This window comes from Phyllobates terribilis, unplaced genomic scaffold, assembly GCF_046119375.1.
Source record: "Phyllobates terribilis strain yellow unplaced genomic scaffold, ASM4611937v1 Scaffold_1__5_contigs__length_1240528914, whole genome shotgun sequence".
Classification (NCBI taxonomy): Eukaryota; Metazoa; Chordata; class Amphibia; order Anura; family Dendrobatidae; genus Phyllobates; species Phyllobates terribilis.
This window is the reverse complement of record NW_027362761.1, coordinates 444,347,766-444,419,854: the sequence shown is the minus strand read 5'-3', so window position 1 is coordinate 444,419,854 and position 72,089 is coordinate 444,347,766.

Below are 72,089 nucleotides of genomic sequence, written 5' to 3'. Positions count from 1 at the left end.
AATGTAGGTGATGTTACATTTTCACATAGGACCCCTTGTTCGAAAGGAGCTTCTGAACTCTCTCGTCCATTGAATTTGTCAGGTTTTGGATGGTTTCTGCTTCAATTGTTTTGCATGAGGACAGAATACCCTCCCAGAGCTGTTGCTTAGATGTGAACTGCCTCCCGCCATCATAGACACTCCTTTTAATGATGCTCCAAAGGTTCTGAATGGGGTAGAGGTCAGGGGAGCAAGGGGGTCACACCATAAGTTTGTCCCCTTTTATGCCCATATCAGCCAGAGATGCAGATGTTTTATGTGCAGCATGAGATGGTGCATTATCATGCAGAAAAATGATCTTGCTGTTAAATACACGGTTCTTCTTCTTGAACCATGGCAGGAAGTGCTGTTTGAGAAAATCCACATACATTATGGAGTTCATCTTTAGCGCCTTCAGGGATCCTAAAGAGGCCGACAATCTCTCTCCCCATGATTCCAGCCCAAAACATTACTCCACCTCCTCCTTGTTGGCGCTGTAGCCGTGTTTGCGTGGGGTGTCCATCAACCAGCCATCCTCCACTCCATCCATCTGGACCATCGAGCGCTGCACGGCACTCATCCGTGAACAAAACAGGTTTGAAATCAGTCTTCATGTAATGTTTGGCCCACTGGAGCCGTTTCTGCTTGTGTGAAGTGGATAGAGGAGGTCGACAGGATGGCGTATGCACAGCTGCAAACCTCTGAAGGACCCTGCATCTTGTTGTTCGGGGGACGTTGGAGGCACCAGCAGCTTCAAAAACTTGTCTGCTGCTATGACAAGGCTTTCTTGCCGCTGCTCTTTTAACCTGACATAATTGCCTGTAGGAAAGAGTCCTCAATTTGCCCTTATCAGCACGCACACGTGTGTACTGTGAATCAGCTACATACTTCTTGATTGCCAAGACACTTCATCCTGATCATCGCACAATGTTGATTGTAGTCATGCCTTGACCTAAACACTCCACAATTTGTTGCTTCTCAGCAGCCAACACATCCTTTTTCTTTCCCATTTTGGCAGAAAATGTAGGCTGCTTAATAATGTGAGAGAGCCTTCTTAAGTAGTCTTGCCTTTCATTGGACACACCTGCCAAACTAATTAGCACAGGTGTCTGCAATTGCTTACAGTGATATAAAGAGCCCTGACACACATCACCATCAATGAGTTTAACTGACAAACAAACAAATTCTTCCTTTATCACTCCTAAACACTTTTTGCATAATAATTTGGAACGCAGTGTACATGTGCTTTTCCACAAAACACCAGTGGTTCACGTAGTGAATCTTACAGTTCTAACTTGCCAACCGTGGTCTGTATGGAATTGTTCAATAAAGGGCCCAAAATTAAGATAACATAGATGGGAGAGGTCTCTATGAATAGGAATTCCTAAGTATTTGATACCCTGTGAGGGCCAGGCAAAGGGAAAGTTGGACTGGATGGAATCCTATATGGATTTGGGGAGGGAGACATCGAGGGCCTCAGACTTCGCTGCATTGATTTTAAAATTTTACCATGTAACAAAGTGATCTATTTCAGCCATAACAGCAGGGATGGATATATGTGATTGAGTGATATATACTAGGACATCATCAGCAAATAGAGAGCACTTGTACTCGGTGCCTCCCACCTCAATCCACCTAATATTGGGGTTATGGCGAATTGATGAGAGCAGGTGCTCCGTCACTAGGATGTATAAGAGAGGGGACAGAGGACATCCCTGCCTTGTCCCATTGGTGATTGTGAAAGGTGATGAAAATGTTCTGACGCACCCCCTGGGCCTTGGGACACCCGGAGCCGGACCCTTTTTGGTGGATGCTGGTGGTTGTAGTCTTCGTGGCGGCGACCCGGTTCCGTGGCTCAGGGCGGTCAAACCAGTGGTGGAACTATTTATGTGGTTTTGATGTTTAAATGTCCGACTACGCCACCCGTGGATTGCGGTCAGAGTGAACCGCCGCTACAGGGCAGACCGCTGAGGCTGGTGTTGTGGGTGCAGCAGAGCGTAGCATAACTCCCCACGGGAGGAGTATAGCCTCAGGGCAGTGTATGCGGAGGATGGGGGTGATGTTGCAGGGCAGCAGCAGTAACGACACGGAGTCAGTGATGCAGTCCAGGGCCTTTACTCACAGTTCTTATTATCCAGACCACGTCTGCAGGTAACGGCTGCCCACGTCGTACTGTGCTCACCAGGTGAGGGGCTCAGACAACTCCCAGATAACTTTGGAGCACTTCACAGGACCCCCTTTGTGTGTCCTTTGTCTGGCCTTTCTTACCAACACTTCTGTCCGGCTGCCTCGGGCCTCCTCTTGGTAAACTTGGCGCCAGTTTCCCTGACCCTATGTGGTGCCTTCCTAGCGGGTGTAGCGAGGGGCTGCGCCACATAAAATGTCAGAGCCTCCGGTTTCTAGCTGAGGGTCGTTTCCTGCCTCCACTAGTTCGGGGACCGGTCTCCCCCTTTGGCCTGACCCCTCCACGCAGGTGGATTCGGGCGTGCGGTGGCGACTCGCCCGTCCGCACCCCTGGGATCCCTTCATTCCTCGTTCCTGGAGCTTCTCCGCTCCTCTTCCTTCCTTCTCCCTCTTCCAGGCCTGGGCCTCGGTTACTAGGCCCGCCTCTGGAGCAGAGCTCATGCAGAGCCCCTGCTCCCTGCCACTTCTGCTCAGACTTCTCTGCACTGAACTAAGATGGTGCCCACCTTTTATACTCCCTTCTCAATGCACCCAGGAACTGCATCCTCCCTGCTCCTGCACTACAGGGTTCCCCTTCCTCAGTGTTCCCTCCCCCCACTCCAGCCAGGGAAAGGGACTGTCGTGCCCATCTCAGGGGCATATTGGTCGCCCTGCCCCACGGCAATGTGGTGTAATGCATGCAGGTGTCGGGTCCTGATCCACACTCCATCCTTACCTGAGAGTGAGATATCACACCTCTGGGTGAGGTGCAATACGTCTGTAGCAACCGAGCCCTCAGGGTGCTACAGTTCCATTTATCTTCAGCCTAGGTGACGTATTGCGATACAGGGCCGTGATTTTGGCTATAAAAGGGTCCCCTAGACCCCTACCCCAAGCTTTTTAAGAGAATCATATATGGCGTGCCAGGAGACTCTATGGAATGCTTTCTCAGCATCCAACGAGAGTATCTAATTACAAATTTTTAACTGCATCTAGCCCAGGAAATACTTTGTGCCTAGTAGCAGTGTCTGCTAGTCAGTGGATTATCCCGGCTGTTAAGCAAGCTACACCACCTGTAGTTTAGACACTTAATTTTTTCAAAGGAAATGCTTCGGGACCATGGGATACTTAGTGAAGAGCATCAGGAGGCACCCCAAGGCATAGGGGCTGGGACTGGCAGTAGGATGCCTTGCGGTGGACAGCCGAGCTCGATCCTTATAAAAGCTTTTTAACTGCAGCAGCTTTAGTGGACGCTACTGGAGCTGGAATTACCGCGGCTGCTGGCATGAGACTTGCCCTCCAATAGATCCTTGTAAATGGATTTAAAGTGTATTCATTCAAATTAGAGAGACAATTTAAATTAAAAAGCTTAGAGCTGCCTCCACCACAGGGGGGCTCGCTCGACCCACCAGCAGACAGGCACCAGTATTGGGAGAGGGGGGCTGGCCGTCAGGGTTCACCGCGGCTCTGGCACAAACCCGGCGAGGTGGCATGGGCAGGAGCGGACTGGCCGTGTCGGCTTCTCACTTTTTGGATTTTAGAAGGGCATGACATGCCTATATCTGTGTCTCCCCCTCCTTTTACTCCTCCACCTCTTTTATTTTCGCATGACTATATGTACTTGTCACTTTTCCATGTGTTAGTTATGTCTTCTGAGCAGTTTGTCCACCTTTGAAGGTGTTTTCTATGTGTTTCTATGTGTTTTGTTTGCCTGCCATTGGTTTTAACGGTGTTCGAAGGTGTTCGACGAACAGTTCGACGAACAGTTCGGCGAACACACGGGTGTTCGACGAACCGAACCGAACTCGAACACTACGGGGGTGGCTCAACACTAAACGTGAGTCTGTCTACATTCTCAGTAGACAGCCGCGTGTGCTTATCTGTCAGCACACCACCAGCAGCGCTGAACACACGCTCAGAGAGAACGCTGGCTGCAGGGAATGACTAGATCTCCAAGGCTCCCATCGCCAGTTCGTCCTCCACTTCTTCCTCGGCTCCTGCACCTTCCTCAACAGTTTGGCTGCTACCGTGCGCCCTGCTTAATCCCTCTCCCCCACCCTCCCATGCCTGCCGCCTTGGTGCTGCCGACCGTCTGGACCTTGGAGATGTTATCCCTTCCGCATACGACTCCTCCTCTACTTCCTCCACCTCCTCTTGTCCCACCACCTGACTCTGAATTCTGTTTAATGTGTGCTCCAGCATGTAAATCACCGGAATAGTCATGCTGATAATGGCATCTTCGTCAGCACTAAACATCTTCGTCGCCATTTCAAAACTGTGCAGAAGGGTGTGTGGCGCCCCTGAGGGTTCAGTCGCCACAGAGTTACTGCATCTCACCCAGAGGTGTGGTATCTCATCCTCAGGTAAGGAAGGAGTATGGCTCGGGACATTAACACCTGTATCCAACACATACCAGCAGTGGGGGTAGGGCGAGATTGCTCCTAAGGGAGAGCACAGTCCCAGGTCCCTAGCGGGCGGGAGGGTCCTATGTAGTGGGTGCTTAGGGGAGCAGCTTAAGGGAGCACATGACAGGGAGAGTATAAATAGGAAGCCATCTTAGAAAGAGCAAGCCAGTCAGAGGAGGAGAAGTGACAGGAGCAGAGGCTCTGCATGAGCTCTGCTCCGGAGGTGGGCCTAGCCTGGGAGGCCCAGGACTGAAGGAGACAAGAGAGGAGTGGGAGCAGGAAGGCTCCAGGAACCGAAGGGACCCTAGGGGTACGGGCCATGCAGTAGTCCACCCGTACGCCCGCTTCTACCAGGAGGTAGAGGGGTCAGGCCAGATAAGGGGAACCGATCCCTCAACTAGCGGAGAAACAACAAGGCTCAACTAGAAACCGGAGGCTGCAGCATTTCATGTACTGCAGGCCAAAGTCCACACCAGTCTCACTAAGAAGGTAGCCACATAGGACCCAGGGGATGGACACACGTCGCCCGCCAAGGCCCGAGGTTACCGGATAGAAGTGTCACTGGGTGTGAGGTGCAGGGAGAAGGCCAGAGAAAGGACACACAGAAGGGGGTCCTGCTAAGTACTCCGGAGCTATCAGGGGGTTGACTGAGCCCCTCACGAGGTATGCACAGCACGACGGGGGAGATTGCTCTGGTACCTGTAATGTGGACTGCAACAACTGTGAGTAAAGATCTTGGGACTGCATCACACGGACTCTGTGTTCATTACTGACTCCCTGCACTACAACCACCATCATCCACCCACACTGCCCTGAAGCTACACTCTTCCTGTGAGGAGTAATAATGCCATTGCTGCAAAACCACCAGCTTCAGAGGACTGTTCCGCAGCGGCGGCCCCTTTGGCCGCACTCTATAGGTGGCGTAGTCGGACATTATAAAACCCATATATACAAATTACCCTTGGATTGACCGCCCTGGGTCACGGACCGGGTCACCGCCACAGTGACTTCAACCCCCAGCGTCTACCGGCCCAGCTGTTGGTACCCCACGGCCCAGGGGGCGCATCAACTTCATAGGTCCCTGATCTGAGACCAATCCTGCAGCGTGATTTGCCCCACCTCTGGATCCCGTTGGCCCAGGCTATACGTCAGAATGTATTGCACCATGGCTTGTCGGTGCTGCCACAGTCGCTGCAACATGTGCAGAGTTGAATTCCACCATGTCGGCACATTGCATTTCAGCCGGTGAACTGTCAGACCCAACGACTTCTGTAGAGATGTAAGTCGTTGAGCTGCGGGATGTGAACGGCGGAAGTGAGCACGCAGCGACCGTGCCCTCTGCAGAAGCCCATCTAGTCCGGGATAGTGGGCTAAAAATTGATGGACAACCAGGTTCAACACGTGAGCCATACAAGGCACATGTGTGACATTGCCCCGGCGAAGGGCCACACCCAGGTTTGCAGCATTGTCGCACACGGCCTTCCCAGGTTGCAGGTCCAGTGGAGACAACCATCCATGAAACTGGGTCCCCAGAGCTGACCACAACTCCTCAGCTGTGTGACTCACATTTCCCAGACATTTCAAAGTAAACACTGATGCCGTTGAGCCCTGCTGCCAGTATAGTAAGGAGGTGTGCAGGATTCCTTCTGCGCAGTTAGAAAGCAGGTGGCATTACCAGACAGGCTTTCGGTGCAGGTGGAGGACCGAGAGGAGGTTGAGGAGGCAGAAGCAGTGGAGGAACTTTGACATAAAGAGGATTGACGCACAACTCGTGGGGACGGTAAGACTTGGACAGCAGCCCCTTGTCCTGCTGTCACCATAGTTACCCAGTGCCCAGTCAGCGACATGTAACGCCCCTGTCCATGCCTACTCGTCCAAGTGTCTGTGGTGAAATGCACCCTGTCACACACAGAGTTTCTCAAAGAAGCGGTGATGTTGTGTGCGACATGCTGGTGGAGCGCAGGCACACCTTTCTTTGAGAAGTAGTGCCGACTGGGCATCTGGTACTGGGGCACTGCGACCGACATAAGGTGTCGAAAATCCTCTGTGTCCACCAGGCGGAAAGGCAGCATTTCTGTAGCCAACAGCTTGCAGATGGTAAAATTCAACCTCTTAGCTTTGTCATGGCTAGGAGGAAATGGTCTTTTACTTATCCACATCTGAGGGACCGAGGGCTGGCTGTTGTGCTTAGATGGGGTTGAGTAGGGTGTCCCCGGCAAACTGCCGGTCTGTGAGGAAGATGCAGGCGGACATGTTAGGTTGCCTTGATCCAAAGGTGGTGCTCTCGATGTCGGAGAGCGCTCAACTCCAGCAGGTGTTTCCACTTCCAAATGAACTGACGACCTGCCAGTCACACTGGCTGTTGCGGGTAAAGAGGTGGCAGGTCTGCGTCCATAAACATGTGTGACTGCTGTCCCTCCGGTCACAGAGGATGAAGAGGCCGCGGATGCACAAGATGGGGCAGACGGTGGTTGGCCCGGCCGGCTAGGCCGCATTGTAGCACAGTGAGCTTCCCACTGCAACTTATGCTTCATATCCTTGTGACGGTTCATGCATGAAGTACTCAAACTATGGATTTTTTGGCCTCTACTTAGCTTTTGGTGACAAACATTACAGATAACACGAGTTGGGTCATCCTTATCGATCTGAAAAAATGCCCAGGCTATGTAAGGCTTAGAGCCCATGCGACCTGAAGAGCCACTACGACTTGTTTTCAGAGGCAAAGTTGTGGTTGAGGATGCAGTTGTTGACGTGCTTCCAGTACTCAGTCTCTGTCCAGGAAGGCGCAACCTAACCTCGTTGTCAATAGCATCTGTGACGCCCCGCTGTGCTTGGTATCACAGATCCTAGAAGAGTGCATTGATGGAGTCCTCCACAAGAGGCCCCCATAAACATTCACACATCTCCACCTTCCACCTCAGACCAGCAGAGGGAGCCCGATAGGGATATAAATAGGGAAGGTGGAGCTAGGCAGTTCAGTTCCTCTGAAGAGTTCCTGCAGTAGAGAAGCCTAAGAGAGGTCAGTCTGCAGTGGAGTTCAGTCTAGTCTAGAGAACTCAGTTAATAGTTCAGCAGTGTAGCACGAGGCTCCTGCTAGCTAGATTCAGGGAGCCCAGTTAGAGCTTAGGGTGTGCCGGCGCCATAAGATCGGTGAAGCGCGGCAAGCTGCCGTTAGTGTGTATAGCCTAGTGAGGGCCCGAGTAGGCCGAAGGCGAGTGGCGAGTTAGTACATAAGGGGCAGAGGAGCTTAACCAGCTCACCCCGAAGCATTTACCAGACACCGGATCCTAGCTTACCGGGATCTCTATGACCCAGTAAGGCGTAACCGGAATCCCCGGAGAACTACAAGTCCCAGGATCGCTAAGGTGCTGATACGTAACAGAGCCAGGAGACGCTTAGGCCCCACATACAGGGAGCGTGAACTCCAAGTCAAGGCCCTACCACAAGGTCAGCCAGCGCAGGACAGAGACAAAGTTAGGCCTAGCTCCAGGCAGGTCAGAAACTTACTACGCAGAGGCAAGAAACAGGAGGCAATACACCCGCTCATTGGGGAGGATCCTGATATGCACCGTTCACCCTACAGTGCTCCGGGATGTGCCTGAATTTCCACCAGTAAAAGGTACTGAAGTGACTACCGTGTCCATTCCCGTTCTTGCTCTGACCCAGCTGGGTCTCGCCTGTCCTGCATTCCCCATGCATATGCTGCCTTGAGGCCTAGCTCCACCTGTGGGGAGCTATACCATCGGGCTGCCTCATCACCGGCCTCAGTGGACTGCTGCAGCGCTGGTGCTTCTCACCAGATACCACAGGTGGCGTCACGAATTCTTATAAAATTAGCAATTATCCACCCTTTTAAAGAGTGACCCCAGGGTACGGGCCCGGGAGCCGACCACCGCGACATCCCCAAGGCCAGGCAAAGGCCCAGGTACTGAGTCATCCCCTTCCCCTGGGCTAGTCACATCCTCCTCCACCTCCTCTGCTGACCTCATCGACTGGTTGACTGTGGGTTGACAGTAAGTGGGATCTCCAACCTCATCATCATCACCCTGTGTGTTCTCACACCCGTCATCCTCAGAGCCAATTTCTTCCTGCCCTGACCGAAAAGTCAAGTTGTCACTCCAATCAGGTATTTGAGTCTCATCATCGTCTTCATCATTGTCTCCACCAACAGGAGTTACAGTTTGGGAACGAGGGTCTACATTATGCTCAGAACCTTCTTCATCTGGTCCTGGATCCGACTTATAAAGATTCTGGGCATCAGAGCAGATCATTTCCTCGCCTGGATTAACAGAAGCTCTGGAGCAGACCTCCGTTTCCCAGGCTATAGTATGAGTAAACAGCTGTGCAGACTCAACCATCTGTGTTACCCCATACTCAGACGGGCAGCTGGAGACTTGGGAGCTGTGAGGAAGCAAGTGCGATTGGGGTGACACCTCTGAGGACTGGAGTATTTGTGATGTTGAAGTTGAGGTGGAGGAGAGCCCACTTGAAGGAGCACTTGATATCCGTTGAAGCACCTGCTGTTTTTGTGCCTCATCTGGAATTTGTAACGATGGGCGTGTCCGTAAGAAAGGGATCGTATCACATTGTCCACGAATAGAAGTAGACATCTTAGTTTGGCTGGAAGATGGTCTTTCTTCTGCAGATGTTACTCCCCCCCACCGCGGGGGGCTCAACCCACCAGCGGACAGGCACCAGTATTGGGAGAGGGGGGCTGGCCGTCAGGGTCCACCGTGGCTCTGGCACAAACCCGGCGACACGGAGGTGGCACGGGCAGGAACGGACTGGCCGTGTCAGCTTCGCACTTTTTTGGTTTTAGAAGGGCATGACATGCCTATATCTGTGTCTCCCCCTCCTTTTACTCCTCCACCTCTTTTCTTTTCGCATGACAATATGTACTTGTCACTTTTCCATGTGTTAGTTGTGTCTTCTGAGCAGTTTGTCAACTTTTGGACACCTTTGAAGTGTTTTCTATGTGTTTTCTATGTGTTGCTATGTGTTTTTGTTTGCCTGCCATTGGTTTTAATGGTGTTCGAAGGTGTTCGTCGAACAGTTCATCGAACATACCGGTGTTCGACGAACCGAACCGAACTCGAACACTACGGGGGTGGCTCAACACTAGTTGGGACCATCAGTTGTGTTGTGCAGAAGTCTGGTGGATACACAGCTGATAGTCTGAATAGACTGTTAGAATTTGTATTATGGCAAGAAAAAAGCAGTTAATTAAAGAAAAATGAGTGGCCATCATTACTTTAAGAAATGAAGGTCAGTCAGTCCGAAAAATTGGGAAAACTTTGAAAGTGTCCCCAAGTGCAGTTGCAAAAACCATCAAGCGCTACAAAGAAACTGGCTCACATGAGGACCGCCCCAGGAAAGGAAGACCAAGAGTCACCTCTGCTTCTGAGGATAAGTTTATCCAAGTCACGAGCCTCAGAAATCGCAGGTTAACAGCATCTCAGATTAGAGACCAGGATACTGCCACACAGAGTTCTAGCAGCAGACACATCTCTTCAGCAATTGTTAAGAGGAGACTTTTGCAGCAGGCCTTCATGGTAAAATAGCTGCTAGGAAACCACTGCTAAGGACAGGCAACAAGCAGAAGAGACGTGTTTGGGCTAAAGAACACAAGGAATGGACATTAGACCAGTGGAAATCTGTGCTTTGGTCTAATGAGTCCAAATTTGAGATCTTTGGTTCCAACCACCGTGTCTTTGTACGACGCAGAAAAGGTGAACGGATGGACTCTACATGCCTGGTTCCCACCATGAAGCATGGAGGAGGAGGTGTGATGGTGTGGGGGTGCTTTGCTGGTGACACTGTTGGGGATTTATTCAAAATTGAAGGCATACTGAACCAGCATGGCTACCACAGCATCTTGCAGCGGCATGCTATTCCATCCGGTTTGCATTTAGTTGGACCATCATTCATTTTTCAACAGGACAATGACCCCAAACACACCTCCAGGCTGTGTAAGGGCTATTTGACCAAGGAGGAGAGTGATGGGGTGCTACGCCAGATGACCTGGCCTCCACAGTCACCAGACCTGAACTCAATCGAGATGGTTTGGGGTGAGCTGGACCGCAGAGTGAAGGCAAAAGGGCCAACAAGTGCTAAGCATCTCTGGGAACTCCTTCAAGATTGTTGGAAGACCATTTCCGGTGACTACGTCTTGAAACTCATCAAGAGAATGCCAAGAGTGTGCAAAGCAGTCATCAAAGCAAAAGGTGGCTACTTTGAAGAACCTAGAATATAAGACATATTTTCAGTTGTTTCACACTTTTTTGTTAAGTATATAATTCCACATGTGTTAATTCATAGTTTTGATGCCTTCAGTGTGAATGTACAATTTTCATAGTCATGAAAATACAGAAAAATCTTTAAATGAGAAGGTGTGTCCAAACTTTTGGTCTGTACTGTAGATAGCTGCATTTAAGGAGTTATTATCAGCGGGCAGAGCTCAGCTCTACTCCCTGCTATCAAAGGTAAATGATGCTGAATACCACAGCCATGATATGCCGGAAAAGATGCAGACTCAGCGCCTGAGCTTGCATAAAAGACAGAAACCGGACATATGACATACCAGCATATAATATGTTGAGAATGGAATAAAATGTAGCATTCTGAAAGTATGGATTTTTTTAGACATTTACTTCATAGGCTTTTTAAATGGATCATGTATCTTGAATTTCTCATACTAATACACCACCTCCATGCTATTGACATCTTTTACAGTTTTACAGGAATACTTGTATATAAACTTTCTGAAAAGGAATAGTGTAAATATGTAAAAATAAAGTTATAATCAGGTGCATCCATTATGCTAATAATACCTGGACAGTTATCTTGTTGGAACTGTTCCTCTGCAAAGTCATGCAGTCTGTGCTGTAATCTTGCCAATTGTGGCTTGATTGATGTTCTTCACAGTCTCGCAGCACCTGGCTCATGCACAGTGCAAGGCAAGTACACCTTGTTTTTCTGGGTTATAGGAAGTTTCGCCCCCAGCAATTTGCCCCCAGCAGTTCGCCTCCATCTGTTTGCCCCCAGGTACATTTCGCCCCTGCACATTTCGCCCCTATCATTTCGCCCCCGCACGTTTCGTCCCTGGACGTTTCGAACTGGGGGCGATATGTGCAGGGGTGAGATGTGCGGGGGCAAAACATCCTGGGGGCCAAATGCTGGGGACGAAATGTGCGGGGGCGAAATGTACCCGGGGGCGAATTTCTGGGGGCGAACTGCTGGGGGCGAAACATCCAATTCCCGTTTTACTGCACATGCCTGGCAAGCAGAACTCAAAAGAGCACAACAGCAAAGTGGGTTTTCAGGCAAGCCACAGATGGCATGATTAAAACCTGGATGCTTGACTATTGACAGGGCCTGCTCAGATCAATACTAGAAGGTATTTTGAATATTGAATGCACCAGATTATAACTTAGTTCTTTACACTATGTCTTTTCACAAAGTTTGCATACCAGCATGCCTGTAAAGCTTTACCCCCTTATTGACAAAGCCAATTTTGACCTTAATGACCAGGCCAAATTTTTAAAATCTCACTTTATGTGGTAATAACTCTAGAATGCTTCAACCTATCCCAGTGTTATGAGATTGTTTCTTTTAACACATTGTACTTTATGTTAATGGTAAATTTAGGTTGATATATTTTGCGTTTGTGAAAATATCTGGATTTTTGCAAAAATTTGCAGTTTTCAAACTTTCAATTTTTATATCCTTAAACGAGTTAGTCATGCTGTACAAAATAATTAATAATTAGCATTTCCCATATGTCTACCTTACATCTGCATCATTTTTCAAACGTCATTTTATTTTGTTAGGATGTTAGAAAGGGTTAAAAGTTTAGAAGCAATTATGTATCTTTTCAAGAAATTTACAAAACAAGTTTCTTTAGAGACCTATTCAGATTTAAAAGTACTTTGAGGGCCCTATATATTTGAAACTACCCAAATGTGATAACATTTTAAAAAATGCATCCCTCAAATACTTCAAAACTGCTGTTGGGAAACTTTTTACCTTTTCAAATTTTAGAGGAAAAATTGTAATTTTCCCTCTAAAATTTTGTTTTAGAGGAAAAATTGTAATTTTCCCTCTAAAATTTTGTTTTAGCCCCAATTTTTTCACTATTACAAGCGATAGGGATGATAAATGGACCCAACAATTTTTTGCTCAGTTTCTTCCGAGTGCACTGACACCCCGGATGTGGTTAGAAACCTGTGTTTGGGCAAACTGCAGTGCTCAGAACAGTAGGAGCACAATGTGAATTTTGGAACACATATTTGGCTGAAATAAATTGTGGGCACTTGCATTTGCAGGGCCCCTAATGTGCCTAAAGAGCAACAAAATCCCACAAGTGACCTAATTTTGGAAACTACCTCCCTGAAGGATTTTATCCAGGGGTATAGTGAGCATTTTGAAACCACAGGTAATATACAGAATTTCATAACGCAAGGTCGTCATATTGAAATTTTTCATTTTTTTCATAACAATGTTACTTTAGACCCACATTTTTCATTTTTGCAAAAGGCAACAGGAAAAGTGAACCCCACAATTTGTTACCCACTTTCTTCCTAGTGTGTCGATACCCCATATATAGTCAAAATTTCTGTTTGGACACATGGCAGAACTCAGAAGAAAGGAAGAGACAATTGTATTTGGAATGTAAATTTGGCTGAAATAGATTGCAGACATTAGGTCTCATTATCAGAGCCCCTGAGGTAGCAAAACAGCAGAAACCCCCACTAGTAACCCTATTTCGGAAACGAGACCCAGCAGGGAATTCACCTAGGGCTGTGCTTTTTAAAATATGGATATGAAAATGAAAATTACGTTTTTCTGCTAAAATGTTGTTTTAACCACAAATTTATAGTTTTCACAATGGATAATAGGAGAAAATGGACCCCATAATTTGTTACCCAATTTCTCCCAAATGCGATGATACCCCAAATTTGGTGAAAAACTGCTGTCTGGGCACATTGCAGGGCTCGGAAAGGAAAGAGCACTATTTGATTTTTGTCTATACATCTAGTGGTGTACTGATCATTTTTAACCTAAAGGTGATTCTCAAAACTTTACAGCATTAAGATGTGAAAGCAAAATTTACTTTTTTCCACAAAAATACTGATTTATCACCAAATTTGTAATTTAAACGAGGGGTAATATGAGAAAATAGACCACATAATTTATTAATAGTGATGAGCAAGCACTAAAATGCTCTGGTACTCATTGCTCAGGTCGAGCAAATTGGAATACTCGAGTGCTCGACTCGAGCAACGAGCCTAATAAAAGTCTATGGAAAACTCAAGCATTTTTCAGGCGGCTCCCCCTGCAGAGGGCCTAAAAATTGTCCAAATTGACGGGAACAGTGACATGGGAACAGCATGGGGAAGACCCCCTGAAAGCATTTCGGACTCCCAGGTCACTGCGGTCAACAATGTTGTCAGAGTATTACGCCACTTTTACGGACTCACAATAAAACATACAAAAACGAAACCAAAATGGATTTTCCTGGGAAATATGTTAAGGAACATCCTTTCCAGGGTAATGACTTGTATAGAAGGTAAAATAAATAACCAAAACCATAAATACTCCTCCACACCTTGGGCTATGTTCACACGTAGCGTTTTTGATGCGTTTTTGCACTTTTGCAATGTTTTCAACCAAGACAAATGAATTCACTGGGAAATGTCATTTTAACATTTTACAACCTTATCTGGCCATGTGGTGTGTGACACATCATCAGACACATGCATACAGTGCTGAAAAGACATGGGAAAAGCATGGGGAAGACCTAGGGAAGCATTTCTGACTCCCAGGTCACTGCCTAAAAGTGTGGCCATCATAAGTGATCCTTGGCGCATGCGAAGATGCCTCCCGCCATGCACCTGTCATTACAGACTTGCAACAATCACCGTCCACGTACTTGTCTGAGTGCAGCATTCAGTTGTCCCTACCCCATTCCTTGGAATGCAAGCACAAGTATGCAGCCAGCCAGCCACGTAATAGCCAGGCTGCAATACTATACTGCCAAATTCTTGACAGCTGCTTGCACTTGAAATGTGTCCTTTTAGGCTTGTGGAGGCAGAAGCTGTCCACAATCTTATGTCGGTGGCAACCAGGTATCCATACTCAGTCCCCAGCCGCCACTATTTCTCTCGGTGTCATCTCCGCCTTCCTCAAGCACGGGTCCCACAACATTACCTGTGCCCTCCCCAGTGCACTTACTGGGAAGGACCGCATAACCACAAACACGTGGACAGGTGAATGTGGCCAGGGACGGTACGGAGCCAGTCCACAGCTTTTTTTGCTGAGCTGTATTTCACCACAGCCATATTCTTTAGCTTGGTGAAAGGACTTGGGAAACCATATCTACCCAGCTGTCATTTCTCCCAGGAAGTCCTCTAAAGCTGCTTTCACTTGAAATGTGGCCTTTTAGGCTCGTGGAGGCAGAAGCTTTTCATAACCTCATGCCGGCGGTGGCCAGGTGTCCACACTCGGTCCCAGCCACCACTATTTCTCCCAGTATCGTCTCCGCCTTCCACAAGCACGGGTCCCACACCATTACCCATGCCCTCCCCAGTGCACTTACTGGGAAGGACCGCCTAACCACAAACACGTGGACAGGAAATGTGGCCAAGGATGGTATGGAGCCAGTCCACAGCTTTTTTTGCTGAGCTGTATTGAAAGGACTGGCAAAGAGGGAAACCGTATCTACTCTGGGTGTCATTTCTCCCAGGAAGTCCTCTAATGCAGCTTGTTGCAGAAGCAATGGCAGCCTGTCTAACATCAACTCGCACTTGTTGGTGGTGCTTTGACACGCAAACATCTTTCTTTGCGCATTTAATTTCATGACTACAAAGTCGGGCAATGGCCTGATCTGCAATGCGGTTTGAGATATAACTTGCATAAGCACGTCCGATCCACATTAAAATAGCAGCCATAGAGTGTCCGGGAACCTTCCCTAACACTTTTCTTAAAGACAGGGCTGCTTCTCGGCAGGTATGGATGGACCCACCATAAAACCGGAGACTCCTCCGGTGGGCCCTGGCTTCTCCTTCAGGAGAGTTCATAGGACCGAGGTGAGGCCATGATGATGATAGAGACCACCATCTGCTTAGTTTTCTGTCACTTGGAATGCAAGCGCAAGTATGCAGCCAGTCACCCACCCACAGGCCTCAATACTAAACTGCCAGATTTATGGGCAGCTGCTTGCACTTGAAATGTGGCCTTTTAGGCTCGTGGAAGCGCAAGCTTTTCACAACCTCATGCCTCGTGTCCATACTCGGTCCCCAGCCATCACTATTTCTCCCGGTGTTGTCTCCGCCTTCTACAAGCGCGGGTTCCTGAACATTACTGCTGGTACTTTTCTGTGGGAATTTGCTTGCCTCCTACCAGCCAGTAAACCATGGTATGACGCCATGGTAATAGCACTGCCCCCAGTACCAATAGCAAAGCATTCCCCAATTTCCTTCTCAGGAATTTTTTTTGGTAGACTGAGTGGCTGCCTAAATACATTAGTTTCTCACAAAGGAGCTGAAGATAGAGTGGCAGTAGGTGCAAGTTTCTCAAGCCTGTTAGATATTAGAGGGTGAACGGCAGCACATTGGCTCAGTGGTTAGCACTGAAGCCTTGCAGCGCTGGGATTCTGGGTTCAAATCCCACCAAGGCAGTGCTGCAGTGTTGTCAGCTTGTGACTGATGTGGTCATTTTGGAGATGGAGGAGGAGGTGCAGGAGTTGAACAATGTGATTACATTGAGGTTACATTGGTGATGCTGTTTTTTATACTAAAGAAAGATCCTATTGATTTGGGGGATTTTTACGATATTTTTTAAGACACATGCATTCACCGGGAAATGTCATTTTAACATTGTACAACCTTATCTGGCAATGTTGTGTGTGACACATCATCAGACACATCCTGTTTCATTTATGATGGAGGGACTCTGAAAGTCATAAAGCCTATTTTTATTGGGCCATCAGGCGGCCCTTACTATTCTTAAAAGGCCAGCAGTCAGCCCTCGCTATTGTTAGAGAGCCATCAGCCGGCTATGCTTTGTTGTTCCCATTATTAACAAGTGGGTCTTCTATACTGTTATTGCATATGCAGTGACTGCAAGGGCTGCCAAAAATTCTAACGCAACCCAATACCCCTTTGAATAGACATAGAGAAGGGTCTCAGTAAAAGAAATGTTCCCATTATAAAGAAGAGGGTCTCCTATAGTGGTAATGCCCTTGCTGTGACTGCAAGGACTGCCACAATTTGGGAAAAACCCCAATAACACTTTAAAGACACATAGAGCAGGGCCACAGTAATAAGTACGACATGTTCCTATTAGAAATGAGAAAGTCTGCTATACAGTTATTAGGTATGCAGAGAGTCCAACGGTTGACCAAATTTAGAAAAAACCCCACTAAGAATTTAAAGACACATAGAGCAGGGCCACAGTAAGAAGTACGATATGTTCCCATTAGAAAGGAGAGGATCTGCTATACAGTTATAGGGTATGCAGTGAGTCGAACGGCTGACCAATTTTAGGAAAAACCCCACTAAGAATTTAAAGACACATAGAGCAGGGCCACAGTAATGACAAATTCCCATTAGAAATGAGAGGGTCTCCTATAGTGTTGGCCTATGCAGTGAATGCAAAGGCTGGCAAAAATTGGGAGGCACTCGAATGCCCCTTGAAAGAGACTTAGAGGGCCTCATAAAAAAAATGTTCCCATTAGAAAGGAGTGGGTCTCCTATACTTGTAATGCCCATGCACTAAGTGTATGGGCTGACAAACATTTACCCCTGGGGGGTATACATGAACATACTGTATATATATATATTTTTTTTTAACGGGCATCATAAACACCCTTTAAAAAATTATGTGGGTGTTGCATCACGGACCACGGTCACCCTGGTGATATGGTGGTGGAGGAGAAGGAGGAGGACAAGAGCAAATAGCCAAAATCAGGAAGCATATACCCATGTGTGGGTGTGAAGAGGTGCATGGGAATACACCTCCCCAAAAAAACACTGGATTTGAGTTTACGTTTCGCTGCTATCATTCGGTGGTGTTGAGAAGTCTGGCCCAATCCAGCCCTTGTTCATTTTTATAAGAGTCAGCCTGTCAGCATTTTCAGTTGACAGGCAGATGTGCTTATCAGTTATAATTCACCAGCAGCACTAAAAACCCACTCTGATAAAAAGCTAGCTGCAGGGCAGCGCAGGACCTCCAAGGCATAAAGAGCCAGTTCATTCCACGTATCCAGCTTGGATACCCAATAATTATAAGGCACCGAGGATCACAGACGACGTTGGTACGGTCGGCAAGGTACTCTCTCAGCATCTTCCCAAACTTTGCACTCCTTGTGATAGTACCCGGCGCCTCAGGGCCTGTGCGATGGGATGGTCTGAGAAAACTGTCCAAGAACTTTGACAGTGTTCCCCTGCTTCTGCTGGATTGCATTTGTGTCTCGCCTGTACTCCTTGGTTGCCCAACGAACTATGATCTCTGCCGCCAGCGTTTTCAGAATGTTTTTAATAGCTCCGCAACAAGGGTCTTCTGGTACTGCCCCATTTTTGTAGACCTGTCCGCCTCAGGAATAAGAGATATAAAGTTCTCCTTGTAGCGTGGGTCTTGAAATGTCACCAACTAGTAATGACTGTCACCCAAAATTTTGAGAACGCGAGGGTCAAGGGAAAGGCAGCGTAACATAAAATCAGCCATGCATGACAGACTGCTAACAGGCAAGACTTCCGTGTCCTAACCAAGAGGATGACTGACCATGCTCTCCCCCTCCTACTCCTCCTCCTCTCTGTCCTCTGGCCATCCACGCTGAACAGATGGTATGACAGTTGTGCAGGTAGTACTGTCTATAGTACATAAAACTAGCTCCTGTTCTTCCTCCTCCTTTTCCTCATTGTCACCCAATCCATGTTGGGATGAGATGAGGCTGGACTGTGTGTAATCACCCTGTATGGTTCCTTGCTCCATCTCATCATGCTCCGCCTGCAATGCATCCTATTTGATTGTGAGCAGAGAGCGTTTCAGAAGACAGAGAAGCAGGATGGTGATGCTAATTATGGGGTCATAGCCGCCCACCATCTTGGTGGAGTCCTCAAAGTTTTGGAGGATGGTACATATATCTGACTTCCATGCCCACTCCTGAGGTCTTATGTGTGTAGTCTGAACTGAATATTGACGGCCTTGCTGATGCTGGTACTCAACAACTGCACTCTTCTGCTCACAAATCCTTCCCAACATCTGCAGTGTAGAGTTCCAACGTGTGGGGACATCGCACACCAGTCTGTGAGCTGGAAGCTGTAGGTGACTTTCTAAAATGGGCACACAGGCGGCGTACTTTAAAAAGCAGATCCAGCCGCTCCGGGTAGGATTTGAGAAACCGCTGAACCACAAGATTAAGCACATGGGCAAGGCATGGTACGTGTGTGAGCTCGCCTCGCCTCACAGCCGCCACCAGGTTCCGGCCATTGTCACACACGACCATGCCTGGCTGTAGGTTCAGCGGTGTGAGCCACAGATCTGCCTGCTCTTTCAGAGCTGTCTACAGCTCTTCAGCATTGTGCGGTTTGTCTCCTAAGCATATTAGCTTCAGCACGGCCTGTTGCCGCTTGGCCGAGGCTGTGCTCCAGTGCTTCCAGCTTGTGACTGATGTGGTCACTTCGGAGATGGAGGCTGAAGAGGAGGAGGAGGCTGAGGAGGATTAGGTGCAGGAGCTGTAGACTGTGGGGGCAACCCTGAATGACCTAGGGCCCGCAATCCTTGGCGTCGGGAGGACGTGTTCCGTTCCAAGGTCCGACTGGGTCCCGGCTTCCACTATGTTAATCCAGTGTTCCGTCAGCGAGATGTACCATCCCTGCCCACAAGCACTTGTCCATGTGTCCGTGGTTAGGTGGACTTTCCCGGTAACTGCGTTGTTGAGCGCACGACTAATGTTTTGGGACACGTGCTTGTGTAATGCGAGGACGGCACACCGAGATAAATAGTGGCGGCTGGGGACCGTGTACCGAGGGATGGCCGCCGCCGTCAGGTTGCAGAATGCTTCCATCTCCACAAGCCTAAAAGGCAACATTTCGAGAGCAAGCAGTCGTGAAATGTGGGAATTTAGTACTGTGGCCTGTGGGGTGTTGGCTGTGTATTTGTGCTTGCATTCCAAGGACTGGGGTATGGACAACTGAATGCTGTGCTGGTACAAGGACATGGACGTGCTTCCTGATGCTGCTACTTGAGAGTGTGCAACGACAGGTGCAGGGCAGGAGGCATCTTCACATGTACCATGGACAGGGGATTGGCTTGCATGCACAACAGCAGAAGAGGCAATGGTGCCACCTGCAGACACTGTTCCTGGGCCTTGTGGTTCGGCCCACAAAGTCGGGTGCTTTGCTGCCATGTGCCTGATCATGCTGGTGGTGGTCAGGCAGGTCTTTTTGCTACCCCTGCTGATGTTGGCCTGGCAGGTGGTGCAAATGGCCTATTTGGGGTTATCGGCAGAGTCTTTAAAAAACAACCAGACTCGGGAAGACCTAACAGTTGTACTGGCAACTTCCTTCGTGTTGGTGTTACGGGGAACAGTTGCCTGCCTTCTTTCTGAGGCCACAACTCTGCTTCTTCCTGTCTGTTGGGGTGCTCTGCCTCCCTCCCCCTGTGTGCTGCTCTCCTCGCTCTGCATGTCCTCCTGCCAGGTTGGGTCAGTTCCTACAGTTAGGTCCATATATATTTGGACAGAGACAACATTTTTCTAATTTTGGTTCTAGACATTACCACAGTGAATTTTAAACAAAACAATTCAGATGCAGTTGAAGTTCAGACTTTCAGCTTTCATTTGAGGGTATCCACATTAAAATTGGATGAAGGATTTAGGAGTTTCAGCTCCTTAACATGTGCCACCCTGTTTTTAAAGGGACCAAAAGTAATTGGACAATTGACTCCAAGGCTATTTCATGGACAGGTGTGGGCAATCCCTTCGTTATGTCATTCTCAATTAAGCAGATAAAAGGCCTGAAGTTGATTTGAGTTGTGGTGCTTGCATTTGGAAGGTTTTTCTGTGAGGTAAACATGCGGTCAAAGGAGCTCTCCATGCAGGTGAAACAAGTCATCCTTAGGCGGCAAAAACATAAAAAACTCATCCGAGAAATTGCTACAATATTAGGAGTGGCAAAATCTACAGTTTGGTACATCCTGAGAAAGAAAGAAAGCACTGGTGAACTCATCAATGCAAAAAGACCTGGACGCCCATGGAAGACAACAGTGGTGGATGATCGCAGAATAATCTCCATGGTGAAGAGAAATCCCTTCACAACAGCCAACCAAGTGAACCACACTTTCCAGGAGGTAGGCGTATCAATATGCAAATCTACCATAAAGAGAAGACTGCATGAAAGTAAATACAGAGGGTTCACTGCACGGTGCAAGCCACTCATAAGCATCAAGAATAAAAAGACTAGACTGGACTTTGCTAAAAAATATCTAAAAAAGCCAGCACAGTTCTGGAAGAACATTATTTGGACAGATGAAACCAAGATCAACCTCTACCAGAATGATGGAAAGAGAAAAGTATGGCGAAGGCATGGTACAGCTCATGATCTAAAGCATACCACATCATCTGTAAAACACGGCGGAGGCTGTGTGATGGCTTGGGCATGCATGGCTGCCAGTGGAACTGGGTCACTAGTGTTTATTGATGAGGTGACACAGGACAGAAGCAGCCAAATTAATTCTGATGTATTCAGAGCCATACTGTGTGCTCAGATCCAGCCAAATGCAGCTAAACTGATTGGTCATTGTTTCATACTACAGATGGACAATGACCCAAAACATAAAGCCGAAGCAACCCAGGAGTTTATTAAAGCAAAGAAGTGGAATTTTCTTGAATGGCCAAGTCAGTCACCTGATCTCAACCCAATTGAGCATGCATTTCACTTGTTAAAGACTAAACTTCAGACAGAAAGGCCCACAAACAAACAGCAACTGAAAACCACCGCAGTGAAGGCCTGGCAGAGCATCAAAAAGGAGGAAACACAGCGTCTGGTGATGTCCATGAGTTCAAGACTTCAGGCAGTTATTGCCAACAAAGGGTTTTCAACCAAGTACTAGAAATGAACATTTTATTTAAAATTATTTAATCTGTCCAATTACTTTTGTTCCCTTTAAAAACAGGGAGGCACATGTAAAGGAGCTGAAACTCCTAAATCCTGGTCCTCCTCCTGACTTTCTGGCAATTGTGTCTCATCATCGTCCACCTCTTGTGACAATTTCCTACCGTCGCCTTTGTGTGATCGTGGCTGCTCAAATATTTGGGCATTGCTACATGCAATCTCCTCTTGCCCCGCTTCAAGTGGACCGGGCGAGAGGCCCGAATCTATAAATGGAAAAGTGAACAGCTCTTCAGAGTGTCCAAGTGTGGGATCAGTAGTCTCTGGGCACTCGGCATGGTGGGAGGAAGGAGGTTCAGGGTGAAGAATATGCTTTCCTGACTCACAGCTACTGAGACTTGAACATGTGGAAGACAAGGTGGTGGTGGTGGTGGCTAAGTGACTGGAAGGATTATGTGCTATCCAACCAATAACCTTTTTACACTGCTCTGTGTTCAACAGTGGTGTTCTGCGGTCCCCTATTAATTGGGACAGGAAGGTCAAGCTTGAAGATGTGGGTGTTTGTTGGGGCACAATTTCATCACCATCACGTCCAGTTCCCCATCCCTTGACACGTGCCTTACCCATTTTAAATGGAGGACAATATCTTCCACGCTCACAACAAATGACTGAATTTGGAGCGAACATATATGTGATCTATGTGACGGACAAACCACAGTTTTAAATACCTGGCCTGTAGGTAACTATTTTGAACAGCAAACTGGTGTCAATTGCTTCACTGATACACTGAAACTAATTTTTAATGGAGGTCAGAAATGGCAGTATTTTCTGAAAACGTACTGTATATGTGATCCGTGTGATGGAGAAAACACCATTTTAAATACCTGGCCTGTAGGTAACTATTTTGAACAGCAATCTGGTGTCAATTGCTTCACTGACACACTGAAACTAATTTTTAATGGAGGTCAGAAATGGCAGTATCTTCTGAAAACGTATATGTGATCCGTGTGACGGAGAAAACACAGTTTTAAATATCTGGCCTGTAGGTAACTATTTTGAACAGCAAACCAGTGTCAAAAACTTTGCTTACACACTGCAAATTTTTTTTTATGGAGGCCAGAAATGGCAGTATTTTCTGAAAACGTATATGTGATCCGTGTGACGGAGAAAACACAGTTTTAAATACCTGGCCTGTAGGTAACTATATTGAACAGCAATCTGGTGTCAATTGCTTCACTGACACACTGAAAAAAAAATTTAATGGAGGCCAGAAAAGGCAGTATTTTCTGAAAACGTATATGTGATCCGTGTGACGGAGAAAACACAGTTTTAAATACCTGGCTGGTAGGAAACTATTTTGAACAGAAAACTGGTGTCATTTGCTTCATGTCACACTGAAATTTTTTTTAATGGAGGCCAGAAATGGCAGTATTTTCTGCAATATTATATGTGATCAGTGTGACGGACAAACCACAGTTCTAAATAGCTGGATTTTTAGCGCTGTAATATGGAAAGGACCTGGCTGTATTCTGCAGTGCCAACAAGCAAATGGCACAGAAAAACTGTGTTCTCTGGATTGCTTTTTAAGCAAACAATGAGGATTAATATCCCCAAAAAAATTATTCCTGGCCCCTGAGACCTGGGCCGATTCCTAGAAATATCTAACAGCAGCAGCAGACAGAACTGGAATGGAGTCTCTTGGCCTATGTGCACTGCAGTCTGCTATATAACCTGCCTGCCGATATACACTGACTGCCTGATATCTCTGCAGATGGATTAGTCCTCAGAAGGGCTGTTTGTTGAGATGGATATGTGTCTCTAATATAGTTTTATCCATCTACACTAACTAGAAAGAGGTATGATATAGACCTGATGTGGCCAGCCAATCACTGTAATGCCACAACCAACATGGCTAAGGCATTACAGTTCGTGACAGGCAATCCCTGCATGTTCATTGGTGCACTAAAGAGCGCCAAACATGGGAGGAGACCCGAGCTCCACCGAGCAACCCCAGAAATACTCGGCGAGCGCTGAGCATCTTGAGCAGTGAGATGCCTGGGCGAGCACCGAGCAGTAACGAACATTCTCGCTCATCACTATTTATTAAGCAATTTCTCCTGAACACTGTGATATCCCATATGTGGTCAAGAACTTATGTTTGGGTACATGTTAAAACTCGGAATGCAAAGAGTGCTATTTAATTTTTGGAACGCAAATTTGGACACTGTGTTGCATTTGCAGAGAACCTGAGGTGCCAGAAAGTAAGAAACACCCACAAGTGACCCTATTTGGAAAGCTAAACCCCATAATGAATTCATCTATGGGAGTGTTGATTATTTTAACCCACAATCCAAATCACTGAATTTTCTAAGATTGAGCCGTGAAAGTGAAAACCTATGGTTTTTCAGCTAAAATGTTACTTTAGCCTCAAAGTTTTAATTCACCCAAGTGGTAATAGGATAAAATGGACAGGTCAATTTGTTATGCAATTTTTACCAAACGTAACTGTAGCATCAGCGTCTCTGCCCCCTGCCAGGCAGAGACGCCGTCCCTCTCACCGCCGCGCTCCCCGCCCGGCGTCCTCCAGCGCTCCTCTTCCTGCTTCTGCCGGTGCGCGCAGCTTCCCGGGCATTGTGCTTAGGGCGCGCGCGCCCCCCCTCTTAAAGGGGCAGCGCGCGTCGCCCTAAGGAGTCCCCGGCCAATTGCCGGAGGTCCTCCCATATATAAAGCACCTCCTCCAATATGGAGGTGCCCGAGCATTAGTTGATGCACAGTGTACTTACCTCTGCTTCAGCCCTCAGGTCCCGCTGCTAGCCTACTTGTCCAGCCCGCCAGCCTGACTATCAGTCCAGTCTGCCAGCCTGACTACTCTCCAGCCCGACTGTCTGTCTTCCATTCAGTCCGCCAGTCTGTCTATGGGCTTTGCCCGCCAGCTTACCTGGAAGCACCTGCCTGTTACATGTCAGCCTACCCAGAGGCTCCCGCCTGTCACTTGCCATGACCACAAGTCTGCCTACCTGGAGGCTCCTGCCCGTCACTTGCCGTGACCACCTGTCTGCCTACCTGGAGGCTCCTGCCCGTCACTTGCCGTGACCACCTGTTTGCCTACCTGGAGGCTCCTGCCCGTCACTTGCCATGACCACCTGTCTGCCTACCTGGAGGCTTCTGCCCGTCACTTGTCGTGACCTCCTGTCTGCCTACCTGGAGGCTCCTGCCCATCACTTGCCGTGACCACCTGACAGCCTACCTAGAGGCTCCCGCCTGTCACTTGCCGTGACCACCTGTCAGCCTACCTGGAGGCTCCTTCCCGTCACTTGCCATGACCACCTGACAGCCTACCTAGAGGCTCCTGCCTGTCGCCTGCTGTCTCTTCCAGTTCATCTACCCGGATCTCTCATCAGCCTGCATACTGTGACCATCTGCAGTATCGGTCAGTCCCAGCCATCTGACCCTTGGGAGTCACCTGCTCTCTTACAAGGTCATTCCCAGAGTAGCACCTGGTCCCTCTGCTCGGTCCCTCCCTGGTCACGTTAGCTGCTGTACGACCTAGGTCGGTCCGAGTTGATACTTAGTTATGCCCCTCTGGGTCCCTCCTTGCACCGCAGCACAGAGGTTCCACCAACCAGATCCGTAACAGTTTGCTTGGGCCATGGAACCCGGTGGCCCCCAAGCTCCTTCGCTCTCTGACCTGTACCAGGAGGTTTCTCGTCAGAGATCCCAACAGGAAACCATCCTGAACTTCCTGCGGAGTGTCAACTGCCGCCTGGACACACTGACTGTTCCACCTGTGTCCGCCTCGAGTCGTGCGACTCCCGCTCCGGCAGCACCGCTGCCCACCAATACCACGGCATCCAACCCAGGTCCCCGGCTTTCTGCACCTCCTCGCTTTGGAGGCGACCCCGCGCTAGCTCGGGGTTTCATAAACCAGTACACCCTGCACTTTGAACTTTTGGCACATCAGTTTCCCTCCGACCGGGCCAAGGTGGCATTCATCATGTCTCACCTCACTGGAGAAGCACTGGCATGGCTAAATCCCCTGTGGGAGAGAGGGGATCCCCTGGTGTCCGATCTATCGTCTTTCCTCGTTGCTTTCCGGAAAGTCTTCGATGAACCTGGACGAAAATCCTCTACTGCCTCCTCTCTGCTTCGTATCCGCCAAGGGAATCTCACCGTGGGCCAATATGCCATACGGTTCCGTACCCTCGCTTCTGAGCTTGCCTGGGACAATGAGGCCCTGGTGTCCATCTTCTGGGAGGGCCTTTCCGGTCAGATAAAGGACGAGTTAGCCAGCCGGGACATTCCTACCACCCTGGATGACCTGGTGTTGCTAGCTACCCGGATTGACATCCGTTTCCTGGAACGTGCTAAAGAGACTACCCGGAGGCGAAGATTTCCTCGTCTTGCTCCTACTTTACAGAGACCTGCCTCTCAATTAGCAACTCCCCGGGCACGCTCGCCCGAACCCATGCAGGTCGACCAGACCAAGATGGTCAAATCTCGCCAAGAGTCACGCCGAGCCGGGGGGAGCTGTTTCTACTGTGGCAGTAAGGAGCACTTCATCCGTTCCTGCCCGGTGAAGCCGGAAAACGCCAGTGTCTAGGACCGCTCGGAGAGGTCATCCTAGGCAAAAGTAAACCCTCTCGTTCCCTGACTTTGTCCGTCTCCAACTCCTGGGGAGAGAACCGCTACTTTGAAATTGCACACCTAGATTCCGGAGCTGCTGGGATCCTCATTTCCCAGTCCATGGTAGAGAAATATCACATTCCCACCAAACCTCTGGCTGAACCATTGGCAGTCGCTTCCGTGGATGGAAGACTTCTTCCGGTGACCATCCTGCTCGTCACAGAACCTATAACCCTGCAGGTGGGAATGCTGCACTCTGAGAGGATCTCCTTCCATGTGCTTTCCGGTCTCTCTCACTCCCTATTGTTAGGTCTACCCTGGCTTCAGAAATATGAATCTGTGCTGAATTGGCAATCCAGTGAAGTTCTCTGTTGGGGGCAGGATTGCCATAAGACCTGCTTGGTCCTGGTCCGCCCGGTTCGTCCTCCACCCACCCAGGCTAATCTACCCGGTTTACCGGCACCTTACTGGTCCTATGCAGATGTCTTTGACAAAAAGGAAGAAGAGACACTGCCACCTCATAGACCATAAGATTGCCCGATCGACCTGGTATCCAGAGCCACTCCACCCCGTGGGCATATTTACCCGTTGTCGTCGGCCGAAACCCGGGCCATGTCGGAGTACATTGAAGAAAATCTGGCTAGGGGAGTCATCCGGAAATCTACCTCCCCAGCTGGAGCCAGATTCTTCTTCGTCAAGAAGAAGGATGACTCGCTACACCCCGGTATTGACTATAGAGGACTCAATCAAATCACGGTCAAAAACAAATACCCCCTGCCGCTCATCTCCGAGTTGTTTGACCGCCTTAAGTGAGCCAGGATCTTTTCCAAGCTGGATCTACGTGGGGCGTATAACCTGGTCCGGATCCGTCAAGGAGACGAGTGGAAGACGGCATTCAATACCCGGGACGGTCACTATGAATACCGTGTGATGCCCTTCGGTCTCTGCAATGCTCCCGCCGTCTTCCAAGAATTAGTGAATGACATCTTCCGTGACCTTCTATATTCCTGCGTGGTGGTGTACCTGGATGATATCTTGGTCTTCTCTCCGGACCTTCCCACACACCGGAGCGATGTTCGTCAGGTCCTGCTTATGCTCAGACAGAATCACCTCTATGCCAAATTTGAGAAGTGCCTCTTCGAGCAGACCTCCCTTCCGTTCCTGGGCTATATTATCTCCCAAACAGGTCTACGAATGGACCCCGAGAAGCTCTCTGCCGTCTAAAAGTGGCCCCGTCCGGAGGGGTTGAAGGTGATTCAGCGATTCCTGGGCTTCGCCAACTACTACCGTCTCTTCATCCCGCACTTTTCTTCCTGGACTGCTCCCATCTCTGCGCTCACCCGTAAGGGAGCAAATCCCAAGGTATGGCTGCCCGAAGCTGAGGAGGCCTTCCTTTCCTTAAAGCAAGCCTTCTCCTCTGACCCAGTGCTGCACCGTCCAGACTGCAACAAACAGTTCTTCCTGGAGGTTGATGCTTCCTCCTCCGGAGCCGGAGCGGTGCTCACCCAAAAATCTTCATCCAAGAGAATGGTAACCTGCGGCGTCTTCTCCAAATTCTTCTCCTCGTCTGAGCGCAACTACTCCATAGGAGACCGAGAACAGCTAGCCATCATATTGGCGCTGGAGGAGAGGCGTTACCTGCTTGAAGGGGCTCTATACCCAGTGATCATCTATACTGATCACAAAAACCTTGCATATCTCCAGAATGCCCAAAGACTCAATCCGCGTCAGGCCCGGTGGTCTTTCTTCTTTGCTCGCTTCGACTTTATCCTACATTTCCGCCCGGCGGACAAGAATGTTAAAGCTAATGCCTTGTCCCGATCCTTCCTGTCCTCCGATCTAGAGGAGGAGCCTATGCACATCATCAACCCCTCCAAAGTGATGAATATGACCCCCTTAGATCTGACTCGTCTCCCACCCGGTAAGACATTTGTAGCGGTTCCAGATCGGGAGAAGATTCTTCACTGGGGTCATTCATCTAAACTAGCCAGCCATGCCGGTCAGAAGAAAACTTTCCTGCTCATTGTCCGGCATTACTGGTGGCCTACCCTGCGCAAGGATGTGGTAGACTTCATCTCGGCCTGTTCGTCTTGTGCCCGCAACAAAGTTCCCAGACATCTTCCAGCCGGTCACCTCCTGCCTCTTCCCGTACCTGCTGCCCCTTGGCAACACATTGCTATGGACTTTATTACAGATCTCCCTGTTTCTGCCGGCTGTACAGTCATTTGGGTGGTCGCCGACCGCTTTTCTAAAATGGCCCACTTCATCCCTCTGCCTGGTCTCCCTTCTGCATCAGACCTGGCTAAGGACTTCTTCCTTCACATCTTCTGTCTCCATGGCCTACCCCTCCACATTGTGTCGGATCGAGGGGTTCAATTCACCTCACGCTTCTGGAGAGCTACGTGTAAACTGCTGGATGTCACCCTGGATTTCTCCTCCGCTTACCATCCACAGTCCAATGGCCAAGTGGAGCGAATCAACCAGATCCTTACCAGCTACCTCCGGCACTTTGTTAATGCTCACCATACCGATTGGGTGTACCTCCTACCATGGGCCGAATTCTCCTACAACAACCATGAGAGCGAATCGACTTCCAAGTCCCCGTTCTTTGTAGTCTATAGTCAACATCCCCGGATTCCATTTCCCGTCTCTGCTTCTGTGGACAACCCTGCTGCAGAGTCTCTGGTCAGCAAATTTTCCACCATTTGGGAAAATACTAGGTCCGCACTTCTTCAGTCCTCCGAGCGGATGAAGAGATATGCTGACAAGAGACGTCTGGATCCGCCTCAATTAAGTCCGGGAGACAAGGTTTGGCTCTCCTTCAAACATGTTCGGCTCAAAATACCCTCCTACAAGTTGGGTCCTCAGTTCATTGGTCCATTTGAAGTCCTCAAACAAATCAACCCAGTGGCCTACAAGTTAAAACTCCCGGTCACCTTACGGATTCCCAACTCCTTCCACGTATCTCTCCTCAAACCAGTTGTGTTTAATTATATTTCCAACAGTCCAGGTACTCTCCCTGCTCCGGTTTCCACTGAGGACGTTTTTGAGGTAGAGAACATTCTGGCCACCAAGAGGGTAAGAGGAAAAACCTTTTTTCTGGTGGATTGGAAGGGGTTTGACCCAGAGGAGAGAACTTGGGAACACAGGGAGAACATTCATGCCCCGCTTCTCCTTGAAAAATTTCTTTCTGGCCTAAAAAAGAGGGGGCGTAAAGGGGGGGTACTGTAGCATCAGCATCTCTGCCCCCTGCCAGGCAGAGACGCCGTCCCTCTCACCGCCGCGCTCCCCGCCCGGTGTCCTCCAGCGCTCCTCTTCCTGCTTCTGCCAGCGCGCGCAGCTTCCCGGGCATTGTGCCTAGGGCGCACGCGCGCTCCCCCCCTCTTAAAGGGGCCGCGCGCCGCCGCGCTAAGGAGTCCCCGGCCAATAGCCGGAGGTCCTCCCATATATAAAAACAGACAACATAGCCAGAACAATAAACAGAATTTTTTAGAAAATAGCAAAAGGCAATGGTACTCACCAGCCAAGGTTTCAAGAAAAATGCACGCCAGGACATGGCCGGCCCCCTTTTGTTAGAAGGAGGTAACACAGGTGCAAAATGCTGATGAACAATCGCCCTCACCCACTCTCACTGGAGGGGCGATTGCCTAGCACTAAAACTGCACACAGATGAAACTTGCAGTAGGGTGCAATTCACACACTCACGGCACCGTGCCTAGCCAGCATCCTATTACACGTCCCTACTATTCAACTAGGCGGGATGCCCGGCACCCTATCCATGCATCGCAGAGTTGCGTAGCCCCAACTCACAAGGTCACCATTACTGGGCCTGGCCGTGCCCTGGCAGATAAAAAAAAGTGCAAAAAATATCATATGAGGTATTAGTTAATATTTTGGCCAAAATACGTAAGCTCGCAACCCATCGTCAAGGGTCCTCGCGGTTTTGCGAGTCCCTACTCTAACATTAAAAACAGACAGCATAGCCAGAACAATAAACAGAATTTTTTAGAAAATAGCAAAAGGCAATGGTACTCACCAGCCAAGGTTTCAAGAAAAAATGCACACCAGGACACGGCCGGCCCCCTTTTGTTAGAAGGAGGTAACACAGGTGCAAAATGCTGATGAACAATCGCCCTCACCCACACTCACTGGAGGGGCGATTGCCTAGCACTAAAACTGCACACAGATGAAACTTGGCCTAAGGAGTCCCAATTGCCGGAGGTCCTCCCATATATAAAGCACCTCCTCCAATATGGAGGTGCCCGAGCAGTAGTTGATGCACAGTGTACTTACCTCTGCTTCAGCCCTCAGGTCCGCTGCTAGCCTGACTACTAGTCCTGCCCGCCAGCCTGACTATCAGTCCAGTCCGCCAGCCTGACTACTCTCCAGCCCGACAGTCTGTCTTCCATTCAGTCCGCCAGTCTGTCTATGGGCTTTGCCCGCCTGCTTACCTGGAAGCACCTGCCTGTTACCTGTCAGCCTACCTGCAGGCTCCCGCCTGTCACTTGCCGTGACCACCTGTCTGCCTACCTGGAGGCTCTTGCCTGTCTCTTGCTGTGACCACCTGTCTGCCTACCTGGAGGCTCCTGCCCGTCACTTGCCGTGACCACCTGTCAGCCTACCTGGAGGCTCCTGCCCGTCACTTGCCGTGACCACCTGACAGCCTACCTAGAGGCTCCCGCCTGTCGCCTGCTGTCTCTGCCAGTTCATCTACCCGGATCTCTCGTCAGTCTGCCTGCTGTGCCCATCTGCAGTATCGGTCAGTCCCAGCCATCTGACCCATGGGAGTCACCTGCTCTCTTTCAAGGTCGTCCCCAGAGTAGCACCTGGTCCCTCTGCTCGGTCCCTCCCTGGTCACGTTAGCCGCCGTACGACCTAGGTCGGTCCTAGTTGTTACTTAGTTACGCCCCTATGGGTCCCTCCTTGCACCGCAGCACAGAGGTTCCACCACCCGGATCCGTAACAGTAACAATACCCTATATGCGGTTGCACACTATTGTTTGAGGACACAGCAGAGATCAGATGGGAAGGAGCACTACTTGCTTTTGACTTTTAGAACACAGATTCCATTTGAATAGATTGTGGACACCATTAGCAGAGCCCCTGAGTTACCAGATCAGCAGAACCCCCCACAAGTGACTCCATATTGGAAATGTCACTGCCTAAGGAATTTATCTAGGTGTGTAGTGAGTATTTTGAATTACACATACCTCGCAGAATTTTATAACATTGGGGAGTGGAAATATAACATGTAATTTTTTATTAGCTGACAATTTTTCAGTTACACAAAAAGGTATAACTGGACCTCAAAATTTATTGCACAATTTTTCAGGAATGCAGTGATGCTCCATATGTCATCTTAAACTACTGATTGGCCACACATCAGGGCTGAGCAGGAGGGAGTGCTATTTGGCTTTTGGAGCACAGATTTTGCAAAAATAGTTTGCTGGCGACATTTGCAGAGCCCCTAAGGTGCCAGAACAGCAGAGATAAAACAAAAGTGACCACTTTTTAGAAATTGCACCTCTAAATGAATTGATCTAAGGCTGCAGTGACTATTTTTTAACATTCAACGCTGTGTTTTTTTTCTGGACAATTGCAAATATGCTAGTTTAGTGGCCATACATTGTGCACAGCTTGTGCTGCTGGCGACACGCATCCCATTAATTGTTAATTTGCCTCTACCCACTACAATAATGCCAAACTTGTGGCCTCTTATTACAGTTTAGGCATGGTGAGCCTCAGAAATATGGGATTATTGTATTTGGGAGCTCAGATTTCACTGGATTTTGGGGGGTGGAGCAATGTCACTTTTCTAGAGCCTTTGTTCTTCCAGTAATGTGGGACCCTCAATATATGTGGGAACCGGATCGCCGCCACGAAGACTACAACCACCAGCATCCACCAAAAAGGGTCTGGCTCCGGGTGTCCCAAGGCCCAGGGGGTGCGTCAGAACATTTTCATCACCTTTCACAATCACCAATGGGACAAGGCAGGGATGTCCTCTGTCCCCTCTCTTATACATCCTAGTGACGGAGCACCTGCTCTCATCAATTCGCCATAACCCCAATATTAGGTGGATTGAGGTGGGAGACACCGAGTACAAGTGCTCTCTATTTGCTGATGATGTCCTAGTATATATCACTCAATCACATATATCCATCCCTGCTGTTATGGCTGAAATAGATCACTTTGTTACATGGTAAAATTTTAAAATCAATGCAGCGAAGTCTGAGGCCCTCGATGTCTCCCTCCCTAAATCCATATAGGATTCCATCCAGTCCAACTTTCCCTTTGCCTGGCCCTCACAGGGTATCAAATACTTAGGAATTCCTATTCATAGAGACCTCTCCCATCTATGTTATCTTAATTTTGGGCCCTTTATTGAACAATTCCATACAGACCACGGTTGGCAAGTTAGAACTGTAAGATTCACTACGTGAACCACTGGTGTTTTGTGGAAAAGCACATGTACACCGCGTTCCAAATTATTATGCAAAAAGTGTTTAGGAGTGATAAGGGAAGAATTTGTTTGTTTGTCAGTTAAACTCATTGATGGTGATGTGTGTCAGGGCTCTTTATATCACTGTAAGCAATTGCAGACACCTGTGCTAATTAGTTTGGCAGGTGTGTCCAATGAAAGGCAAGACTACTTAAGAAGGCTCTCTCACATTATTAAGCAGCCTACATTTTCTGCCAAAATGGGAAAGAAAAAGGATGTGTCGGCTGCTGAGAAGCAACAAATTGTGGAGTGTTTAGGTCAAGGCATGACTACAATCAACATTGTGCGATGATCAGGATGAAGTGTCTTGGCAATCAAGAAGTATGTAGCTGATTCACAGTACACACGTGTGCGTGCTGATAAGGGCAAATTGAGGACTCTTTCCTACAAGCAATTACGTCAGGTTAAAAGAGCAGCGGCAAGAAAGCCTTGTCATAGCAGCAGACAAGTTTTTGAAGCTGCTGGTGCCTCCAACGTCCCCCGAACAACAAGATGCAGGGTCCTTCAGAGGTTTGCAGCTGTGCATACGCCATCCTGTCGACCTCCTCTATCCACTTCACACAAGCAGAAACGGCTCCAGTGGGCCAAACATTACATGAAGACTGATTTCAAAACTGTTTTGTTCACGGATGAGTGCCGTGCAGCGCTCGATGGTCCAGATGGATGGAGTGGAGGATGGCTGGTTGATGGACACCCCACGCAAACACGGCTACAGCGCCAACAAGGAGGAGGTGGAGTAATGTTTTGGGCTGGAATCATGGGGAGAGAGATTGTCGGCCCCTTTAGGATCCCTGAAGGCGCTAAAGATGAACTCCATAATGTATGTGGATTTTCTCAAACAGCACTTCCTGCCATGGTTCAAGAAGAAGAACCGTGTATTTCACAGCAAGATCATTTTTCTGCATGATAATGCACCATCTCATGCTGCACATAAAACATCTGCATCTCTGGCTGATATGGGCATAAAAGGGGACAAACTTATGGTGTGACCCCCATGCTCCCCTGACCTCTACCCCATTCAGAACCTTTGGAGCATCATTAAAAGGAGTGTCTATGATGGCGGGAGGCAGTTCACATCTAAGCAACAGCTCTGGGAGGGTATTCTGTCCTCATGCAAAACAATTGAAGCAGAAACCATCCAAAACCTGACAAATTCAATGGACGAGAGAGTTCAGAAGCTCCTTTCGAACAAGGGGTCCTATGTTAAAATGTAACATCACCTACAATAAAGTTTTGAGTTGAAAACTGTTTGATTTCAGTTTCTAACAACCTGCTAATGCTTATAATTTCAAAAATGACCATTTTTTTGGTCTTTATTAAAATGAAAAGGTTGATCGAAAAGTTTGGGGGATCTAAGAGTGTGGCAACCCAGTAGTCATGATTACTTCGAATTCTGACAATATGAGGGTCATGCTGCAGGTAGTGCAGCAAGAAGGCACTTATGTGTCTTGCGCATCTCGGAGCCCCAAAATTATTTTCCGGGCTAGATGCAGCTAAAAATTATTTTTAATTTTAAATCTGGTGGAGCTTATTATAGATGGCCTAATAGGATCAGTGCTGCACACTGCTACAAAGCCCAATTTTTTTCCAGTCAAGATACAGATAAACATGATTAGTAATTTGAAAGCTTAAAACGGTTGGTAGGGTGATTTTAACCAATCATCAAGCTTTTACTCTCCCCAGGATGACACAGGGGTAGAAAAGTCGTTTCGGATCCATGATTTGTTCATCTTTATGAACGTGAGTCTGTCTACATTATCAGTGGAGAGCCGCGTGCGCTTATCTGTCAGCACACCACCAGCAGCGCTGAACACACGTTCAGACAGAACGCTGGCTGCGGGGCATGACAAGATCTCCAAGGCATAAGTGGCTAGCTCCGGCCATTTATCCAGATTGGAAGACCAAAAAGAGCAAGGGTCCAGTGACACAGTCGTGGCTTCAATGTTTACTTGGAGATACTCCTGTACCATCGTCTCTAGGCGTTGACTATGTGTCAGACTTCTTGTCTCCTGTGGCCTTGCAAAGGATGGGCTAAAAAAGTGGTGAAATGATTCCGCAAAATTGATGTTACCAGCAGATACTGTGGTTCTGTTACGGTTTGAGTGCTGAACACTTGACGGTCCCACGGTTGGCAAGTTGGAACTGTGAGATTCACTACGTGCACCACTGGTATTTTATGGAAAAGCACATGTAAGATTCTGCAACAGTCTCTGCTGATACTCCTGCATGCGTGCATCCCTTTCTATGGCAGGAATAATTTCTGCAAATTTACTTTTGTACCGGGGATCTAACAGTGTGGCAACCCAGTAGTCAGGATTATTTCTAATTCTCACAATTCGAGGGTCATGTTGCAGGTAGTGCAGCAAGAAGGCACTCATGTGTGTTGCGCATCCAGGAGCACCAAGTCCCTGTTGTGTTGGTGGCGAGGTAACAATCATGCTTCCTTCCTCTGTCCTCTCCCCCCAACCTCGCACAACAGAAATGTGATCAAGGTCTCCCTCATCTGATGAGTCTTCCATCAGTTCGTCCTCCACTTCTTCCTGGGCTCCTGCACCTTCCTCACTAGTTTGGCTGCTACCATGCGCCCTGGTAAAACCATCTCCCCCACCCTCACATGCCTGCCGCCTTGGTGCTGCCGACCGTCTAGACCTTGCAGATGTTAGCCCTTCCGCATACAACTCCTCCTCCTCTACTTCCTCCACCTCCTCTTGTGCCACCACCTGACTCCGAATTCTGTTTAACATGTGCTCCAGCATGTAAATCACCGGAATAGTCATGCTGATAATGGCATCGTCAGCACTAAACATCTTTGTCGCCATTTCAAAACTGTGCAGAAGGGTGCATAGGTCCCTGATCTGAGACCACTCCTCCAGCGTGATTTGCCCCACCTCTGAATCTCGTTGGCCCAGGCTATACGTCAGAACGTATTGCACCAGGGCTTGTCGGTGCTGCCACAGTCGCTGCAACATGTGCAGAGTTGAATTCCACCGGGTAGGCACATCGCATTTTAGCCGGTGAAGTGGCAGGCCCAACGACTTCTGTAGAGATGTAAGTCGCTGAGCTGCGGGATGCGAACGGCGGAAGTGAGCACACAGCGACCGTGCCCTCTGCAGAAGGCCATCTAGTCTGGGATAGTGGGCTAAAAATTGCTGGACAACCAGGTTCAACACGTGAGCCATACAAGGCACGTGTGTGACATTGCCCCGGCGAAGGGCTGCACCCAGGTTTGCAGCATTGTCGCACACGGCCTTCCCTGGTTTCAGGTCCAGTGGAGACAACCATTCATGAAATTGGTTCTCCAGAGCTGACCAAAACTCCTCAGCTGTGTGACTCACATTTCCCAGACATTTCAAAGTAAAAACCGCCTGATGACGTTGAGCCCTACTGCCAGCATAGTAAGGAGGTGTGCAGGATCCCTTCTGCGCAGTTAGAAAGCTTGTGGCATGACCAAACAGGCTTTGGGTGCAGGTGGAAGACCGAGAGGAGGTTGAGGAGGCAGAAGCAGTGGAGGAACTTTGACATAAAGAGGATTGACGCACAACTCGTGGGGACGGCAAGACTTGGACAGCAGCCCCTTGTCCTGCTGTCACCATAGTTACCCAGTGCCCAGTCAGCGACATGTAACGCCCCTGTCCATGCCTACTCGTCCAAGTGTCTGTGGTGAAATGCACCCTGTCACACACAGAGTTTCTCAAAGAAGCGGTGATGTTGTGTGCGACATGCTGGTGGAGCGCAGGCACACCTTTCTTTGAGAAGTAGTGCCGACTGGGCATCTGGTACTGGGGCACTGCGACGGACATAAGGTCTCGAAAATCCTCTGTGTCCACCAGGCGGAAAGGCAGCATTTCTGTAGCCAAGAGCTTGCATATGGTGAAATTCAACCTCTTAGCTTTCTCATGGCTAGGAGGAAATGGTCTTTTACTTGTCCACATCTGAGGGACCGAGGGCTGGCTATTGTGCTTAGACGGGGTTGATAAGGGTGTCCCCGGCAAACTGCCGGTCTGTGAGGAAGATGCAGGCGGACATGTTAGGTTGCCTTGATCCAAAGGTGGTGCTATCGATGTCGGACAGCGCTCAACACCAGCTGGTGTTACCACCTCCAAAGAAAATGATGACCTGCCAATCACGCTGGCTGTTGCGGGTAAAGAGGTGGCAGGTCTGCGCCCCAAAACAGGTGTGACTGATGTCCCCCCAGTCACAGAGGATGAAGAGGCCGCGGATGCACAAGATATGGCAGACGGCGGTTGGCCCGGCCGGCTAGGCCGCATTGTAGCACACTGAGCTTCCCACTGCAACTTATGCTTCATGTCCATGTGCCGGTTCATGCATGAAGTACTCAAACTATGTATTTTTTGGCCTCTACTTAGCTTTTGCTGACAAATGTTACAGATAACACGAGTTGGGTCATCTTTATCGATCTGAAAAAATGCCCAGGCTATGCAAGGCTTAGCACCCATGCGACCTGAAGAGCCACCACGACTTGTGGTGAGAGGCAGAGTTGTGTTTGAGGATGCAGTTGTTGACGTGCTTCCAGTACTACGTCTCTGTCCAGGAAGGCACAACCTGACCTCGTCGTCACTAGCATCTTCCTCCACCTCCTCTGCTGACCTCATCTCTTGGCTGACTGTGGGTTGACAGTAAGTGGGATCTCCAACCTCATCATCATCACCCTGTGTGTTATCACACCCGTCGTCCTCAGAGCCAACCTGTTCCTGCCCTGACAAAAAACTAAAGTTGTCGCTCCAATCAGGTATTTGAGTCTTATCATCGTCTTCCTCATTGTCTCCACCAACAGGAGTTACAGTTTGGGAATGAGGGTCTACATTATGGTCAGAACCTTCTGCGTCTGGTCCTGGATCCGACTCATAAAGATTCTGGGCATCAGTGCAGATCATTTCCTCGTCTGGATTCACAGAAGCGCTGGAGTCGACCTCTGATTCCCAGGCTATAGTATGAGTAAACAGCTCTGCAGACTCAACCATCTGTTCTACCTCATACTCAGACGGGCAGCTGGAGATTTGGGAGCTGTGAGGAAGCAAGTGCGATTTGGGTGACACCTTTGAGGACTGGAGTATTTGTGATGTTGAAGTTGATGTGGAGGAGAGCCCACTTAAAGGAGCACTTGATATCCGTTGAAGCACCTGCTGTTTTTGTGCCTCATCTGGAATTTGTAGCGATTGGCGTGGCCGTAAGAAAGGGATCTTATCACATTGTCCGCTAAAAGAAGTAGACATTTTAGTTTGGCTGGAAGATGGTCTTTCTTCTGCAGATGTTACTGTTGCTTTAACACCTACCCCACGGACACAACCTTTTTTCCCCTTCCCAACACGCCTATTCCCCTTTCCACCAGCAGCAGGCCTTTTTCCACTCATTTTGGTGGTTAACTAATTCACAACTCTGGAGTTGTTTGCACAAAAAAACAATGGATGGGAACCGAGCAGAGCTGAGTGGCCAAACTGTGGTATTAGGCCAAAACTATTGGCTGGGTTAGATGCAGAAAAAAATTATATTCAATTTGCAACCTGATGGAGGTCAGTATAGATGGACTAATACAACAAGTACCACACACAGCTAGAAGCCCAATATTTTTTCAGAGGTAGATGCAGAAAAAAATATATTCAGTTTGCAACCTGATGGAGGTCAGTATAGATGGACTAATACAACAAGTCCCACACACAGCTAGAAGCCCAATATTTTTTCAGAGGTAGATGCAGAAAAAAATATATTCAGTTTGCAACCTGATGGAGGTCAGTATAGATGGACTAATACAACAAGTCCCACACACACCTAGAAGCCCAAATATTTTTTCAGAGGTACTGTAGATGCAGATAAAAATTATTTTGAATTTTCAACCTGATGGAGGTCAGTATAGATGGACTAGTAGAGAAAGTCCGACACACTGCTAGAAGGCCAAATATTTTTTCAGAGCTAGATGCAGAAAAAAATTATATTCAGTTTGCAACCTGATGGAGGTCTGTATAGATGGATTAATAGAACAAGACCCACACACAGCTAGAAGCCCAATATTTTTTCAGAGGTAGATGCAGAAAAAAATATATTCAGTTTGCAACCTGATGGAGGTCAGTATAGATGGACTAATACAACAAGTCCCACACACAGCTAGAAGCCCAAATATTTTTTCAGAGGTACTGTAGATGCAGATAAAAATTATTTTGAATTTGCAACCTGATGGAGGTCAGTATAGATGGACTAATAGAGAAAGTCCGACACACTGCTAGAAGGCCAAATATTTTTTCAGAGGTACTGTAGATGCAGATAAAAATTATTTTTAATTTGCAACCTGATGGAGGTCAGTATAGATGGACTAATAGAGAAAGTCCGACACACTACTAGAAGGCCAAATATTTTTTCAGAGCTAGATGCAGAAAAAAATTATATTCAGTTTGCAAACTGATGGAGGTCAGTATAGATGGACTAATACAACAAGTCCCACACACAGCTAGAAGCCCAATATTTTTTCAGAGGTAGATGCAGAAAAAAATATATTCAGTTTGCAACCTGATGGAGGTCAGTATAGATGGACTAATACAACAAGTCCCACACACAGCTAGAAGCCCAATATTTTTTCAGAGGTAGATGCAGAAAAAAATATATTCAGTTTGCAACCTGATGGAGGTCAGTATAGATGGACTAATACAACAAGTCCCACACACAGCTAGAAGCCCAAATATTTTTTCAGAGGTACTGTAGATGCAGATAAAAATTATTTTGAATTTGCAACCTGATGGAGGTCAGTATAGATGGACTAATAGAGAAAGTCCGACACACTGCTAGAAGGCCAAATATTTTTTCAGAGCTAGATGCAGAAAAAAATTAGATTCAGTTTGCAACCTGATGGAGGTCAGTATAGATGGACTAATAGAATGATGCTATGCCCAAAAGATTTCACTTCACTAGGTGCAGTAAAAAAATTGGTATTCTATACACAGGTGGTATATCTTGCAACACAGATAGGCTACTCCACTGACTAACACACTCTGCAATAGGCCAAAAAGGATTAGCTTTGCTAGATTCAGCCAAATGCTGTGAAAAAAACTTGCACAGCACTGGCACAGACCTGCCTGGCAAAAACTGATAGGAACTGATAGGAACTGATGTAACTCCAATTACAATTAGTCTTTACTCCCACAACCTATCTATTTAAGAGCACAGACCTGCCTGATAAAAGTCGTAGGAAATGCTGTAACCTAGTCCTTAAAAGGACTGCAATCACAACTATTCCCTACTCCCAAGCTATCTGTAGATTTGTGCGAAAATTGGCTTGAAATTAACAAGGTATAGCGCACACAGCAACAGCGGTGCCGTCTAACACGCAGCTGCAGCAGTGAGAAAATGGTGGCGACGGGGAAAATGGCTTGGTCTTATAGGGCAAGGACATGTGACATACACTGCCAATGACACATGCACTTGCTTGTGTGAAAAAAAGCACTTCGCTCCGTGTGTGCGCTGCTGATAGGCTGACAGATTGCACCTCCCCACTGCAAATGCGGGAAAGAGAAAAAAAAATGGAGATCTTCATTGTTCCTGCAGAGATCCATCCCCTGCCCCTCCCCCCACCCCGCTGTACACTCAAACTGCGTATTAACATTAATTTTCATCATTACTGAGAAAAAATCCAGTTATGATTTTGGTGCACGAACAGTTATCGAACATAACCTCGAACAGCCGAATTTTTCTCAAATTGTTCGTGTTCGCCGAACGGCTCGAACACCGCCCAAAACAGCTCAAATTTGAGATTGGCGAACAGTTCGAGTAGAACAACGCTCATCTCTAGTGTGTATATATATATATATATATATAAATGTACACATATTGCTACTCTCCCTAAGGACAGAGACACACTGCCGTATTTCTCGTGCGAGAATCGCATCATAAACCTCGTACTGGTCGGCACCTCTCCTGACCTAAGCTTGACAGCTGTATAGAGATACACGCTGTCATAATCAGGTCAGGAGAGGTGACGGGCCTGTCCGTTCAGTGCTATGCGATTCTCAAACAAGTTATACAGCAGTGTGTCCCTGCCCTAAGAGGGGTTTCCACGACAGAGCTAAGGAAAACTCTGTGTCTGTGAAATATGGATGTCTGCTGAGACTGATCTTGTATAATAATCCACATTTAATTTCTAAAGTAAAATTGTGTTATATCTTCCACATGCTTGTTTCCTGCATTCAAACACTACACTGACAGAACCCCCCTTACATTTGTCTAAAATAATAATAATGTATTCTTTCATCTATGTGCCAAATTACTATTATATAGCTAAAAAAAAAACCACATAACTACCACAGTTATATTGTCCAGAAAAACCTAAAACTGTCAATTAGTTGTCAAGTCTAGTATATATTAACACCTTTCTGTCTGTAGTAATGAAATTACCATATCCTGCTGGTAGAATCTGCAGTTAGAGCACGCAACTGAAACAATCCCAATCTTCCCTTTTCTTTCCATCTAAAGTTATAAATAAGGTTACCATTTTGCTGGACTGTAAAGACAAGAAAGGTCAGGTTTGTAAGGAAACCAATCAAAAAAGTCAGTGACCTGTAACATTTCTGAGGTGGTTGAGCTTGACATACATCTCATTTATCTACTGCATTAATCTTTGGAACGTCTGGCTTCAGTAAATTATAGCAAATAAGACAATAATTCAGCTAATCCACATTTAGATTTATTTACAAAAGATTTTTGTTTAAAGGTTTTTGTCACATTCAATCCAAATAACGTTCCTGATATAAGATGTAATTACGTGAAAGCATCTACAGTGATGCCGAATATGGCTTTTATAATATAAAGGCCATTACAAGGTTTTTATAGTTATACATACAACAATTTTTATTATCTTTACACATAAAACCTGGATTAGTAAAACTAGGATAAGAGCGAAAGTAAAGGGCTATTACTATTCTGGACATTATGTATATGCTATAATTGTCTGATAGATGTGGGTCCCAGGAGTAAAGCTCTATCATTGTCCTACCTGCTTAGATATTGCACTGAAGTTAGGGACCCACAAAGTTAGAGACCCACTGTAAGGTTTGCCATGACGTGGCAGTGGGCTTCATACAGTCTAATCAGAATGTTAAACTAAGAACCTCATGTTCAGTTTTGTAAATTTTTGCCCAACAGCATCAGATCAACATAAGTTTTTTGAGTGTGTAGTCCATGTCTTTTTTCTACTTTCACTTGGTGTTGGTGCTATGTGGCGGCCATTGTTGCTGTAGTTTTGCACCAGTTAGTGCGGTGTGTGTGGCCTGGAGTCATGGGGACTCACCCTTGCAGAATGGGTGCTATGAGGCACCAGGTCACCCGTTCGGCTGGAGCATTGTCACTGCTGTGATGGTGGGTGCACCGCGCCGCACCTTCAAGGCTATCATAAGTTAGGGCCCTCTGATAGGTTCGCCGTAACGTGGCCGGGGGCTTCATATAGTCTGATTAGAATATTAAACTAAGAACCTTATTAGTGTTGAGCCACCCCCGTAGTGTTCGAGTTCGGTTCGGTTCGTCGAACACCCGTGTGTTCGCCGAACTGTTCATCGAACACCGTCGAACACCGTTAAAACCAATGGCAGGCAAACAAAAACACATAGAAACACATAGAAAACACCTTCAAAAAGCTGACAAACTGCTCAGAAGACACAACTAACACATGGAAAAGTGACAAGTACATATAGTCATGCGAAAAGAAAAGAGGTGGAGGAGTAAAAGGAGGGGGAGACACAGATATAGGAATGTCATGCCCTTCTAAAATCCAAAAAGTGAGAAGCCGACACGTTCAGTCCGCTCCTGCCCGTGCCACCTCCGTGTCGCCGGGTTTGTGCCAGAGCCGCGGTGAACCCTGACGGCCAGCCCCCCTCTCCCAATACTGGTGCCTGTCCGCTGGTGGGTCGAGCGAGCCCCCCTGTGGTGGAGGCAGCTCTAAGCTTTTTAATTTAAATTGTCTCTCTAATTTGAATGAATACACTTTAAATCCATTTACAAGGATCTATTGGAGGGCAAGTCTAATGCCAGCAGCCGCGTAATTCCAGCTCCAGTAGCGTCCACTAAAGCTGCTGCAGTTAAAAAGCTTTTATAAGGATCGAGCTCAGCTGTCCACCGCAAGGCATCCTACTGCCAGTCCCAGCCCCTATGCCTTGGGGTGCCTCCTGATGCTCTTCACTGAGAATCCCGTGGTCCCGAAGCATTTCCTTTGAAAAAATTAAGTGTCCAAACTACAGGTGGTGTAGCTTGCTTAACAGCCGGGATAATCCGCTGACTAGCAGACACTGCTACTAGGCACAAAGTATTTCCTGGGCTAGATGCAGTTAAAAATTTGTAATTAGATACTCTCGTTGGATGCTGAGAAAGCATTCCATAGAGTCTCCTGGCACGCCATATATGATTCTCTTAAAAAGCTTGGGGTAGGGGTCTAGGGGACCCTTTTATAGCCAAAATCACGGCCCTGTATCACAATACGTCACCTAGGCTGAAGATAAATGGAACTGTAGCACCCTGAGGGCTCGGTTGCTACAGAGGTATTGCACCTCACCCAGAGGTGTGATATCTCACTCTCAGGTAAGGATGGAGTGTGGATCAGGACCCCGACACCTGCATGCATTACACCACATTGCCGTGGGGCAGGGCAACCAATATGCCCCTGAGATGGGCACGACAGTCACTGACCCTGGCTGGAGTGGGGGGAGGGAACACTGAGGAAGGGGAACCCTGTAGTGCAGGAGCAGGGAGGAAGCAGTTCCTGGGTGCATTGATAAGGGAGTATAAAAGGTGGGCACCATATTAGTTCAGTGCAGAGAAGTCTGAGCAGAAGTGACAGGGATCAGGGGCTCTGCATGAGCTCTGCTGCGGAGGCGGGCCTAGTAACACAGGCCCAGGCCTGGAAGAGGGAGAAGGAAGGAAGAGGAGCGGAGAAGGCTCCAGGAACGAGGAACGAAGGGATCCCAGGGTTGCGGACGGGTGAGTCGCCACCGCACGCCCGAATCCACCTGCGTAGAGGGGTCAGGCCAAAGGGGGAGACCGGTCCCTGAAACTAGTGGAGGCGGGAAACGACCCTCAGCTAGAAACCGGAGGCTGTGACATTTTATGTGGCGCAGCCCCTCGCTACACCCGCTAGGAAGGCACCACATAGGGTCAGGGAAACTGGTGCCAAGTTTACCAAGAGGAGGCCCGAGGCAGCCGGACAGAAGCGTTGGTAAGAAAGGCCAGACAAAGGACACACAAAGGGGGTCCTGTGAAGCACTCCAAAGTTATCTGGGAGTTGTCTGAGCCCCTCACCTGGTGAGCACAGTACGACGTGGGCAGCCGTTACCTGCAGACGTGGTCTGGATAATAAGAACTGTGAGTAAAGGCCCTGGACTGCATCACTGACTCCGTGTCGTTACTGCTGCTGCCCTGCACCATCACCCCCATCCTCCGCATACACTGCCCTGAGGCTATACTCCTCCCGTGGGGAGTTATGCTACGCTCTGCTGCACCCACAACACCAGCCTCAGCGGTCTGCCCTGCAGCGGCGGTTCACTCTGACCGCAATCCACGGGTGGCGTAGTCGGACATTTAAACATCAAAACCACATAAATAGTTCCGCCACTGGTTTGACCACCCTGAGCCACGGAACCGGGTCGCCGCCACGAAGACTACAACCACCAGCATCCACCAAAAAGGGTCCGGCTCCGGGTGTCCCAAGGCCCAGGGGGTGCGTCAGAACATTTTCATCACCTTTCACAATCACCAATGGGACAAGGCAGGGATGTCCTCTGTCCCCTCTCTTATACATCCTAGTGACGGAGCACCTGCTCTCATCAATTCACCATAACCCCAATATTAGGTGGATTGAGGTGGGAGGCACCGAGTACAAGTGCTCTCTATTTGCTGATGATGTCCTAGTATATATCACTCAATCACATATATCCATCCATGCTGTTATGGCTGAAATAGATCACTTTGTTACATGGTCAAATTTTAAAATCAATGCAGCGAAGTCTGAGGCCCTCGATGTCTCCCTCCCCAAATCCATATAGGATTCCATCCAGTCCAACTTTCCCTTTGCCTGGCCCTCACAGGGTATCAAATACTTAGGAATTCCTATTCATAGAGACCTCTCCCATCTATGTTATCTTAATTTTGGGCCCTTTATTGAACAACTCCATATAGACCACGGTTGGCAAGTTAGAACTGTAAGATTCACTACGTGAACCACTGGTGTTTTGTGGAAAAGCACATGTACACTGTGTTCCAAATTATTATGCAAAAAGTGTTTAGGAGTGATAAGGGAAGAATTTGTTTGTTTGTCAGTTAAACTCATTGATGGTGATGTGTGTCAGGGCTCTTTATATCACTGTAATCAATTGCAGACACCTGTGCTAATTAGTTTGGCAGGTGTGTCCAATGAAAGGCAAGACTACTTAAGAAGGCTATCTCACATTATTAAGCAGCCTACATTTTCTGCCAAAATGGGAAAGAAAAAGGATGTGTCGGCTGCTGAGAAGCAACAAATTGTGGAGTGTTTAGGTCAAGGCATGACTACAATCAACATTGTGCGATGATCAGGATGAAGTGTCTTGGCAATCAAGAAGTATGTAGCTGATTCACAGTACACACGTGTGCGTGCTGATAAGGGCAAATTGAGGACTCTTTCCTACAGGCAATTACGTGAGGTTAAAAGAGCAGCGGCAAAAAAGCCTTGTCATAGCAGCAGACAAGTTTTTGAAGCTGCTGGTGCCTCCAACGTCCCCCGAACAACAAGATGCAGGGTCCTTCAGAGGTTTGCAGCTGTGCATACGCCATCCTGTCGACCTCCTCTATCCACTTCACACAAGCAGAAACGGCTCCAGTGGGCCAAACATTACATGAAGACTGATTTCAAAACTGTTTTGTTCACGGATGAGTGCCGTGCAGCGCTCGATGGTCCAGATGGATGGAGTGGAGGATGGCTGGTTGATGGACACCCCACGCAAACACGGCTACAGCGCCAACAAGGAGGAGGTGGAGTAATGTTTTGGGCTGGAATCATGGGGAGAGAGATTGTCGGCCCCTTTAGGATCCCTGAAGGTGCTAAAGATGAACTCCATAATGTATCTGGATTTTCTCAAACAGCACTTCCTGCCATGGTTCAAGAAGAAGAACCGTGTATTTCACAGCAAGATCATTTTTTTGCATGATAATGCACCATCTCATGCTGCACATAAAACATCTGCATCTCTGGCTGATATGGGCATAAAAGGGGACAAACTTATGGTGTGACCCCCATGCTCCCCTGACCTCTACCCCATTCAGAACCTCTGGAGCATCATCAAAAGGAGTGTCTATGATGGCGGGAGGCAGTTCACATCTAAGCAACAGCTCTGGGAGGGTATTCTGTCCTCATGCAAAACAATTGAAGCAGAAAACATCCAAAACCTGACAAATTCAATGGACGAGAGAGTTCAGCAGCTAACAACCTGCTAATGCTTATAATTTCAAAAATGACCATTTTTTTGGTCTTTATTAAAATGAAAAGGTTGATCGAAAAGTTTGGGGGATCTAAGAGTGTGGCAACCCAGTAGTCATGATTACTTCGAATTCTGACAATATGAGGGTCATGTTGCAGGTAGTGCAGCAAGAAGGCACTTATGTGTCTTGCGCATCTCGGAGCCCCAAAATTATTTTCCGGGCTAGATGCAGCTAAAAATTATTATTCATTTTAAATCTGGTGGAGATTAGTATAGATGGCCTAATAGGATCAGTGCTGCACACTGCTACAAAGCCCAAATTATTTTCCAGTCAAGATACAGATAAACAAGATTAGTAATTTTAAATCTGGTGGAGCTTATTATAGATGGCCTAATAGAATCAGTGCTGCACACTGCTACAAAGCACAAATTATTTTCCAGCCAAGATACAGATAAACATGATTAGTAATTTGAAAGCTTAAAACGGTTGGTAGGGTGATTTTAACCAATCATCAAGCTTTTACTCTCCCCAGGATGACACAGGGGTAGAAAAGTCGTTTCGGATCCATGATTTGTTCATCATTATGAATGTGAGTCTGTCTATATTATCAGTGGAGAGCCACGTGCGCTTATCTGTCAGCACACCACCAGCAGCGCTGAACACACGTTCAGACAGAACGCTGGCTGCGGGGCATGACAAGATCTCCAAGGCATAAGTGGCTAGCTCCGGCCATTTATCCAGATTGGAAGCCCAAAAAGAGCAAGGGTCCAGTGACACAGTCATGGCTTCAATGTTTACTTGGAGATACTCCTGTACCATTGTCTCTAGGCGTTGACTATGTGTCAGACTTCTTGTCTCCTGTGGCCTTGCAAAGGATGGGCTAAAAAAGTGGTGAAATGATTCCGCAAAATTGATGTTACCAGCAGATACTGTGGTTCTGTTACGGTTTGAGTGCTGAACACTTGACGGTCCCACGGTTGGCAAGTTGGAACTGTGAGATTCACTACGTGCACCACTGGTGTTTTGTGGAAAAGCACATGTAAGATTCTGCAACAGTCTCTGCTGATACTCCTGCATGCGTGCATCCCTTTCTATGGCAGGAATAATTTCTGCAAATTTACTTTTGTACCGGGGATCTAACAGTGTGGCAACCCAGTAGTCAGGATTATTTCTAATTCTCACAATTCGAGGGTCATGTTGCAGGTAGTGCAGCAAGAAGGCACTCATGTGTGTTGCGCATCCAGGAGCACCAAGTCCCTGTTGTGTTGGTGGCGAGGTAACAATCATGCTTCCTTCCTCTGTCCTCTCCCCCCAACCTCGCACAACAGAAATGTGATCAAGGTCTCCCTCATCTGATGAGTCTTCCATCAGTTCGTCCTCCACTTCTTCCTGGGCTCCTGCACCTTCCTCACTAGTTTGGCTGCTACCATGCGCCCTGGTAAAACCATCTCCCCCACCCTCACATGCCTGCCGCCTTGGTGCTGCCGACCGTCTGGACCTTGCAGATGTTAGCCCTTCCGCATACAACTCCTCCTCCTCTACTTCCTCCACCTCCTCTTGTGCCACCACCTGACTCCGAATTCTGTTTAACATGTGCTCCTGCATGTAAATCACCGGAATAGTCATGCTGATAATGGCATCGTCAGCACTAAACATCTTCGTTGCCATTTCAAAACTGTGCAGAAGGGTGCATAGGTCCCTGATCTGAGACCACTCCTCCAGCGTGATTTGCCCCACCTCTGGATCTCGTTGGCCCAGGCTATACGTCAGAACGTATTGCACCAGGGCTTGTCGGTGCTGCCACAGTCGCTGCAACATGTGCAGAGTTGAATTCCACCGGGTAGGCACATCGCATTTTAGCCGGTGAAGTGGCAGGCCCAACAACTTCTGTAGAGATGTAAGTCGCTGAGCTGCGGGATGCGAACGGCGGAAGTGAGCACACAGCGACCGTGCCCTCTGCAGAAGGCCATCTAGTCTGGGATAGTGGGCTAAAAATTGCTGGACAACCAGGATCAACACGTGAGCCATACAAGGCACGTGTGTGACATTGCCCCGGCGAAGGGCCGCAGCCAGGTTTGCAGCATTGTCGCACACGGCCTTCCCTGGTTTCAGGTCCAGTGGAGACAACCATTCATGAAATTGGTTCTCCAGAGCTGACCACAACTCCTCAGCTGTGTGACTCACATTTCCCAGACATTTCAAAGTAAAAACCGCCTGATGACGTTGAGCCCTACTGCCAGCATAGTAAGGAGGTGTGCAGGATCCCTTCTGCGCAGTTAGAAAGCTTGTGGCATGACCAGACAGGCTTTGGGTGCAGGTGGAAGACCGAGAGGAGGTTGAGGAGGCAGAAGCAGTGGAGGAACTTTGACATAAAGAGGATTGACGCACAACTCGTGGGGACGGCAAGACTTGGACAGCAGCCCCTTGTCCTGCTGTCACCATAGTTACCCAGTGCCCAGTCAGCGACATGTAACGCCCCTATCCATGCCTACTCGTCCAAGTGTCTGTGGTGAAATGTACCCTGTCACACACAGAGTTTCTCAAAGAAGCGGTGATGTTGTGTGCGACATGCTGGTGGAGCGCAGGCACACCTTTCTTTGAGAAGTAGTGCCGACTGGGCATCTGGTACTGGGGCACTGCGACGGACATAAGGTCTCGAAAATCCTCTGTGTCCACCAGGCGGAAAGGCAGCATTTCTGTAGCCAAGAGCTTGCAGATGGTGAAATTCAACCTCTTAGCTTTCTCATGGCTAGGAGGAAATGGTCTTTTACTTGTCCACACCTGAGGGACCGAGGGCTGGCTATTGTGCTTAGACGGGGTTGATAAGGGTGTCCCCGGCAAACTGCCGGTCTGTGAGGAAGATGCAGGCGGACATGTTAGGTTGCCTTGATCCAAAGGTGGTGCTATCGATGTCGGACAGCGCTCAACACCAGCTGGTGTTACCACCTCCAAAGAAAATGATGACATGCCAATCACGCTGGCTGTTGCGGGTAAAGAGGTGGCAGGTCTGCGCCCCAAAACAGGTGTGACTGCTGTCCCCCCAGTCACAGAGGATGAAGAGGCCGCGGATGCACAAGATATGGCAGACGGTGGTTGGCCCGGCAAGCTAGGCCGCATTGTAGCACACTGAGCTTCCCACTGCAACTTATGCTTCATGTCCATGTGCCGGTTCATGCATGAAGTACTCAAACTATGTATTTTTTGGCCTCTACTTAGCTTTTGCTGACAAATGTTACAGATAACACGAGTTGGGTCATCTTTATCGATCTGAAAAAATGCCCAGGCTATGCAAGGCTTAGCACCCATGCGACCTGAAGGGCCACCACGACTTGTGGTGAGAGGCAGAGTTGTGTTTGAGGATGCAGTTGTTGACGTGCTTCCAGTACTACGTCTCTGTCCAGGAAGGCGCAACCTGACTTCGTCGTCACTAGCATCTTCCTCCACCTCCTCTGCTGACCTCATCTCTTGGCTGACTGTGGGTTGACAGTAAGTGGGATCTCCAACCTCATCATCATCACCCTGTGCGTTATCACACCCGTCGTCCTCAGAGCCAACCTGTTCCTGCCCTGACAAAAAACTAAAGTTGTCGCTCCAATCAGGTATTTGAGTCTCATCATTGTCTTCCTCATTGTCTCCACCAACAGGAGTTACAGTTTGGGAATGAGTGTCTACATTATGGTCAAAACCTTCTGCGTCTGGTCCTGGATCCGACTCATAAAGATTCTGGGCATCAGTGCAGATCATTTCCTCGTGTGGATTCACAGAAGCGCTGGAGTCGACCTCTGATTCCCAGGCTATAGTATGAGTAAACAGCTCTGCAGACTCAACCATCTGTTCTACCTCATACTCAGACGGGCAGCTGGAGATTTGGGAGCTGTGAGGAAGCAAGTGCGATTGGGGTGACACCTTTGAGGACTGGAGTATTTGTGATGTTGGAGTTGATGTGGAGGAGAGCCCACTTAAAGGAGCACTTGATATCCGTTGAAGCACCTGCTGTTTTTGTGCCTCATCTGGAATTTGTAGCGATTGGCGTGGCCATAAGAAAGCGATCTTATCACATTGTCCGCTAAAAGAAGTAGACTGTAACGGGTCCGGGAGGCGGACTGTAACGGGTCCGGGAGGCGGAACCTCTGAGCTACTATACAAGGGGGCGGCCCTTGTAAGGGAGCGGGTGGCAGTCTCTGGGTGAACGGACAGGGAGTTACGGCAAGTGATCAGGGCAGTCTCTGGGTAAGGGGTAGGTACGACCTGTGATGGCAGAGCCTCCGGGTAGGCTAGCAGGCAGGTGGTAGATGTGTGCTCCCAGGTGAGCAAGCGAGAGTCTCTGGAATAGCTGATGGTCACCGCACGTGACAACGGGACCTCCGGGCTGGCAAGCAGGCAGGTAACGGAGATGCGCTCCCAGGTGAGCGGGCAAGAGTCTCTGGAATAGCTGATGGTCACCGCACGTGACAACGGGACCTCCGGGCTGGCAAGCAGGCAGGTAACGGAGATGCGCTCCCAGGTGAGCGGGCAAGAGTCTCTGAGATAGCTGGTGGTCACAGCACGTGACAACGGAGCCTCCGGGCTGGCAAGCAGGCAGATAACGGAGAAGCGCTCCCAGGTGAGCGGGCAAGCTGGTCCATAGACAGACTGACCGGAGTAGTAAGGCAGACCGTCGGACCTCAGGCAAGCAGGCAGGTAGCTGACATGCGCTCCCAGGTGAGCGGGCAGGCTGGTCCTTAGACAGACTGACAGGAGAAGTAAGGCAGACCGTCGGACCTCAGACTGGCAGACAGGTAACAAGTATTCAGGCAGGAATCAGGCAGGTAACTGGCAGGTACTGGCAGGTAACTAGCAGGAAACTGGCAGGTAACTGGCAACGGGACCTGAGGGCTAAAGCACAGGTGAGACACAGGTGCAAACAACATTGCTCGGGCACCTCCATTTTGGAGGAGGTGCCTTATATATGATGAAGTCCTCCGGCCATTGGCCGGGGACTCTTTAGGGCGGCGCGCGCGGCCCCTTTAAGAGGAGGGGAGCGCGCGCGCGCGCGCCCTAAGCACAGGGGCCGGGAAGGAGCGCGCGCTGAGAGCAGAGCAGGAGGAGGACGCCGGGACGGAGCGCGCGCTGACAGCAGAGCGGGGGAAGGAAGCCGGGCACGGAGCAGAGCGGTGAGAGGAGCAGCGTCCCTGCCTAGCAGAGGGCAGGGACGCCGGCACTACAGTACCCCCCCCTTTAGGCCCCCCCTTTTTTAGGCCAGACAGAAATTTAGCTAGGATGAGAGGGGCATGGATGTTCTCCCGGGGCTCCCACGTTCTCTCCTCAGGACCAAACCCCTTCCAATCTACCAGGAAAAAGGTCTTTCCTCTTACCCTTTTGGTGGCAAGAATGTTCTCTACCTCAAACTCGTCCACAGCAGAAACCGGAGCAGGAGGCGTACCTGTAGACTTGGAAAAAGAGTTAAGTACCACAGGTTTGAGGAGAGACACATGGAAGGAGTTAGGGATCCGTAAGTTGGCCGGGAGTTTCAATTTATAGGCCACCGGGTTGATCTGACTGATGACCTCCAGTGGGCCGATGAACCGAGGCCCTAACTTATAGGAAGGGATCTTGAGCCGGACATATTTGGACGAGAGCCAGACTTTATCCCCAGGGCGGAATTGAGGAGGGTCCAGACGTTTTTTGTCAGCGTGTCTTTTCATACGCTCGGATGACAGAAGAAGTGCGGACCGGGTACTCTCCCATATGGAGGAAAATTTGTTAACAAGAGATTCCGCAGCCGGATTGTCCGCCGAGGTGGAGACGGGAAACGGGATCCGAGGATGCTGACCGTAGACTACAAAAAACGGGGATTTGGAGGAAGACTCGCTCTCGTGATTGTTGTACGAGAATTCGGCCCATGGCAGGAGATCCACCCAGTCAGAATGGTGGGCATTAACGAAGTGCCGAAGGTAACTGGTCAGGTTCTGATTGATCCGCTCCACTTGACCATTAGACTGTGGGTGGTAAGCGGAGGAGAAGTCCAGGGTGACGTCCAGCAATTTACAAGTGGCTCTCCAGAAACGGGAAGTGAACTGTACCCCACGATCCGACACGATGTGACGGGGCAGGCCATGAAGACGGAAGATGTGGCGGATAAAGTCTTTAGCCAGCTCGGGTGCAGACGGAAGACCTGGCAGTGGAATGAAGTGAGCCATCTTGGAGAAGCGGTCAGCGACCACCCAAATGACCGTACAACCGGCAGAGACAGGCAGATCAGTAATGAAGTCCATCGCTATATGCTGCCAGGGGGCAGCAGGTACTGGCAGAGGTAGGAGGCGGCCGGCCGGCAGGTGTCTCGGAACTTTATTGCGGGCGCAGGACACACAGGCAGAAACAAAGTCTATTACATCCTTGTGCAGGTTAGGCCACCAGTAGTGCCGGGTAATAAGCTGGAGGGTCTTTTTCTGACCGGCGTGGCCAGCTAATTTAGACGAATGACCCCAGTGTAGAATCTTCTCCCGATCAGGTACTGGTACGAACGTCTTACCAGGAGGAAGACGATTTAGACTCACGGGAGCCACCTGCATTACTCTGGCGGGATCGATGATATGTTTCGGATCCTCCTCGAGATCAGACACCAGAAAGGATCGAGACAAGGCATCCGCCTTGACGTTTTTGTCAGCCGGGCGAAAATGAAGGACAAAATCAAAACGAGCAAAAAACAAGGACCACCGGGCTTGGCGCGGGTTAAGTCTCTGGGCATGCTGGAGGTAAGCCAAGTTCTTGTGGTCAGTGTAAATTATTACCGGGTGAAGAGCCCCCTCGAGCAGGTAACGCCACTCCTCCAATGCCAGTTTGATGGCCAATAACTCTCGGTCTCCTATGGAATAGTTGCGCTCAGAGGAGGAGAAGAGTTTAGAGAAGAAGCCACAAGTTACCATCCTCCCGGAAGATGATTTTTGAGTAAGTACCGCTCCGGCTCCAGAGGAGGAGGCGTCAACTTCCAGGAAGAACTGCTTGTTGCCATCTGGGCGATGCAGCACCGGGGCGGAAGAGAAGGCCTGTTTAAGGGAAAGAAAGGCCTCCTCTGCTTCGGGTGGCCACTCTTTGGGATTAGTACCTTTACGGGTGAGCGCAGAAATTGGGGCCGTCCGGGAAGAGAAGTGTGGTATGAAGAGGCGGTAGTAGTTGGCGAAGCCCAGGAAACGCTGAATGGCCTTCAACCCCTCCGGTCGGGGCCATTTCTCGATGGCAGACAATTTCTCAGGATCCATTTGAAGGCCGGTCTGAGAGATAATGTAGCCCAGAAACGGAAGCGAGGTCTGCTCAAAGAGGCACTTCTCAAATTTAGCGTAGAGATGGTTCTGCCTTAGCCTGAGCAGGACCTGACGAACGTCCCTCCGGTGAGTCTGGAGATCCGGAGAGAAGACCAAGATGTCGTCCAGGTACACCACTACGCAGGAGTAGAGAAGGTCCCTGAAGATGTCATTGACCAACTCTTGAAAGACGGCAGGAGCGTTACAGAGACCAAAGGGCATTACCAGGTATTCATAGTGGCCGTCCCGGGTGTTGAATGCCGTCTTCCATTCATCCCCCTGACGAATACGAACCAGGTTGTACGCCCCACGAAGGTCCAGTTTGGTGAAGATCCTAGCCCCCCTCAGACGATCAAATAATTCTGGAATGAGCGGAAGGGGGTACTTATTCTTCACCGTGATCAGGTTTAGGCCTCTATAGTCTATACAGGGACGGAGAGAGCCGTCCTTCTTTTTGACGAAAAAGAAGCCTGCTCCCGCCGGGGAGGTAGATTTCCGGATGAATCCTCTGGCCAGATTCTCCTCAATATATTCGGACATTGACCGGGTCTCAGCAGCGGATAAAGGATAGATACGCCCACGGGGAGGAGTAGTACCGGGTAGCAGATCGATGGGACAGTCGTATGGTCTATGTGGTGGTAATGTCTCTGCCTCCTTTTTATTAAAGACATCTGCATAAGACCAATAAGGAATCGGAAGTCCAGGTAGATTAGCTGGGGTAGGAGAGGGACGAACGGGATGGACGGGAACCAGGCAGGTCTTATGACAGTCTTGTCCCCAGCGAAGGACCTCTCCGGTTTGCCAGTCTAGCACGGGTGCATGTCTCTGGAGCCAGGGCAGACCTAGCAAGAGGGCGTGAGAGAGTCCAGGCAGAACATGAAAGGAGATACTTTCAGAATGCAGCATTCCCACCTGCAGGGTAATGGATTCGGTGATGAGTTGAATGGGGCGAGGTAAGAGGCCCCCATCCACGGCAGCGACAGACAAGGGTACAGCCAGAGGTTTGGTGGGGATGCGGTATTTCTCAACCAGGGACTGTGAAATAAGGTTCCCGGCTGCTCCAGAGTCAAGTTGGGCTAGTTCGAAATAACGGTTCTCCCCGTAGATGATCGAAACTGACAACAGCAGGGATGGAGAGGATTTATTCTTGTCTAGGTGGACCTCTCTGAGCGAACCTAGACACAGGCGTTTCCCGACCTCTCCGGGCAGGCACGGATCCGGTGCTCCTTACTGCCACAGTAGAAGCAGCTCCCCTCGGCACGGCGTGAGTCCTGACGGGTTTTGACCATCTTGGTCTGGTCGACCTGCATAGGCTCAGGAGAGTGTACCTGGGGAGAGATGGAGGGAATGACGGGTTTCTGGAAAGTAGGAGCTAAACGTGGAATCCTTCTCTCACGGGTGACCTCTTTGGCACGCTCCTGAAACCGTAGGTCAATTCGGGTGGCAAGAGTTATTAAGTCATCGAGAGTGGTAGGAATGTCCCGACCGGCAAGTTCATCTTTAATACGGCCGGACAGACCCTCCCAGAAGACGGAAACCAGAGCGTCGTTATCCCAGGCCAGCTCCGAGGCAAGGGTACGGAACCGTATGGCATATTGGCCCACGGTGAGACTCCCCTGACGGAGGCGTAGCAACGATGATGCAGATGAGGTCTTCCGTCCGGGTTCGTCGAAGACTTTCCGGAAAGCCGTGAGAAAAGCAGGCAAGTTGGACACCAGGGGGTCTCCTCTCTCCCATAGAGGATTCAGCCAGGCCAGGGCCTCCCCGGTGAGATGGGACATGATGAAGGCAATTTTGGCCCGGTCGGAGTTAAACTGGTAGGACAAAAGTTCAAAATGCAGGGTGCACTGATTCAAGAAGCCCCGAGCCTGGACGGGGTCGCCTCCGAAGCGAGGAGGTGCAGAAAGCCGGGGTCCGGGGTAGGATACCATAGTATTAGTGAGCAGCGGAGCCGCCGGATTGCAAGATATGGCACTAGCGGAGGTTGTTGGTGGATCAGACAGAGTGTTCAGGCGAGTATTAACATTCCGCAGGTGACCCAGGATGGCCTCCTGTTGGGACCTCTGACGGGACAGTTCAAGAGCGAGGTCCGAGAGCGAGGGAGCTTGGGTGCCACCGGGTTCCATGGCCCGAGCAAACTGTAACGGGTCCGGGAGGCGGACTGTAACGGGTCCGGGAGGCGGAACCTCTGAGCTACTATACAAGGGGGCGGCCCTTGTAAGGGAGCGGGTGGCAGTCTCTGGGTGAACGGACAGGGAGTTACGGCAAGTGATCAGGGCAGTCTCTGGGTAAGGGGTAGGTACGACCTGTGATGGCAGAGCCTCCGGGTAGGCTAGCAGGCAGGTGGTAGATGTGTGCTCCCAGGTGAGCAAGCGAGAGTCTCTGGAATAGCTGATGGTCACCGCACGTGACAACGGGACCTCCGGGCTGGCAAGCAGGCAGGTAACGGAGATGCGCTCCCAGGTGAGCGGGCAAGAGTCTCTGGAATAGCTGATGGTCACCGCACGTGACAACGGGACCTCCGGGCTGGCAAGCAGGCAGGTAACGGAGATGCGCTCCCAGGTGAGCGGGCAAGAGTCTCTGAGATAGCTGGTGGTCACAGCACGTGACAACGGAGCCTCCGGGCTGGCAAGCAGGCAGATAACGGAGAAGCGCTCCCAGGTGAGCGGGCAAGCTGGTCCATAGACAGACTGACCGGAGTAGTAAGGCAGACCGTCGGACCTCAGGCAAGCAGGCAGGTAGCTGACATGCGCTCCCAGGTGAGCGGGCAGGCTGGTCCTTAGACAGACTGACAGGAGAAGTAAGGCAGACCGTCGGACCTCAGACTGGCAGACAGGTAACAAGTATTCAGGCAGGAATCAGGCAGGTAACTGGCAGGTACTGGCAGGTAACTAGCAGGAAACTGGCAGGTAACTGGCAACGGGACCTGAGGGCTAAAGCACAGGTGAGACACAGGTGCAAACAACATTGCTCGGGCACCTCCATTTTGGAGGAGGTGCCTTATATATGATGAAGTCCTCCGGCCATTGGCCGGGGACTCTTTAGGGCGGCGCGCGCGGCCCCTTTAAGAGGAGGGGAGCGCGCGCGCGCGCGCCCTAAGCACAGGGGCCGGGAAGGAGCGCGCGCTGAGAGCAGAGCAGGAGGAGGACGCCGGGACGGAGCGCGCGCTGACAGCAGAGCGGGGGAAGGAAGCCGGGCACGGAGCAGAGCGGTGAGAGGAGCAGCGTCCCTGCCTAGCAGAGGGCAGGGACGCCGGCACTACATAGACATTTTAGTTTGGCTGGAAGATGGTCTTTCTTCTGCAGATGTTACTGTTGCTTTAACACCTACCCCACGGACACAACCTTTTTTCCCCTTCCCAACACGCCTATTCCCCTTTCCACCAGCAGCAGGCCTTTTTCCACTCATTTTGGTGGTTAACTAATTCACAACTCTGGAGTTGTTTGCACAAAAAAACAATGGATGGGAACCGAGCAGAGCTGAGTGGCCAAACTGTGGTATTAGGCCAAAACTATTGGCTGGGTTAGATGCAGAAAAAAATGATATTCAATTTGCAACCTGATGGAGGTCAGTATAGATGGACTAATAGAACAAGTCCCACACACAGCTAGAAGCCCAAATATTTTTTCAGAGGTAGATGCAGAAAAAAATTGTATTCAGTTTGCAACCTGATGAAGGTCAGTATAGATGGACTAATAGAACAAGTCCTACACACAGCTAGAAGCCCAAATATTTTTTCAGACGTAGATACAGAAAAAAAATATATTCAGTTTGCAACCTGATGGAGGTCAGTATAGATGGACTAATAGAGAAAGTCCCACACACTGCTAGAAGGCCAAATATTTTTTCAGAGCTAGATGCAGATATAAATTATTTTTAATTTGCAACCTGATGGAGGTCAGTATAGATGGACTAATAGAGAAAATCCCACACACTGCTAGAAGGCCAAATATTTTTTCAGAGCTAGATGCAGAAAAAAATTATATTCAGTTTGCAACCTGATGGAGGTCAGTATAGATGGACTAGTAGAACAAGTCCTACACACAGCTAGAAGCCCAAATATTTTTTCAGCGGTAGATGCAGAAAAAAAAAATATTCAGTTTGCAACTTGATGGAGGTCAGTATAGATGGACTAATAGAGAAAGTCCCACACACTGCTAGAAGGCCAAATATTTTTTCAGAGGTAGATGCAGATAAAAATTATATTCAGTTTGCAACCTGATGGAGGTCAGTATAGATGGACTAATAGAACAAGTCCCACACACAGCTAGAAGCCCAAATATTTTTTCAGAGCTAGATGCAGAAAAAAATTATATTCAGTTTGCAACCTGATGGAGGTCTGTATAGATAGATTAATAGAACAAGTCCCACACTCAGCTAGAAGCCCAAATATTTTTTCAGAGGTAGATGCAGAAAAAAATTATATTCAGTTTGCAACCTGATGGAGGTCTGTATAGATGGATTAATAGAACAAGTCCCACACACAGCTAGAAGCCCAATATTTTTTCAGAGGTAGATGCAGAAAAAAAATATATTCAGTTTGCAACCTGATGGAGGTCAGTATAGATGGACTAATAGAGAAAGTCCCACACACTGCTAGAAGGCCAAATATTTTTTCAGAGCTAGATGCAGACAAAAAATTATTTTTAATTTGCAACCTGATGGAGGTCAGTATAGATGGACTAATAGAGAAAGTCCCACACACTGCTAGAAGGCCAAATATTTTTTCAGAGCTAGATGCAGATATAAATTATTTTTAATTTGCAACCTGATGGAGGTCAGTATAGATGGACTAATAGAGAAAGTCCCACACACTGCTAGAAGGCCAAATATTTTTTCAGAGCTAGATGCAGACAAAACATTATTTTTAATTTGCAACCTGATGGAGGTCAGTAAAGATGGACTAATAGAGAAAGTCCCACACACTGCTAGAAGGCCAATATTTTTTCAGAGCTAGATGCAGATATAAATTATTTTTAATTTGCAACCTGATGGAGGTCAGTATAGATGGACTAATAGAGAAAGTCCCACACACTGCTAGAAGGCCAAATATTTTTTCAGAGCTAGATGCAGAAAAAAATTATATTCAGTTTGCAACCTGATGGAGGTCAGTATAGATGGACTAATAGAACAAGTCCCACACACAGCAAGAAGGCCAAATATTTTTTCAGAGGTAGATGCAGATAAAAATTATTTTTAATTTGCAGCCTGATGGAGGTCAGTATAGATGGACTAATAGAGAAAGTCCCAGACACTGCTAGAAGGCCAAATAGTTTTTCAGAGCTAGATGCAGAAAAAAATTATATTCTGTTTGCAACCTGATGGAGGTCAGTATAGATGGACTAATAGAACAAATCCCACACACAGCAAGAAGGCCAAATATTTTTTCAGAGGTAGATGCAGATAAATATTATTTTTAATTTGCAGCCTGATGGAGGTCAGTATAGATGGACTAATAGAGAAAGTCCCACACACTGCTAGAAGGCCAAATATTTTTTCAGAGCTAGATGGAGAAAAAAATTATATTCAGTTTGTAACCTGATGGAGGTCAGTATAGATGGACTAATAGAACAAGTCCCACACACAGCTAGAAGCCCAAATATTTTTTCAGAGGTAGATGCAGAAAAAAATTATATTCAGTTTGCAACCTGATGGAGGTCTGTATAGATGGATGAATAGAACAAGTCCCACACACAGCTAGAAGCCCAAATATTTTTTCAGAGGTAGATGCAGAAAAAAATTATATTCAGTTTGCAACCTGATGGAGGTCTGTATAGATGGATTAATAGAACAAGTCCCACACACAGCTAGAAGCCCAATATTTTTTCAGAGGTAGATGCCGAAAAAAAATATATTCAGTTTGCAACCTGATGGAGGTCAGTATAGATGGAATGGACTAATAGAACAAGTCCCACACACAGCTAGAAGGCCAAATATTTTTTCAGAGGTAGATTCAGATAAAAATTATTTTTAATTTGCAGCCTGATGGAGGTCAGTATAGATGGACTAATAGAGAAAGTCCCACACACTGCTAGAAGGCCAAATATTTTTTCAGAGCTAGATGCAGACAAAAAATTATTTTTAATTTGCAACCTGATGGAGGTCAGTATAGATGGACAAATAGAGAAAGTCCCACACACTGCTAGAAGACCAAATATTTTTTCAGAGCTAGATGCAGAAAAAAAATATATTCAATTTGCAACCTGATGGAGGTCAGTATAGATGGACTAATAGAATGATGCTATGCCCAAAAGATTTTACTTCACTAGGTGCAGTAAAAAAATTGGTATTCTATACACAGGTGGTATATCTTGCAACACAGATAGGCTACTCCACTGACTAACACACTCTGCAATAGGCCAAAAAGGATTAGCTTTGCTAGATTCAGCCAAATGCTGTGAAAAAAACTTGCACAGCACTGGCACAGACCTGCCTGGCAAAAACTGATTGGAACTGATGTAACCTAGTCCTGAAAAGGACTGCAATTACAATTAGTCTTTACTCCCACAATCTATCTATTTAAGAGCACAGACCTGCCTGATAAAAGTCGTAGGAAATGCTGTAACCTAGTCCTTAAAAGGACTGCAATCACAACTATTCCCTACTCCCAAGCTATCTGTAGATTTGTGCGAAAATTGGCTTGAAATTAACAAGGTATAGCGCACACAGCAACAGCGGTGCCGTCTAACACGCAGCTGCAGCAGTGAGAAAATGGTGGCGACGGGGAAAATGGCTTGGTCTTATAGGGCAAGGACATGTGACATACACTGCCAATGACACATGCCCTTGCTTGTGTGAAAAAAAGCACTTCTCTCCGTGTGTGCGCTGCTGATAGGCTGACAGATTGCACCTCCCCACTCTAAATGCGGGAAAGAGAAAAAAAATGGAGATCTTCATTATTCCTGCAGAGATCCATCCCCTGCCCCTCCCCCCACCCCGCTGCACACTCAAACTGCGTATTAACATTAATTTTCATCATTACTGAGAAAAAATCCAGTTATGATTTTGGTGCACGAACAGTTATCGAACATAACCTCGAACAGCCGAATTTTTCTCAAATCGTTCGTGTTCGCCGAACGGCTCGAACACCGCCCAAAACAGCTCGAATTTGAGATTGGCGAACAGTTCGAGTCGAACAATGCTCATCTCTAAACCTTATGTTCTGTTTTGTACAGTTTTTCCGAGCAACATTAGATCAACGTATGATTTTTGGATGTGTGGTCCATGTCTTTTTTTTCTACATTCCTGACAATCTTTAGAATAAGGCTTCAATATCAGAACGGTAGGGGCCAGGCAATCAGCTGATTTATGGAGACACTGCACTCCAGCAAACACTTTACCCCCTTCATTGTTTTCCATACATATCTTCATACTTTTAGAAATGGCTTTACCTGGTACTACAGCTAAATCCCATTCAAGCATCAATGCACCTTAAGTCAGGTGATCAGTGAGAGTGCCCAAAGGATTGGTCATTAATTTTCTACTTATGTATAACCCTTCAAGCATACTTAATTTTTTAATTTCCACAATATTGCAGCAAAATCTAGAACACAGTAATGTATGATCATACCCTTATAATTTACTGATAATGTGGTATTTATAATTTACCATGGCTACCCATGGGAGTCTATTCACATTTCCTTTATTTTTTTTACCTTTTTTAACTCATTTTTACTTTATTCCCTCTCATTTTCTGAACCTAATTTACTTCTTTAACTTTGCATAAAAATTAATTAGCAGTATAACCTCACTCAAAAGGGCTCCAATGATGGTTTGCATATATCGTATATAGCAACAGAGATAGAGGAAGGAGTAAGCAAAATATTTATCTATGTTTTTAATTTTTTTCCTATTTTTAGTCAAATATATTTGCACAAAAACATGATTTTGGTCTGAATGATCTTAAAAAGCTGGCAGTAAACTAAAAATTTGAGAAACGTTGCATTTGTTGGCACAAGGTATAAAATAATTGGCACCATAAACTTCACCATTGTACTCCCGCTATCTGTGGAAACAGCCATGTCTGCAATAAATAGCTGCATTCAGTTTATTGTAGTAATTCTTAAGTTTTCTTTTTCATTCTCAGAAAGCCATTATAAGTATCCTGTAAGTATCTAAAAGTTGAAATGAACCATAGAAGAATTTGGAATAAACCAGAATGGTAAACCTTGCTATTAATATGCAACATGATGAATAATGGTGTTTATAGAATACATGTATTATATTGTTTGCTTTATTAAGTTGTACTAAAAAAGCCTTTTTATACATTTTTTTTTTTTACTCGGGCCCAAACAGTGTAAACTTTCCGGTAAAAACATGGAGGTTTTTCAACCATTTAAAGCTGTCAAATTTGGTTGTGGGTACATATGTCCATCCATTGATTATGGAAATCTCTCTCTGTGAGAAATCCACCTTAGATAATACCTTAGATTATAATAGAGGTGATGTCATGTAAGGCTGTCTCTAATGAGAATTTTACTTCTAAAACTCCTATCACGCCAATAGTTGTTGGGCCCTCAAAGTGTTTTCCTAAGGTTCAAAGTTATCCCTATCCACATGGGGTCCTTATGGGGACTGCCCTATGGGATCTTTTACCATAATAACCTCTAGAAGTAATATTACTAAGGTAGAACTTATGAATAATACAGCATGCAAAAAAAACATTCCACATGTTTTCCTCACTAACTCCAGTTTTACGAGTTGATATAGGATTCACTACATTCATTTAACATAGCAGCAATATATGCATGTTTGGGAAGCTTTGTAAGAATTATTTTACAGGTGTATCAAAAAACTACACTACTCCAAAAATAATAATGGAAAACAAATCATACATTTTATCACAATGACTGAAATATTTAAGCTGACAATATTTACTGACATACAGTAACAGTAAATGCTGTAATTTGTTAAGATTAAAATGATATATTAACAGCCAATGAAAACCAAAATTATCAGCTAATTAATATTGGTTTTCCAGTTTCAGGTTTCTCCTACTTATTGGCCTGTGCTGTGTAAAACTAATAAAATCAGATGGCATCCTCTCTTCCCGAAACAAGTGATGGCACGAGCCACTAAGAAATAAAAAGCATAACAAAGATAATAGTACTAAAAAAATGATATAGGTGAATCAACAGGAAAAAACAGGGAAATAGGGCTAAGAGGCCCTGAGATTGGCCCTGCCTGACCTCGGAGGTTGGTACCCTAATAGGAAACGCAAGAGATGCTGTTATTGATTAATGGTTACATGCTGGTCTTCCTGTTTTATGTGGACATTTATTGAATTAGTGACCAGTTTATGATGCTTATTGTTGCCGGACTCATTAGAGTCATCATCATTATTTATGCATATGTGCCCATAACTAGATAATGCTTTGTTCGGCGCTATTATTGTATATCATCTTGTATCATCTCTTCTTGCATTGTTGTCCTTTTTGGTACAGTACATCTGTTTATGTGAATATTAGAATATTTAGGGATCAACCGGGGTTACTATGGCCAGACTATGAGGAGCAGGGGCGCCACCTCTTGCTTTGATTAGTAGGGTGCCAGCCTCCGCAGTCAGGCAGGGCCAATCTCAGGGCCACTTAGGGATTATTTTTATTAGTCCAGCTCACGGGCACTTGGCAATTTCTTTATTCACATGAATTTTTTTCTTCACATGAGGCTTTCATGATCGCATAGATTGATTTCTGGTGACTAAGGGTGCCTGTTCACAAGAAACGAGACTATACTATCAGGAAAGCCTTGCTTTTATTCCTCTGTATCATATTTATGTGAATAACAAAATTGTCAAGTGCCCATGAGCTGGATTTCCTTTATTTCAACTGGCTGCTACCACGACATAGCATTCATCCGTGCCCCAGGTCATAAAGATATCTTAACAGTGATCTGGATATCTTTCCTCTTTATCTTTTAGTGGTATTGTTACCCCTTTGTCGCTTGTTTTCCCTGTTAATCCACGTACAACCTTTTTTCCTGTACTATTATCTTTGCTTGCCCCATTGAATCCCTTAGTGAGTCATTTGATTCTGTTAACTCGCGAGCTACTAAGCTCAGTGATTGGCTGCTGAGGTAATGTTCACTATAGTCGTGACATTAGATAAGAGAAAAATGGCCCCACGGAATGTGATCAAATATTTAATAAGCAAATTGCCCCTTCAGAGAAAAAAAGGACTTGAACTCTATAGCGCCATCTATTGTAGCAATCCTACAAGTCACAATCAACCCTTTAACGAGTCGTGCAATATGACTTAGGATAATATCCATATCAGAATCTCAATTTGCAGACACGATGTTTCGGGCTGTTGACCCTCGTCAGTGCAAAGTATGAGAACTGATTCACCTAGCCAAATCAGTTCTCATACTTTGCACTGATGAGGGCCAACAGCCCAAAACATTGTGTCTGCAAACTGAGATTCTGATTTGGCTATTATCCATCGTCATATTGCATGACTCGTTAAAGGGTTGATTGTGACTTGTAGGATTGCTGCTTCCAATAGGTGGCGCTATAGAGTTAAAGTCCTCTTTTTCTCTGAAGAGGCAATTTGCATATTAAATTTCCCATTGCATGGTGAATTAAGCCTCCTTACCCTGGCATGCCAAAGCTGGTGTGTCACTCTCCAGAAGGAGAAACGTTACCCCTTAGCTATCAAATAATTATACATACTGACTAGAAATAGTCCAATTAGACAAAAGAAAAACACAGCCCTTTGATAAAGCCACAACTGTGGCAAAACATGATGGGGGGGCTTAGGGAATAATATTTTAACAGCAGCTTTCGCATCAATGTTGGCTAGGCTGTACTGCAGTCATCCTAGCAATATACTAGTGTATATCCTTAGAACAGATGCACTGAAACATTATTTCTCAAAAGTTCTCAATTGGACTAAGGTTTGAGGAACATGAGGGCCAGTTAATAGCACCAATTCTAGTCATTCAGCAATTGCCAGTTGAGATGAGACTGGGAATTGTATGGGCAGCATGTTGGTTCAGTGGTCAGCACTCTTTCTTTGCAGCTTTGCTTTCCTGCACTGTGATCCTGGTTTCAACATCTACAAGGAGTTTGCATGTTTTTCCTGTGTTTGCATGGGTTTCTTTCAGGTAGTCCATTTTCCACTCACACTCCAAAGACATACTAGTTAGAAGTTAGATTTTGAGCCCCTAAAGGGTCAGTGATATGAATGTTTGTTAAGTGCTGCTCTATATAAACAAGTATAAAAAATAATAAATTAAATAAATAATTTTTGCACCAGAAAAAAAACAGAGCCCACTGCACCAATATAGGGAATGACAATGGCTCAGATTATTTCATCCCACTGCTTAACACTAGGGTCCTGTACTCTCAAATGATATATTTCCCCAGACAATCAGTTACCAACTGGTCATGCTGTATGATGTTGCAAGCAGGTAACCTTTACCACTGCATCTCCAGACACTTTTATATCTGTAACATATGCTCAGTGTAAACATGCTTTCATCTGTGAAGAGAAAAGAGTGCCAATGGCCCACCCATCAGCTTTGTTTTCTAGTGAATGCCAATCAATCTGCATGGTGAAGAAAAGGTTCCACTACAGTCCTCATGCCACCCACCTTCATGAAGTCTGTGTCTGGCAGTTTGAACACAAACAAACACAGCAGTAGTCCACTAGAGGTTATTTTGTAGGGCTCTGGCAGTGCTCCTCCTGTTCCTCTTTGCAAAAAATGTAACTGTTGGCCCTTCTACAGCCCAGTCTGGCTCTCCTTATGTAATAGTCCATGTCCTGTTATCTGCTCTATGCAGATTGCACTGGGAGACACTGGAAGGCGTCTTGTGATTGGACGTATGAATGCGCCATCCTGGAGAGAGCTGGACTACCAGTGCAAATTCAATGGGCTGCAGGTACCGCCTCATGCTACTAGTAGTGACAAGGACATAATCAAAATACAAAACTAGAGAAGAATCAGTCAAGGAGGATAAGAAAGGATAAGGAGAGAGTAATTGTCTGTGTCCAACACCTGTAAAACTATTTCATGTAGTCCTTCTGTTGCCCCTTCATTGCAACAGTTGTCACTTTTGCTTCCAAAGCAGGTGACATTGACTCACAGTCACTTATAGACATCTCTGATGTTTAATTCACTTGGGGTTATACTGTGATGTGCGTGCATTCATTTTTTGAGCAGTGTATATTCTATCGAAGTTTCCCACTTTGTTTTACTCCAGAAAATTATGCAAAACAGATATAATTTATATGTCTATTTTCTTGTCACTAGGAGAACAATAAACCATTTTTTATGTCAAATTATTCAGACTGTGTTGGACACATTTATGCAAACAAAAATAAGTTATTTGTCCAAATAAAATAGCACTTAAGTTAATATTATAGGTGCAAAAGAGTAATTTATGAGCAATATTCTAGGAGAGTAATATTTTATCTCAACTCAGGTGCACTTGCCGGAATCAGACAGCCCTCTGTGCACTTTGTGGGGTTTTATTTACATCAGGCTTTCATTTTATTTCAGCGATGCAAATTCTACCTGCAGCAGTAACGTACAGTACGTTTGAGCTTGTTTCTTCCTGCTCTACCCAGCACTGTAATTGCTTTTGTGACTATACAGCTTCCCTTAAACTAGTGTATTGCCAAGGTTCCACACCTCACTGTGTCTAGGATGCAGTTACTGACAGCTCAGACATCCAATCTTGTACAGGGGCGTGCTGGAGCTGTCAGTACTGTGATTGACAGCTCGACCATCCAATCTGGTACAGGGGCGTGCAATAGCTGTCAGTGTGGTGATTGACAGCTCAGCTGTCCAACCTGAGACAGGGAGGCACTGGCTATCTTCAGGTGTTCATTATTCCAGTTGAATGCCTGGCTACTTAACTGAGCTGTTTCCTCCAGATCTCTGCTAGACGTACACTCAGCTAGTGTGTGGTTTGTGCTCTGTGCCTTGAGTTCTGTTTATTGATCTTCTGTTGCCTGACCTTGGACCTTGTTCTGACCATCCATCTGTTTAACTCCTCCTGCTCTGATCTGCTTTCCTCCTGTTATTCTGATCTACGGAACGTTACCTGACTACACATTTGCCACTTCTCTCTGTTTATGACGTACCCTCCTGGTTTTACCTTCTGACACCTTGACTATCCTGTCTCAGCGTCACATGTATTTAGCACAATTATCTTATGTTAAAAAATTTTCATTGTTAAATATATGCAGATATTAAATGATGTTACTGTTGATTAGTTTTCTTTTTTTATCCTTTTTTTTGTGTGCATATTATTTCAAGATAAATTATATATTAAATGTTGTTGCAAACACACATTTATCTTATATGTTTATAAGGATTTATTCACAACTTTTAGGTTTCTGCCATTACTAAGAATACTGTTGCCATATAGGGATGCATTTGGGTGGCAAAAACTAATCAGATAGGTATCCAAATAACTTTCACTTAATGCCAGGATCCAGGGGTTTAAACATCTTTCCATCATATGTGCATTTTCATTTTCAGAATATTATGCAACAGTACCTTTACTGGGAGATTATACCTAATGCGGAAGCCTTTGCTAGCCACCTGCATAAATGGGCATTGATCACCTAAGCCCCTGCCGTGATTCACTGGTTATCCTTACTTACATTACTTTTGGTAGGTATTAACCAATGGGTACCAGAAGCACCCCACAGGATCTTTTTGGAGCGGTTTTGGATATGTTTTGACCTAATCATCTAGCGTTAGTGTTGAGCATTCCGATACTGTAATATCGGGTATCGGCCGATATTCGCGGTATCGGAGTTCCGATACTCAGTTCCGATATTTTTACAATATCGGATACCGGAATCGGAAGTTCCCATAATGCCTGCGCTCTGCAGTGTCTCTGAAGGATGACAAGCTGGATGGCAGAGCTCAGCTACGATCCAGCCTGTCATCAGAATGTCATCCCAGCGTGGGAGAATTCTCCTGATTGTTTAAAAGCCGGCAGCTTTTTACCGCCCGCCGGCTTTTAAACAATCACTCAGCCCCATACTCGCTTCCCCGCAGCCTCCCACCTCGATCCTCCGCTCCCCTCGCCACCTCCCATCCTGATCGTAAGTTAGGACCGGGCGGGGAGTGCAGCACCAAGGAGCGGGGAGCGAAGGACCCGGGCGGGGAAGCCGGCAATGAAAAGACTTCACCGCCGGCTTTCCCGTTCTGTGCTGCGCTTTCCCGCCAGTTATTTCAAATGAACAGCTGAGGTATCAGGTGATGCTGATCAGCTGTTCATTTGAAGTCGCCGCGGAGCCCTCAGAGGGTTCATGTGAGTTCATGCTTGACTGCATTGCATGAACTCACATGAACTTTCCCACGGCCGCACAGGTCAGCCACACCTCGCAGACCATCAGCCCGTCATGATTGGTGTGTGCGGGTGTCTGTGCGATGTCTGCGGGTGTGTGCGTGCTGGCAGACATAGGCCGATGTGACACTACTACTCCCATCGGTCTTTGTCTGTCCCCCGTCCACTCGTGCCAGCAGGATCAGCTCGATGGGAGCAGTAGTTCCCATCAGCCTGATCCTGCTATTTAAATTGCCCTACTGTGTCCCCAATAAATTTTAAATACATTTCATTGGTGGATAGTGGTTACCTAAAATAAATTAGTTTATACATTACCTGTCCCCGCCGATCGCCACCTAAAATAAAGTAAAAAATTAAAAAAATACACCTATACTCACCTAGACACCTAATTCCCCGAAGCCATCGATCTCCTGTAATAAAATATAAAATAATAAACCACAACCTTATCCTTACCCCTCCGTAGTAGTCCACGAGTGTCCCACGATGATCTCCACTTTAGAGCAGCCACATAGAATGTGACCGCTCTGAACCGCTGCCGCCGCTAGAATGACGGGGCCGTAAAGCAGCCCCGTCATTGCATAAGCGGGCTCGCCGGAGTTCAGGCAGCGCTGCTCCGGTCAGCTCCTTTATGGCCCTGCTGTACCATGAGAAATTCCCACGGTACAGCAGTGCCGTAAAGGAGGTCTCCGGAGCTGCGCTGACTGAATGCACTCCGGTGACCTCAGTCAGGGCTCATGCTGCCGGGAGCGGACGTGTTCCCGGCAGCGTGAGCTTACAGCAGCCATGCATAGCTGTCACCATCTCCAGATGTGATAGCTGTGCATGGGATATCAGCGCAGGAACGTGGACAGGTAACTATTTTTTTTTAGTAAACTAAGAATTAAATAAAATGGTGTGTTTTATTTCAAATAAATAATTTTTTTCTGGGTGTAGTGTGTGTTTTTTCTTTTTAACACTTTGTAGGTTAGTAATGGGGGTGTCTTATAGACGCCCATCATTACTAACCTGGGCTTCATGGCAGCTGGCGCTGACATGAACCCCAACCCTATTACCCCCTGCCACCACACCAGGGCAGCGTGGAAGAGCGAGGCTAAGTGCCAGAATTGGCGCATCCTATGGATGCGCCATTTCTGGGGCGGCTGACGGCTGGTGTTTCTAGCCTGGGAGGGGGCCAATATTCATGGCACCCTTCCTGGGCTATTAATATCAGCCCCCAGCTGTCTGCCTAGCCTTTGCTAGCTATTAAAATAGGGGGGACCCCACGTCATTTTTTTGAGGGGGTCTCCCATTTTAATAGCTAGTAAAGGCTAGGTATTCAGCTGGGGGCTGATATTAGTAGCCTGGAAAGCTCCGTGCGTATTACCCCCTTCCCAGGCTTCAAACATCTGCCCCAGCTGTCTGCTTAACCTCCGCTAGAGACAAAAATTCTGGGGGATCCCACGCCAATTTTTTTTTTTTATAAATCCTTTATTTTAACACTAAATGACACTTGAGGGGTTAATAAAGATGCAGTCCCTAAATTATTATTTATTTTTTAATTAATTTTTCCCAAAAATTTTGACGTGGGCTTTGCCATATTTTTGTATGCCAGCCAGGTACAGAATCCAGGAACGGGCTGCCTCCAACTCCCAGCTGCCTATTTGTACCTGGCCGGACACAACAATATAGGGAAGCCCTTTTTTTTTTTATTATTTCATGAATTTCATGAAATAAGTTTAAAAAAAAAAAATACGTGGGGCTTCGCCCTATTTTTGTGTCCAGCCAGGTACAACTAAGCAGCTGGGGGCTGGAATCCACAGCGCAGGGTGGCCCAAGCTTTGAGGGCCCCCCCTGTTGCGAACTGCAGTCCGCAGCCACCCCGGAAAATGGCGCGTTCATAGAAGCGCCATCTTCTGGCGCTGTATCCAGCTCCTCCAGGGCCCTGGTGCGGTGGCTCACTGGGTAATAAAGGGGTTAGGACCAACTTTGTATTATCCGCTGGCCCTAAGCCCGAAATTCATGGGGTCACGCCAATATTAGACATGACCGCCATGAATTTCTAGTAAAGTATTTAAAAAAAACCACAAACACCCAGAATAAAGTCCTTTAATTGAAATAAAGACACAATTCTTTATTGTTCTAAATTAAACCATACTTACCATCACGCCCATTCCAGCTGAAGCCAACGATCTCCTGCAATAAAAGAAAAATAATAAAGCAACATCATCCTTACCTTTCCATGGTTCCCAGGACAGCTTCAGCTCTGCTACATCGAGATGACAGGCTGGACCGCAGCAGAAAGCTGCCATCCAGCCTGTCATCCCGCAGACACTGAGAAGCGCAGGCATGCTTGCGCTCCTCAGTGTCAGGCTGTGACGGCATCCCGATGAGCCGAGTCTCTCACGCTCACCGCATGCGCAGGAGAATTCTCCCATGCTGTCAGTGAGGTGCATGAGGTGAGCTGAGTTCATTGGACATGAACTCGGCTCATCTGGATGCCGTCACAGCCAGACACTGAGGAGCGCAAGCATGCCTGCGCTTCTCAGTGTCTGCGGGATGACAGGCTGGTGACAGCTTTCTGCTGCGGTCCAGCCTGTCATCTCGATGTAGCAGAGCTGAAGCTGTCCAGGGAACCATGGAAAGGTATGGATGATGTTGCTTTATTATTTTATTTTTATTGCAGAAGACATTGGCTTCAGCTGGAATGGGCGCGATGGTAAGTATGGTTTAATTTAGAACAATAAAGAATTGTGTCTTTATTTCAATTAAAGGACTTTATTCTGGGCGTTTGTGTTTTTTTGTAACTTTGACTATGGGGTTAGTAATGATGGTGTCTTATAGACGCCTGTCCATTACTAACCTGGGCTTGATGTCAGCTGGCATTATAAGCTGACATCAACCCCAACCCTATTACCCAACTGCCTCCGCTACAGGGCAGTGGGAAGAGCGAGGCTAAGTGCTAGAATTGGCGCATCCTATGGAATTTCTGGTGTTTCTAGCCTGGGAGGGGACCAATATTCATGGCACCCTTCCTGGGCTATTAATATCAGCCCCCAGCTGTCTGCCTAGCCTTTGCTAGCTATTAAAATAGGGGGGACCCCACGCCATTTTTTTGGGGGGGTCCCCCATTTTAATAGCTAGTAAAGGCTAGGCATTCAGCTGGGGGCTGATATTAGTAGCCTGGGAAGCTCCGTGGGTATTACCCTCTTCCCAGGCTTCAAACATCTGCCCCAGCTGTCTGCTTAACCTCCGCTAGAGACTAAAATTATGGGGAAACCCACGCCAATTTTTTTTTTAATAAATCCTTTATTTTAACACTAAATGACAAGTACAGTAACCAACACTATCACTGTACTTATTATATATGTGACTGACATGTTTCTATCTATCTAATCTATGTGTGATGCTCTATCTTTCTGTTATAAATTGTCGGGTACCGCTGCTGAATTGCCGGCCGGCTTTTTTAAAGAGACGGTGCATGAAAACACTAATATTTTTTTAAATAAATCCTTTACACTAAATGACAAGTACAGTAAGCAACACTGTCACTGTACTTCATATATATGTGACTGACATGTTTCTATCTATCTAATCTATGTGTGAAGCTCTATTCTTTCTGTTCTAAATTGTCGGGTACCGGTGTATGCCGCTGCTGAATTGCCGGCTTTTCATGTTTCACTGTGAGCACTGTTGCCATCGATTTGGGCAACCACCTGCCCCAAAACATTCTACATTATTGTTAGTTGTTTTCCTTCATGTAGAATTAACCTACAAAGAAAGAAAGGGTTTATTTTCATTCCGATATTTGTGTCCCATTGACTTGCATTGGTTTCCGGTATCGGAATCGGCGATATCCGATACTCTTTGGGTATCGGCCCGATCCAATCCGATCCGATATTTCCTGATATCGGAAGGTATCGCTCAACACTAGTAGCGATTACAATTTTTGGCTTTTGGAAAGTCACTCAGATTCTTAGGCTTTCAAATTTTTCCAACTCCAACAGATCAACAGCAAGAATTGCCTAATATGTCCTATATCTTGACAGGTGCCTTTATAAGGTAATAATCTTATCACATCACCTATAAATGATTTTAATTTCCAATTTATCAGTGTAGATGTTATGTTCAGCAGTAAATCTGCAATATTTATCTAAAGGAACTTGCAGATGTACCTCCCTCCTAGCTCTGCCAGTCTTTTCAAAGCTTCTGCTCTAGTCTCCACCTCTTTTATATCTGTATAGAGTTTTGAGAAAGCATTAA